At 55.2% G+C, this 53121-nt stretch overlaps 2 protein-coding genes across 3 annotated transcripts; one reads left to right on the top strand and one right to left on the bottom strand.

Moving 5' to 3' along the window:
• Positions 1-1933: 1933 nt before the first annotated feature.
• LOC122463508 (kinesin-like protein KIF21B) lies at positions 1934-8932 on the bottom strand. Its single transcript, XM_043533804.1, has 4 exons — positions 8914-8932; positions 3660-3795; positions 2661-2825; positions 1934-2099 (listed from the first exon to the last, which is right to left on the bottom strand). Exons 1-4 carry the CDS (start codon positions 8930-8932, stop codon positions 1934-1936), a joined length of 486 nt encoding a protein of 161 aa, XP_043389739.1.
• FGD2 (FYVE, RhoGEF and PH domain containing 2) lies at positions 8743-31880 on the top strand. Of its 2 annotated transcripts, XM_037885389.2 has the most exons (16): positions 8743-9020; positions 13034-13403; positions 15045-15125; positions 17155-17303; positions 18712-18868; positions 19075-19213; positions 20167-20225; positions 22034-22180; positions 22917-23009; positions 24449-24528; positions 24614-24644; positions 25207-25299; positions 25737-25868; positions 26207-26353; positions 29820-29963; positions 30089-31880. In XM_037885389.2, the coding sequence occupies exons 1-16, from the start codon at positions 8956-8958 to the stop codon at positions 30323-30325; spliced, it is 2124 nt and encodes a 707-aa protein (XP_037741317.1). In that variant the 5' UTR covers positions 8743-8955; the 3' UTR covers positions 30326-31880. The 2 variants fall into 2 exon arrangements, with proteins under 2 accessions (XP_037741317.1, XP_043389677.1); XM_043533742.1 differs by lacking the exon at positions 30089-31880 and having other exon boundaries at positions 8756-9020; positions 28689-29957.
• The last annotated feature ends 21241 nt before the right edge of the window (positions 31881-53121 follow it).

Here is a 53121-nt window from a genome sequence, read left to right as displayed (position 1 = left end):
TTATGCTCAAATAAATGGGTTCGTCTCTAAGGTGCCACAAGTCCTCCTTTTCATTGTGCAGTGTTATCTCTGAGAGGTTTCTATTGCACACAGCTCCTGGGGTGACCCTGGTGCTTGTGCGTTTCCTCAGTCAGCCATTGTTTGGCTTTTTGGCAGTTGTACCTGAAAAGGCTGTTTTGAACCTCACAACATGCATCTGAAGAAGTGGGGTTTTTACCCACGAAAGCTGATGCCCAAATAAATCTGTTAGTCTTTGAGATGCCACTGGACTCCTTGCAGTTTTTGTGGTTACAGACTAATACGGCTACCCCCAATGCACAATGTTTCAGTAACACATACAAAGCTGAACTTCATAACTTCACATACAACGACAGCACATACAATCCAATGAGACGTTAATGTCTAGCAGATAAAGACTTTTAGAATGATACCTTACAAGACATACTTTGTACAAAACATATCCTAATTACGTGCAGGGCCGGCTCTATCGTTTTTGCCGCCCCAAGCAGTGAAAAAACCCGTCTCCCGACGGCCCCCACAGCCGGTGGAACGGAGAAGCTGCCGCCGCATTGCCACCACCACGGAAACTCTGCCGCCCCTTTCTGACTGCCACCCCAAGCACCTGCATGGAACGCTGGTGCCTGGAGCCGACCCTGATTACATGACAGTGGCAAATATTGGGGTGTCAGGGTGTCACACCCAGATGTTCCTCCCACTCTGTCAAGCCCCCAGTAAGACTGCCTGTCTGATAACCCCCATGTTGCAGTTCCTCTTTGGACACCTACCCCGTGAGATCTGCTCCCTCTCTGGTCCGCTTTCACACACAGCTGCCCTGCCCTCCCCAGATAGTCACTCCTGTTGCCAGATGAATCGTCTTCTGGCATTCGGCATATCAAAGCCTGAGCAGCTTTCTGACATCTCTCCCACTGGCAGCTCCTTTCCACGCTAACCGTCCCATTTGTGTCTAATCTCTGCGGGACGTAGGACAAGGCCAAGAAACTGAAGTTTTTGGATTGTGTCAGCACCCTCAGAAGAGCCGTCAGCGCCAGGAGCCCAGAGAGAAACCTCGATGCTTTTATCAGCAAAGCCCTGTTTGTGGAGAAGACAAAGGTGAGTAAAATACACACTGGGGTTGTGTTACTAGGCGGGGTTAGTGATTGGCCTGGAGAGCTCTGCAGATTTGTCTAACTTGAACTGCCAACCATTGGATCGTGTTAGACATTTGTCTGTTAGGCTGAAGAGCCCATTATCAAGTATTTGCTCCCCGCAGATGAGACAGGGATGGATTGGCAGCGGTGGGGTTCTGCCTGCTTACACCACGCCGGGATCCTGCGGGGGAGGCCACGTGAGGACATGATGGCTCAGTGCTGAGATACAGGTCGCTGGTTCAAACCTCGCCCGTCTCAGCTGGGACTGGAAATCTCCGCCTCCTCCAATGGTTTGGTGGTGAGCTGCGCCCGGCGGGCAGGGGGCCACATTGCAAAGACAAAATAGCCTCCCGGATAGCAGGTCCAGCGGAGGCCACAGAGGGGAGGAAGAGGTGGGCTGCACCTTTGTAGGAGGCAGGTTGGTAGGGGGCGCAGCCTAGGCCGGGCACCTGGAATTCCGGTCTCCAGGGCTGGCGAGTGGCCCAGCACTACGGCTACAGGCCACGCGTCCTGGGGGACTCGTGGCATTTCTCAGACCCTGGTGGGATTTGCAGATGTGCTCAGCGCTGGCCTCTTTCTGCTCCCCCTGAGGTCAACAGAACGGCTCCCTCCCGCCCACCGTGGGAGCAGAGTTAGGCCGACGCCGGGTGCTCTGGACAACCCCACCCGGCGCGTCCCCTCCTCGCCAGGCCTTTGGTGGGCAGCGAGCCCCTGTATCTGGCACCTACAGGAGAGCGGCTATGCACGGGGCTGGGGAGGGCTGGTGCGACCAGTGGGCCCGGGGCTCAAAGGCCTTTTGTGCTGCCCGTGAGCGGGAGGGAGGGAGGGTCCCACTTGACATAGTGATCCTTGGAGCCGGTGACGACCAGGTCGTGGTTGCTCGCGGTCTGGTTCACAGTCAGACACATCTCGGGCCCGATGTGGCCGGTCAGCTTCCCGATAGGCTGCAACCTACAAGCAGGAGCCGGGGCCGTCAGGGTCTGGGGCACACTCAGCAGGAGACGCTCGTTCCTGCAGGCCCTTTGCTAGCCCTGTCTCCAAGGCTCCCAGCAGGGACCCTTCCAGCCCCGGGCCCCTCTCCACCACCCTCTCGAATTGGGACCTCCGTCTCTGGGGCACAGAGCACCCTGGGGATACCACGTCCCTGGGCACGATGGGCCGCGATCCCAACCTCGGGTTGGGGTGGACATCTGGGGTCAGGAGCAGTGTCAGAGGGGCTCAGCGCACCAGCCAGTCACCCCAAGGGCTGCAGCACTGGGTCCTGCTTTCACCCAGCCTTGGGCCTGATCATCGACCCCGGGGATGTGTCCCAGCAGCTGCTGTAGTGCGAAGAGCCTTGGCGCTGAGGCCAATGGTCCTAGGCCAAATCCACCAAAATAACAGCTTCCAGCTGGGAGGGAGCGGGCCCCAGCCCAGCACAGAACGGCTGCTCCCTCTGCCTACGCAGCACCCGGCTCCCGCCCCGCAAGAACTGCCCTCGCCTGGGGGCCCGAGCCCCGGTGCTGCCCTGACCTGTTGAGCTCCCAGATGCGGACGGAGTTCCCGGCAGCGGCGTAGAGCATGGTGCCGGCGGGGTTGAGCGCGATCTGGTTGATCTGGTGCTCGCCCTGCACGCTGGCGATGGTGCGGGTCGTGGTCCCGGCACAGGCGTCCCCGGAGATCACCTGACCCGAAGAGCTAAGCCAAAGAGACAGCAAGAGGTGAGCCTCAAGGCAGAGACCCTCGGGGGGCGGGGGGCAGGTGAAATGCGGGTGGGGGGGATTTACACAGTGTGCAGTGGAAGATCTGGTCCATTGTGGACTGATTAGAAAGCTGGAGAGCGTCTGTCCCCAGCCATCTAGAGGGCAAAGCAACGCCACTTCCTGGCCCCATGCAGTGCCAGGATGAGACCCCCCCGCTCAGCCCCACGTCCCCTCAAACCAGGAGCAACGGCACAGCAAGGGTGACCCAAGCAGCAGCTCTCGGGGGGCGGCCCCAAGGGAGGTGCCTTGCCGAGCAGCCAGCCAGACCCACGCCAGCAGGCATGCCAGCGCCACGCCCAGGGGCGGAGCAACACAAACCCCGCCCCTTGCCTGGAGTTGATGGTGACAGGCAGCCCAGGCCCGTTCCCACCAGTCTGATTTTAGGTCTGGGGAGGGACTGCAGGCAAGGAGACGTCTCAGTCGGTGGCTGGGCACCAGAGAGAGGGGCTGATTCGCTGGGGTCTGGAAACGGTGCTGGCAGCTGCAGATGGGTCATTACGCATCCCTGATCAAAGCAATCGTAGGCAGTAGGGTGCACGGGGCCCCCTGAAACAGACTAAAGGAGCAACTGCCTTGAGAGCAGAGCACCAAGCCACAGAGCCTCCGCAAGCCAGGCCGGGCTAGAGCGACCAGCACTGCACCATTCCTAGGCTCAGCCCTGCAGCCTGCCTGGCCTTTGCTATGCTGCCCTGGGTGCGGGACAGCTGGCAGGGCAGCGCGTCGAGCTCGGCCAGGCCCCCAGAGCAGCCTCAGCGCACCAGGTACCTACATGAGGGTGCGGACGCACGTGGCCGAGTCCCAGATGTCCCACACCTTGATGTAGGAGGTGGAGACGGTGAACACCAGCTCTGGTGGCTGCACTAGTTGACGGACACCCTGTTGTTGAAGAACCCCTGGCACCTCCGCTGGAACGAGGGTTTATTAGTGCCAGGTGCGAGGTGGGCACCTGGCCATTAGGGGCTGGGCAGAGGCCCCAGCAACTCGCTTCATGGATGTCACTAATGACTCGTGCAGCATTGCTGCCCTCTACTGGGGGGACCCAGAACTGCACTGGCCTGTTGTGGCTTAGGGGGCTCTCAGGCAGGCCGGTGCCGTCCAAGCAAGAGGCTCCTGTCCTGTCCTCGCAGTTCGGGGCGGCTCAGCCCCTTCCCTGGGTAACAGGCTCACTCCCCAGCGATCACACCCAGAGCTCAGCAGCCAGCCCACCCCTGAGGTGTGCACCTTTGGATCCAGAGAAGAGCAGCTCGTCGGTGGCATCCAAGAACAGGCTTGGAGTGTCCCTCTGCCACGGATATGCACTGCAGAGGGGCCGTCCGGGCGCTCCTGGCACTGCCCACGGGGTTAATGAGGCCCCTTCCGTGGGAGAGAGAGAGCAAGGGCGTCAACAAGGGGGTGCTGGCTGGGTGACCTAGGATGAAGGCAGATCCCGCCACACAAGGCTGCCAGGGCCTGCTAGTGGGGCTCCAGAGCAAAGCAAACCACAGACAGAGTCTGCAGGGCAGCGTGTGCCCCAGACAGGCCCCCCGGGGGGCAGATCACACCCCGGTTGGTGTTAAGGGCTCAGGGACTCGTTCAGACTCTGCCTTGGCTGGGGGTGGGGGGCTTGGAAAGGCTAAGGAAACTGGCTTCACCCACTGGCCATCTTGCTGCTGGAACACAGGAGCCCCTCCTCCCCCCGTGAGAGTTGTGGGTGGCCCCTGTGCCCCATCTAGGCAAGATCCTGAAGCAAACAGAGTCCAGGCTGCTGCATGGCGCACGCTGCCCCATTCCCTGTGGAGTCAGAGACTAGCAGGGGCAGGCTGGCTCTGGACCCAAGCCCCAGAACCTCCGGGCTTGAACAAACTGGGGCCTGGCTCCAGCTGTGCTGTGTGGGGCATAAGGGCACCATCCGGGGCCAGCATGGGGAAGCGCCCTCTCTCCATCTGACCCACTCCGGTTTCCCAATGAGCTTCACCCCGGTTTGGCAGATGGGGAAGGGATTCGCAGATGGAAGGTTTCCTGGCCAATGGGAGCTGTGGAGCTGGCCCTCTGGGTGGGGGCAACAAGTGGAGGCCTCCCTGGCTGTCCATGTGTCTAGGGGCTGCAAGGACCTGGTGGCCGCTTCCGGGAGCCGCGTGGAGCTAGGGTAGGCAGAGAGCCTGCCTTAGCCCCTAGCCCCCACTGCGCCGTCAACTGGACTTTTAACGGCCCAGTCGGCCGTACCAACCAGAGCCGCCAGGGTCCCTTTTCAACCAGGCATTCTGGTCGAAAACCAGATGCCTGGCAACCCTAGTGCCCTCCCATATCATGTCCCCACCTGTGTGTTATTGTAGGTTCTCCCAGAACCTTTACCCACTGCCTTGTTATTGGGAGGAGTTGTTGCCTTATATATCGAAGATGTAGATATCTGGACTGAGGTTGAGATGGCAATAGAAGAGAGACTTGTTGAAAGTCTCTGCGTAAGGATAAAAAGGGTAAAAAATAAGGGTGACGTCATGGTAGGGGTCTACTACAGACCACCTACCCAGGAAGAAGAGGTGGATGAGGCTTTTTGAAACAACTAACACAATCATCCAAAGCACAGGACTTGATGGTGATGGGGGACTTCAACTTCCCAGACATCTGTTGGGAAAATAACACAGCAGGGCACAGATTATCCAGCGAGTTCTTGGAATGTATTGGAGACAATTTTTTATTTCTGAAGGTGGAGAAGGGGAGAGGCTGTTCTAGATTTGATTTTGACAAAAGAGAAGAACTGGCTGAGAATCTGAAAGTGGAAGGCCGCTTGCGTGAGAGTGATCATGAAATGGGAGAGTTCTTGATTCTAACAAATGGTAGGAGGGAAAATAGCACAATAAAGATAATGGATTTCAAGAAGGCAGACTTTCGCAAACTCAGGGAGTTGGTAGGTGAGATGCCATGGGAAGCAAGTCTGAAGGGAAAAACATTTCAAGAGTGTTGGCAGTTTTTCAAAGAGATATTATTAAGGGCACAAGAGCAGAAAATGTGGAAATGGCAGAAGTGCTAAATGACTTCTTTGTTTCAGTTTTCACCAAAAAGTTTAGTAGTGATTGGACGTCTAACATAGTGAATGCCAGTGAAAATGAGGTAGGATCAGAGACTAAAATAGGGAAAGAACAAGTTAAAAACTACTTAGACAAGTGATGTGTCTTCAAGTTGCCAGGGCCTGATGAAATACATCCTAGAATACTCAAGGAGCTGACTGAGGAGATATCTGAGCCATTAGCGATTATCGTTGAGAAGTCATGGAAGACGGGAGAGATTCTAGAAGAATGGAAAAGGGCAAAGATAGTGCCCATCTAGAAAAAGGGGGATAAGGACAACCTGGGGAATAGACCAGTCCGCTTAACTTCAGTACCTGGAAAGATAACGGAGCAAATAATCAAGCAAGCAATTTGCAAACACCTAGAAGATAATGAGGTGACAAGTAACAGTCAGCATGGGTTTGTTAAGAACAAATCATGTCAAACCAACCTAATAGCTTTCTTTGACAGGGTAACACACCTTGTAGATGGGGGGAAGCAGTAGATGTGGTCTATCTTGACTTTAGTAAGGCTTTTGATACTGTCTTGCATGACCTTCTCATAAACAAACTAGGGAAATGTAACCTAGATGGAGCTACTATAAGGTGGGTGCAAAACTGGTTGGAAAACTGTTCCCAGAGAGTAGTTATCAGTGGTTCACAGTCATGCTGGAAGGGCATATCAAGTGGGGTCCCGTAGGGATCAGTTCTGGATCTGGTTCTGTTCAATATCTTCATCAGTGTTTTAGGTAATGGCATAGAGTGTACACGTGTAAAGTTTGCGGATGATACCAAGCTGGGAGGGGTTGCAATGCTTTGGAGGATAGGATTAAAATTCAAAATGATCTGGACAAACTGGAGAAATGGTCTGAAGAAAATAAGATGAAATTCAGTAAGGACAAATGCAAAGTACTCCACTTAGGAAGCAACAATCAGTTGTACACATACAAAATGGGAACTGACTGCCTAGGAAGGAGTACTGCGGAAAGGGATCTAAGGATCATAGTGGATCACAGTGTGACACTGTTGCAAAAAAAGCGAACATCATTCTGGGATGTATTAGCAGGATTGTTGTAAGCAAGACACGAGGAATAATTCTTCCGCTCTACTCAGCGCTGATTAGGCTTGAACTGGAGTATTGTGTCCAGTTCTGAGTGCCACATTTTAGGAAAGATGTGGACAAATTGGAGAAAGTCCAGAGGCAAGCAACAAAAATGATGAAAGGTCTAGAACAGTGGCTCTCAACTTTTCCAGATTACTGTACCCCTTTCAGGAGTCTGATTTGTCTTGCGTACCCCCAAGTTTCATCTCACTTAAAAACTACTGCTTACAAAATCACACACAAAAATACAAAAATGTCACAGCACACTATTACTGAAAAATTGCTTACTTTCCATTTTTACCATATAATTATACAATAAATCTATTGGAATATAAATCAGTTGGAATACATTTCAGTGTATAGTATATAGAGCAGTATAAACAAGTCATTGTCTGAATGAAATTGTAGTTTGTACTGACTTCGCTAGTGCTTTTTATGTAGCCTGTTGTAAAACTAGGCAAATATCTAGATGAATTGATGTACCCCCTGGAAGACCTCTGCGTATCCCCACGGGTACATGTACCCCTTGTTGTGAACCACTAGTCTAGAAAACATGATCTCTGAGGAAAGTTTGAAAAAACTGGATTTGTTTAGTCTGGAGCGGGGACATGATAGTTTTCAAGTACATAAAAGGTTGTTACAAGGAGGAGGGAGTCATTTGTTCTCGTTAACCTCTGACGATAGGACAAGAAGCAATGGGCTTAAATTGCACCTAGGGAGGCTTAGATTGGACATTGGGAAAAACTTCCTAACTGTCAGGGTCATTGAGCACTGGAATAAATTGCCTAGGGAGATTGTGGAATCTCTGTCATCTGCGGTTTTTAAAAGCAGGTTAGACAAACACCTGTCAGGAAGGTCTAGGTAATACTTAGTCGTGCCATGAGTGCAGGGGACTGGACTAGAAGACCTCTGGAGGTCCTTTCCAATCCTAGACTTCTATGATTATATATCCTCCCCCATAACATGTGACTGCGGGGTGCACCTGCATGTCATGGCAGCACACGCATTATATACTATACATACACAGGTGTGTTATAGGAGTCCCCTGTAGCATGCAGACCCTGGCATGTTATTGCTGGGTTTCTCATAACACATACTAATGCTTCTCTCGTAATGTGCACGCAGTGGGATATTATAGGGTCTCTCTATAGCCACGCACACACTACTAAGTAGCCATTGTAGGGCATTTGATAACATGTACATTCAAGTGTTTTATGACAGGCTCTCCCAGAGCATTCACACAGTAGCTTGTTACTGTAGGATCTTCCTGGCGAATTATCATTGGGTCTCTGATAACCTGCACATACTAGCATGGTTTTTAGGGCCTGACACACCAGGGGCAAACTGGTTTATTACTGGTTTCAGAGTAGCAGCCGTGTTAGTCTGTATTCGCAAAAAGAAAAGGAGTACTTGTGGCACCTTAGAGACTAACCAATTTATTTGAGCATAAGCATACATATTACTGTATGTTCCCTTACAGATTTGCACACACTGGCTTGGCATTGCAGGGTCTCCCATGCTGTGATTTGTTATTGCAATGTCTACTCTACTTCATTAAGGTCACCCATCCAGCTGGTTTAATTTAGATGTACATTGAAATCAGGCCTGCGCTGGACCTACTTTAGTGCATAGTAGTTTTCACACCATTTCTGCCTGCTGCTGCCTGCAGGACTTCCTCTTTACTTTTCCTTTTGAGGCCAACCCATATAATATTTGCAAGAGGCTCTCATTCCCCGGACAACAAGAAGAACTGCAGGTTGTCTTCACTTCTCACAAATCTCCCCAGCCAAGTACATTTGCATATCCCGGAAACATCTGAAGACAGAAAGAAAGAGGGGCTGAGAAGACATATCTGGGAGCTGTCTGGTACCTCTTGGTGTCTCGGCAGCTCTTTCTTACCTGGCTTACTGGGACCCATTCTGAGTCACAAGAGCCAGCCTGATGGAGGGGGAGCGAGGCAATCGAATGACCGTGTTTAATCTCGTGGCTGTGTTTGAGAATCCCAGGTAAGGAGAACGTTTCCTGACTGCTAAGTGCAAATTAGGACTCAGCAAGCAGGAGATGGATGGAGACAGGTTCCAGGAGAACGGGGATTGAAGTGAAGTCTGTGAATCTGCTGATCTTTAGAACTCAGTTCAGTCCCCACTGTCCCTCTCCCCACAGTGAGTTCTGGATATATTCTGCTCTGCACAGGACCTTCAGGTTTACCCTGATTTATTATTGCTCGTTTAATATCTGTTTTAGTGCTGGTGCCAGATTTGCAACCCCACAACCCTGCAGCTTCACAAAAGTTCTCCATTCAGTCATGGAACAGCCTGGGCAATGCAGTGCCTGTTTTCCCCAAGCAGTCCGGCTAACATGTCTCCACCATGCCCTGGAGGGACCAGGCCAGTGGCTCAGAGGGAGTTCAGCAATTGTGGCTTTTAGTCCGCAGCCTCTCCACTGAGACAGCCAGTATAGGAACTAATAGTCATGGCAGGAGCTAATTGTCATTCGAGGTGGACACCTGGCCACTAGGAACTTTACTAAGACCATAGTCCAGTTTGTTATTTGCAGTGATCTGATTCCCAGGTATGTTTGCACATGTGCCTAAGAAACCTACACCAAGAAAGGGAACAGAATATATTCAATCTTTATTGAGAGGAGAGATTATGTTCGTTTTTTGATACCCTATCAGTTTGCAACATTTGCCTGGTAAAATAGTGTGACAGCTCAGAATATTCGGAAGACAGTAAGGTAGTGCAGTCCAACAGATAGTGCACTGAATGAGAAGTCAGGAGACCTCTTGCTTTGCCCCCAATTCATTGTATGGCTTTGGGCAAGTCACCTCCTCTCCTTGTGCCCCAGTTTTGTCATCTTTTAAATGGAGATAATGATACTTGCCCTTTTCTATAAAATGCTTTGAGATCTGTGGATGAAAAAGTCTATATAAGAGCTAACGATGATGATGGTGATTAATATGTATTACTGTAATGCCTAGGCGCCCCAGTCATGAACCAGGACCCCGTTGTGTTCGATGCTGTGCAGACACTGAACAAAAAGGTTTTGCAGCTCATTCACACTTCACAGTTCAGTGTTCCTGAACTCGGTTTCACTACAGATCAATCAGAATATAATGGCAGAGGAGAATATTTTGCCCAGGTACAGCTGTTGAATGGTTTCAGTTATCTTTTTGAGATAGGTGTGCAGTTTTCCACGGGTCTTTTCTGAACTGATTCATTTTCCTGTGTTGACTTACTGTGATCTCTGTGGCTTTATGCCAGCAGTGGCATAAGTAGGTGTAGAGGAAAGTTTGGTACTTACCACAGCTCCTGCCTGGCTTTGTATTTTTCTATTTATTTTAGAGTTTTATCCTCTTGCCCATCACCATAGTATCTGCGTACCTTCCAGGTAAAAACAGTAACAACAGTTCCTATTTCAAGGTCAAAACTCTGCTTGTGGTTAGAGTTTTTTAGATTAAATGTCTCTCTTTGTCTGCTTGGCAGGAATGCAGAAGTAGGAGGAGGCATCACGGTTTGGGGTTAGAGGGAGAAGGGGTTGTCAAGCGTTGTGAGCACCATTCTTATGGTGTCAGAATAGCAGCCGTGTTAGTCTGTATTCGCAAAAAGAAAAGGAGGACTTGTGGCACCTTAGAGACTGACCAATTTATTTGAGCATAAGCTTTCATGAGCTACGGTGGAAAGACTCTTTCAAAGAGGAAAGTTTTTCCAGCTTCCTAAAGAAAGTTATACTCCAGATTTACCCAATGTGCTCAGGAAGTTTGTTCTACAGCAAGATCCCCTCAAATGAGAGTGTTTTGTCTCCAGCTCTCACATGCTTTGTCCTGAGCTTTGTGACCTGCATTATCTCGGCTGTGTGCAGCTGTTCCGAAATCCAAATTTGGCCTGTGATGTAGCTGGGGCTTGATCACTTTCATCCCTTGATCTTTTCATCAGATTTGCTGCCTTGGCAAATTTCTGTTGATTTCCAGCTATGCTTTGTAAGGGGAAATAAAAGTGATGTTTGTGGTTTGTTTGGGAGATGGGGAAGCTGGAAACGAAATGTAAACGCCAATTGTGGAACAGAAAAAACAAAACTGAGAATTGCACACAGAAATGGAGAAGTTCCCGCCAGAGCTCAGTGCTAGGTGTACACAGGTTCTCGAGGGTAAAAGTGTGAAGGAAGGACCCGAAGAAGACCCAGCAGCTCTAGAGAGAAAGGCAGGCATGCTTCTGATGTCCCCTTGTGAAGGCATTGTGTATGCATGTGTGAAGTGTGTGCATAAGGGGTTGCCATGAAAGCGTGTGCATGTATGGGGTTGTGTACATGATTATGTTTGCATGTGCAAAAGTGTGTGCCTATATTAGTTTGTGCATTAGGCTGTGTGTACAAGGATGCGCCTGCATGCGGGGGAGTGTGTGTCTTAGGGTGCTATATGCCCGCACACATGCATTAGGAATGTGTGCATGTGGGAGGGCGTGTGCGCATCCTTGCATGCACACCTAAAAGGGTGCACGCCCTGCTGGCATGAAGAGAGTGTGTGGATGAAGGTGTGTGCTTGTGAGAGATGTGTGCATGCACAGGGGGTGCATTGGCAATGAGCGAGCTAGAAGAACTTATATAACTGGGGGGAGGAGGGATGGTCTACAGGGAGGGATGTGAGTGGGTCCTGGCCTGCTGGAGGGTGTATCTGGGCCTAAAATCATAGAATTGTAGGACTGGAAGGGATCTCGAGAGGTCATCTAGTCCAGTCCCCTGCACTCATGGCAGGGCTAAGTATTATCTAGACCATCCCTGACAGGTGTTTGTCTAACCTGCTCTTACAAATCTCCAATGATAGAGATTCTACAACTTCCCTAGGCAATTTATTCCAGTGCTTAAGCACCCTGACAGTTAGGAAGTTTTTCCCAATGTCCAACCTAAACCACCCTTAATGCAATTTAAGCCCATTGCTTCTTGTCCTATCCTCAGAGGTTAACGAGAATAATTTTTCTCCCTCCTCGTAACAACCTTTTATGTACTTGAAAACTGTTACCATGTCCCCTCTCAGTCTTCTCTACTCCAGACTAAACAAACCCACTTTTTTTCAATCTTCCCTCATAGGTCATGTTTTCTAGACCTTTAATCATTTTTGTTGCTCTTCTCTGAACTTTCTCCAGTTTGTCCACATCTTTCCTGAAATGTGGCGCCCAGAACTGGACACAATATCCCAGTTGAAGCTTAATCAGCACGGAGCAGAGCGAAAGAATTACTTCTCATGTCTTGCTTACCATACTCCCATCCCAGAATGATGTTGCTTTTTTTGCAACAGTGTCACACTGTTGACTCATATAATATTTAGCTTGTGATCCACTATGACTCCCCGCTCCCTTTCCGCAGTACTCCTTCCTAGGCAGTCATTTCCCGTTTTGTGTGTGTGCAACTGATTGTTCCTTCCTAAGTGGAGTACTTTGCATTTGTCCTTATTGAATTTCATCGTATTTACTTCAGACCATTTCTCCACTTTATCCAGATCATTTTGAATTTTAATCCTATCCTCCCGGCTTGGTATCATCCGCAACCTTTATAAGTGAACCACACTCCGGGGAAACCTTTCCATTGCTGCTCTGCCCCCTGGGTCCTGCTGGGGAAGGGTCAGGGTGCCCTAGATGCTGGCCAAAGCTGCCCATGCCCTGGGCATGTGATGAACCAACAGCCAGGCCTCATGCCCTCCCTGGCCAGTACTGGCCACATCTGTGGATTGCACTAGTTGTCTCCGCGTCCCCTGGCAGAGCCGCCATGTCAGGTGCCCTGCACCAGTCAGCGACCCCTTTGCCCCCTGCCCCATGTAGGTGAGATCGCTGGTGGCTCCAGCGCTTTACCGACAAGGAGGAGTTGCTGAGCCAGGTGGAAGGGGGTCACAGGTAGGTAGGCAGAGGCTGGCGGGAGAGGAACGGGGTCTGGCCTGTATTACTGTGCGTTGGGCTGCATGGGGCGTAGAGGCTGGCGCTGGACCATGACCAGAGGGATAAGAATGCTGTGCTGCTTTCCATGATCCTAGGGCAGAAGAACCCTGCCAGAGTCCCCGCAAGGAATTGATCCAGCTCCCGACCAAGCCCAGGCCAGCAGCACCGAACTCCACGGCATCCGCGTTGCTCCCACCCGCAGCAGACAGGGAAGCTCTGAGCAAGGCCAGAGAAGACAGAGCAGAGCCCGAGAACCAGCATGAGGAGCACCAGCCTTCCCTGAGCGTAATCCAGCCGCCCCAGCATCAGGAGCCGGAGGAGAACCCGCCACAGGGTCGGAGAGGGCTCACCGTCAAGTGTCTCCGTTCCTTCAAGAGCAAGATCAACAGCAGCAACTGGCGGAGTCAGCAGCCAGTGGATTCCCAGCCGGGCAGCGAGTTAAGCCCTGGAGGCAGCAGGAACCAGGTCATTCAATGCCTCCTTCCCTGGGGGGGTATTTAAACACCGGAGGGTGACTGAGGGGATACACTGTTAGCCCCCAGTACTGACAGTTATTGTTCATAGAGGGCCATCGGTGCACATGGCCCCGATCCCAAACAGAACAGCCTTGAAGCTACAAGTCATAGCTTGGGAGTGAACTGCTGGGAAGCCCTGAAGCCAGGGGCTCAGCCCAGGATGTGTGGTTAGAGCAGAGACCTCGGAGAGGCAGAACTGCAGGTTTCAAATCCCAGCTCTGCCACTGACTCTCTGTATGACCTGGGGCAAGTCACCTCACCCCTCTGTGTCCCGGTTTCCTCCTCAGGAAGGCTGAGCTTTTCAAAAATCCATACAGAGGCTATTCTGAGAAATGGCCAGATTTTCAAACGTACTGAATGATCGCTGGCTCCCGGGGAGCTCTGCGGGAGAATGGTTTCCCCATGGCACCTCAGGGAGCTGTGAGTCTTAATTCTTGGTGAGGGCTTGTACAGTGCGGGAGACTCTTGGATGACTGGTGCTGCAAAAAAGCAAAGTCTTATTAACCCTAGGGATAAGACGGTAATATTCTGCGGGCCCAACGTAAATCAACCTAGTCCCGTTGACATCTATGGTGCTACGGTGCTTTTCACCAGCTGAGGATCTGGCCCTGCATTTCTATAGTTATTCCCATCTAGATATCTCAACGCACTTTACAGACCACAATGAGTTAACCCTTAGAGCACCTCCCACCACCGGCACAGCTTGGTATCATTATCCCTATTTTACCAAGGGGGAAACTGAGGCACAGATCTCTTGATTCCCAGCCCGAGCGTACTTTCTCCATCTGCCCTGGGACAGCTTCTGTATCGCTGTTATAACAGAAAGAAACGGACACGGGCACATGGATCTTGTGTGAGCTGAGGCGGTTTGGCTTCATGTGTTTGTTAAGATCCCTCCGCGTTCCGCTCAGCTGATAATAATGAGGTCAGCCTAGTGCCTGGAGAAATGGCCTGAAAACCACTGTGTAAAACCGCTGTCCCAGGGAGGGAGAGAAATCCGAATGGAAGCCTGCTGGCGTGGCCCTGAGCATGGCAGGATGGGGGGAGACCTGGTCCCTGAACTTCAAAGCTATTTGGATGCCTAATTCCCATTGAAATCAGCCAGCTGCTCTTACTAAAAAGACCACGGACTCTTTAATATCCACGGAGAGCAGGCAGGATGCCGCTTTTTAAAGTTTTAGCCAAAAGACCTTTTCCCCCCCCCCGAAAATGAAGTGGAAAGGGGTCCCAGCTTGTCTCCCTGAGAGCATTGAATCAGCCCAGCTGGCCTTTGGACTTGTCTGCCGGGAGCCCAGGGGTAGTGAATCATCACTAGACCCCCTTAGCCACACTACACCAGTCCCTCTCCTCTTCTCTCTCTTTCTCTCTGATGTGTTAATGAATAATAGGACTGCTCTGATTTCATGCCACCTATATGGCCTATGGAATGCCAAGGGGAATTGCCTTAGGCCCACTGGGACAAATTCATCCCTAAGCTGATCTGGAAAAACTCCACTGACTTGCACCCAGGCTGGATTTGGCCCCCTGTCTGGTCGCCCATTGTTCCTACCCTGCCTGACCAGACCCATTTCTCCCTCTGCCGTACATGCAGGACCCCGAAGAAAAGAAAATTGCGTTGGAGCTGTTGGAAACAGAGAAAGCCTACGTCAATCGACTTCACCTTCTGGACCAGGTCAGGAAGTAGCAGCCGGTCTCTAATGCCATCTGTCCCAAAAAGCTCGGCACAAGGCTGGAGAGTAAGAACCTAATGGCCTACAGCAGTGGTTTTCAAACTTTTTTTCTGGCCACCCAGTTGAAGAAAATTGTTTATGCCCATGACCCAACGGAGCTGGGGATGAGGGGTTTGGGATGTGGGAGGGGTCAGGGCTGGGGCAGAGGGTTGGGGTGCGGGGGTGAGGGCTGTGGGATGGGGCCAGAGATGAGGGGTTTGGGGTACAGGAGGGGGTCAGGGCTCTGGGCTGGGAGTGCAGGCTCTGGGGTGGGGCCAGGGATGAGGGGTTTGGGGTGCAGGAAGGGGCTCTGGGTTTGGGGGTGCTCAGGGCTGGGGCAGGGGATTAGGGTGCGGGGATGGGGAGCAGGCTTACTTCGGGTGACTCCTGGTTAGCGGCGCAGTGGGGGTGCTAAGGCAGGCTTCCTTCCTGTCCTGGCACCGCAGACTGCGCTGCACTCCAGAAGCAGCCAGTAGCAGTCCGGCTCCTCGGCAGAGGTTCGCAAGTGGCTCTGCGCAGCTCTCGCCCAGAGGCACCACTCTCCCATACCCCAGCTTCCATTGGCTGCGGTTCCCGGCCAATGGGAATGGGGAGCCAATGCTCGGGGTGGAGGCAGTGCACGGAGCCCTGTGGCCCCCCGCCTAGGAGCCGGACCTGCTGCTGGCTGCTTCCGGGGCGCAGCGCGGTGTTGGAACAGGTAGGGACTAGCCTGCCTTAGCCGGGCAGAGCTGCTGATGGGACTTTTAACGGCCCGGTCGGTAATGCTGACCAGAGCCGCCACGGCTCAGTGCCTTCCATTCCGCGACCCAGTACTGGGTTGCGACCTGCAGTTTGAAAACCACTGGCCTAGAGGCCACTTGCCTTAACAGTAAGGCACAAAGATCTGATGGGACTATCCGTTACGCACCTAAGGCCTGTGACCCTATTCCTCGAGGCCGCCTCTTCATCTCAGTCCGTCACCCCCAGAAAAAGTCTTTGCACCCCTATCTCATGTGCCTTGGTTACTGTTCAAGTTGTCTCTGCACCCCAGGCTGGGCAACCAAAAGGAATCTACTACACCCCAGGCCCGGAGCAGTTACTTTATGGATGCATGGGTGTGTATGGGGATAGGATCACAGAAATGCAGGGCTAGAAGGGATCTTGAGAAATCATCTAGGCCCACTCCCTGCGCTGAGGCAGGACCACGTAAACCTAGAGCATCCCTGACAGGGGTTTGTCCAACCTGTTCTTAAAAACCACCAACGACGGGGATTCCACAACCTCCCTTGGAAGCCTGGGCTGCCAAGAGCGTAGCTATCCGGAGCGTAACTATCCGGAGAGTTAGAAAGTTTTTCCTAATATCCAACCTAAATCTCCCTTGCTGCAGATTAAGCCCATTGCTTCTTGTCTTACTTTCAGTGGACATGGAGAACAACTGATCCCCATCCTCTTTCTAAAGCCCTTCACATATTTGAAAACTGTTATCAGGTCCCCCCCCCAAGTCTTCTGTTCTCAAAACTAAACGTAGCCCCCTTTGCTCCAAAGAGTATAACTGTACTCCAAACCATTCACTGCTGTCACCCCTGGAACCTGCTAACTTGCCCCAAGGACATCTCTGCTCCTAGGCCAGCTCATCTGGTTACCTCCTAAGGGAGCACAGCCTATGCCACTGACCTATATTCATCCCTGCAGCGTATCCCTGTTAGCCCCACGCCCCTTTGGTAGCACCGCCCTTCAGGAAGTGCTTTTGTCTCCATTAGTCCCTGAAGCATCCCTGCATTTCTCCCCGGAACACTCCATTACCTCAATCCGTTCCTCCCTTCCCAGCCCTTTTGTATCTAGGACCAGCTGTGAGTGTCCTTCCACCCTAGACACCATTCCTCCTGGAGCCATATGGTCCCCAGGCTGCTTGCTTGGCTCTAAAGAAGCCTCTGAGTTCCCTTTCTCTCAGAGCAGCAGAAATGCTCACTGCCCCTTCCTATTACTGTACCGGTTGGGAATGTGTCTTTCCAGGTGTTTTTTGCAGAGCTGATGAAGGAAGCCAGAAGCGGGAAGACGATCCCGGAGGATGTGGTGAAAATGATCTTCTCCAACATCTCCTCCATTTACCAGTTCCACGCCCTGTTTTTCCTGCCGGAGCTGCAGAAACGCATGGAGGACTGGTGAGTTAGGGGGAGCCAGGATGCCTGGGTTCTATTCCTAGAATGAAGGGGCTGGGGAGCACTTGTGAATTGGGGCTGAATGCTGAACCTGTTTTGCTCTGCAAGCCAGTGGGCTGGAAAGCACTTTCTCAAGACAATTTGAGCCAGATGCTGATACTCTTCCTCATGCTGAGTGTGACCTTATTTCATTGACTCGTGGAGTCAAGTGCTACTCAGTGTGAGTAAGGGAACTGGATTCCTGTCCATTATTATTTTCATTTGCAAGTGCTTGAAGCCCGCTTGACATTTTGGCATCCACACACAGTGAGTTAGCAAATCTGATGTCGGTTAATTTTTTTTTAATGCTGTAGGAAGTGCCAGATTATTTCCCCAGGCAGGGCTGCCAAAATCTCACAGAACATGGACAGTAGCAGTGTCAGCTTTATGTACACACACAGAGACACACTCTCTCTCTCTCAACCCTGTGCTGTATCTACAACCGTAGACATGAGAAGGGAGTTCAGTCTCCAAGACCCATTCACCCTTGGCCTCTCTGCTGAGCCTTTCAACCAAAGATGATGGAGGCACCGAGGCACAGGGGGAGTGACTTCCCTAAGACCATACAGTGATCAGTGGCAGAGCTAGGAGGTCTCAGGACTCCTAGTTCAGGGTCCTGTCCAGGGTCAGTTGAGATGGGATGTTAGTACCATGGACGCCTGTCTCCTAGAAACTCAACTGATGCCATCAATTCACCTCTCAGATGCCACTGATTAGTCTTCAGATGAGAACACTGGGGGATGACTCACTACCAGCCAAGGCCAGCAATCTGGATGTGGAGCACTGTTTCCCACTACCGATTCCCAGAGCCTCCTGGCTCCCCAGACATCGATAACTCAGCAGCTAGATAGAGTGATTAATAATAATAGTTATTATTAAACACGTAGCTCTTAATAGCCTATTTCATTTATAGATCTTAAAGAGCTTTACAAAGGATTGTCAGTATCATTACCCCCATTTTTACACATGGGAAACTGAGGCACAGAGCGGTGATGTGATTTACCCAAGGTCACTGGCAGGCAAGTGGCTGAGTCAATAATAGACCTCTGGTATCCTGTGTCCCAGTCCGGTGCTCTACCCACTAGGCCACAGTACCTCAGTCTTGGGTTGAGCCAGAACTTCATAGGGTGCTTGCAGGAGCCCTGTTGGGTCTGACACAGAGGGATGAGACCTGAAGATCCATTGAAACACTGTCTGAAATTTGTAATAACTCTTAATGCAACCCCTCCCCTGAGCCATTCAGCCCCCATCCATCCCCTTGCCTGTTGCTAAGTCAGTGGCCGTGAAAAGCCCTTTCAGTGTCTCTGAACAGCTTCCGTGGCCTGTTCCGCTGACCTGGCAGGGGGGCTGATCTCCTGGGTTCTGCCGGCAGGAGCTCCAATCCCAGGATCGGGGATGTCATCCAGAAGCTAGCCCCGTTCCTCAAGATGTACGGCGAGTACGTGAAGAACTTGGACAAGGCGGTTGAGCTGATCGCCACCTGGTGGGAGAAGTCCCCCCCCTTCCAGGAGCTCATTGTGGACATTCAGGTGACACTCCACTAGATCTGGAAAGATGCTCAGACCCACCCGGCCTCCTTGGCTTTGATGTTTCATGGGGGAGCCCCTTCACCCAAGCTGGCTTCTCCAGGCTGGGCTGAGGCGGGTTGGGGTGCGTGTGGGGAGCCCGCACTTCGACTGTGTGGGTGTCTCTCTCTCGCTCGCTCTCATTTCGGTTCTTTGCTGTCCCCTTCCAGAAAAGGGAAGTCTGTGCTAACTTAACTCTGCAGCACCACATGCTGGAGCCGGTACAGAGGATCCCGCGCTATGAACTCCTGCTGAAGGATTACGTCCGGAAGTTACCTCCAGAGTCCCCAGACAGGCATGACGCAGAGAGTAAGAGCTCACCCTGGTGGCATGGGCCAGGCGCGGGGCTGGGCGCCAGGAGACATGGGGTTCTAGTGGCAGCTCTGCAAGTGCCCCTCTGCACAATGCGGGTAGTGACATTTATACCCCTTCGCGAGGCACTTTGAGATCCTCAGATAAAGGGGCAGGACAACTACAGTCCCTCCAGCCGACGTCTCTGGGAGACGTGAAGTGACTCAGACCAGGGGTTCACTAGTTAGGGTGCCCTAGACCTGGCGCTGCTAACCACAGTTCCAAAAGTCTTGTGATGTTTTCCTTGGCCCACTCGGTAGCAAGAGCACGGAGAATCAGAAGGCAGATGTAACCTGCTTCCTGGACCCCCCTAGCTGAGATCTAGTGCCAGGGACCAACGTTTAAAGTCAGATCACCCAAGTGATTGATGTTGTCTTCAGCAGCGTCGCTTGAGGGTGTTGACTCCAGCCTGTCTTCTGCAGGGTGTGGAAGGGCTGTTGCTAGAGAGCTGAGGCCAGCATGTGCAAGATGCTGTGATTTTTGGTGCCCGGTTTGAGACACCTTGCATCCGATTGTCAGGTTGTTCTGCGCCTCTGCGGTTCCCACTGGCTTCAGCTGGAGCAGAGGGGCCGTCAGCAGCACAAGAAAAGCTGTGTTGGCCTTAGCGATCCCCGGTGGCCCTGGAGGCCAAAGCATTCATATTACCAATCTGTGGCCTCCCAGGTCTTCACTGTGCCGCACGCCATGGCCACTCAGCTGCCCAGCAAGAGCAGCAGGACAGCTGGGCTCTCCCTGCTCCACTTGAGCTGCGGGAGGGTCTCTGTTGGGCCTGAGACACACAGTTGAGCAGCTCTGATTCCATCCAGTAGAGGGCAGTGGTGAGACACTCACCTTCGCCTCGAAGGGCGCCTCCCCCAGCCTCGTCCTGTTGGGGATGCTTAGCCCTTGCTCCCCTTCTGGTCTCATTGCAGAAGCCCTGGAAATGATTTTCTCGGCAGCCAAACACTCGAACGCGGCCATTGCAGAAATGGTGAGTACCAGCCCGCACGCTGTTGTTATTTATGATTCGTATTGTGCTAGCTCCTGGTCTCCCCCCAGCCCGAGACAGAGCCCCGCTGGGCTAGACGCGGTACATGTATGTAACAGAGAGCGCCCCGACCATATTCCACTCCCAAGCGCCCGTGCTGGAACAGGGAGGGTCTCACTGGTACAGGGCTGCCCAAACCCTACCTACCGTAGGTTTTTAAATGCCCTCCATCACTGCAGTATCTGAGCACCTCCCGATCATTCTCCTCATGACCCCGCTGGGAGGCAGGGCAGGGCTGTTATCCCCATTGTACAGATGGGGAATCGCAGCACAGAGAGACTAAATGACTTGCCCAGGGTCACACAGTGAGTCTGTGGCAGAGCAGGGAATTGTCCTGGTCCTCTGCGTCCCAAGCTAGTGTCCTAACCGCTGGACCGTCTTGCCCCCCGGGAGGCCAGGCAGGCTATCAGGGAATACGAGGTATAAGGGTTAAAGCAGAACTGGGGTCAGGAGAGAGAGATTCTATTTGTGACCTGCTGTGTGACCTCACTCCCTCTCTGTGTGCCTCAGTTTCTTTATATGTGAAAGAGGGTGATGATCCCTTAAATACGTCTCCTGACGTTGTGAGGTTTGATTCATTAACGATGGTTAAAGTGCTTTGAGATCCTTGGATGGGGACGGCAACATGGAAATGCAAAGTGTTACTAAGGAAGTGCCAGGCTCAATGCCGGAGATCAGATTAGACCGGAATGGTTCTGTCTGGCCTTGAAGTCTATTATTTCTCAGCAGCCCTTGTGCTGTTCCCAGTTGGTATGTAAATGTCACACTGGTCTCTGAGAGGCAAGGCGGGTGAGATGGTATCTTTGATTGGACCAGCGTCTGTTGGTGAGAGGGACACGCTTTCAAGCTTACACAGAGCTCTTCTTCAGGTCACAAGACCATGGCTCTCTAATGTCCTGGGACCAGCACGGCTGCAGGAACACTGCAGACACTTGTTTCTGCCCACGGGTGAACAGCGGTTGCTTGTGCCTCAGAAAACCGTCAGTCGATGAGCCTTTACTCTGCAGTGATAGGGAATGGGTGGGCAGCCACATTTTAAAGCTCATTAGCCTACATTTGGGGCATTCTTGTATTCTCAGGCCATCAGATGGCGTAATTCAGTGGAGCTAGGTTGATATACACCAGCTGAGGATCTGGCCCCAGATTTCTGTGTAGACAGTATTGGAAAAGTCAGTCCCAGCCCAGGCTGTGCAGGCCATGTGCTAAGGCATGGAAGCCCTGCGTTCTGAGGTACGCATGAGCCACCTGGGCCCAGGGAAAGAGAAACCTTCATGAGCTGGGATCTGAAACAGATGTGCTGGTCCAGAAAGATCCCACCCATCCCATCCATCGGGAGTGAGTGGCCAGCTCCATGTGGCTAGAAGAGGAGGGAGACATCCTGCCTTGCCAGACCTGGGGTGGGTTGTAGTTCCCTGGCCGAAGTGAAGGAGAAACCCAACCTGCCCTGGTTCTGGGGTGTTCGCCCTCTTCCTTAGAGACCCTCCTGCAAGGGGAGGAGACGTTGAATGCCAAGGTAGTAGATTTGGGGTGTTTTTTCTCCCTCTCACCATCACTGGGTCCTTTCCCTCCTCTTCTCCATTGGCCCAATCCTGCCGAGTCCTCAGTGCCTCCTGCACAGTGCTGAGCACTGCCGATTCCTAGTACAAACAAAGGAAGTCATGGCACTCAGCACCTTGCAGCATCAGCCCCCCCCCACCCCCACCCCCGGTGTTTTTCCTCCCTCACACCCCTCTGTTTTCTTGGCTCCCCAGGAGCGTTTGCAGAACCTCTGGGAGGTATATCAAAGGCTGGGGCTGGAAGATGATATCGTCGACCCTTCCAACGAGCTCATTAAGGAGGGCCCAATTCAGAAAATCTCCTTCCGCAACAACACCACGTCGGAGAAGTATCTCTTCCTGGTAGGAGGGCGGCTGGGCCAGCCGAGGCGGGGTGGGAGGTCAGGGAAGGAAAGGAGAGGGTCAGCAGCGCTATGAAGCAGAAGGTCATTTCTGGGCAGAGCGTCGATAGAAGAGGACAGGATTGAGGGGAGAGAGAGAGAACAGAAAACCCCGACTGCTCGCAGGCTTGGCCGTGCTGGAAACTGTGACCCTGACGTCCCCACTGTTTCGGCCCCCTGTGTCCAGGGCAGCCCGGGTGCATGAACTGTACAGATCTGGGAGCGTTGGACACCCACAATGCCCAGGTGTAAATGGCACCATAAGGGGCAAAGCATAGAGGACCGGGCCCTTTGTTTCCAGAGCCTCTGATCCCCCAGACAAGTGAACCTTTCGGTTGCTCAGACAGTGCTTTGGAAATCCGTTGTCTTTATGGGGGGCACGTGGGGGGATGTTGGGGGAAGGAGGGCAGACGAGCCATATGGGCTGATTATTTTTGAAGGACCCTAAGTGAGTTCAGCGCTCAACTCCAATTCCACTGGGATTTCGGCACCTAACACCTTAGGGTCCTTTGAAATCCCCCCCAGCATTGGTACCTATAGATCCAGAGCATGTGCTGCCAGACGCTGTTTTGTTGGAAATTTGCCCTGGGCACCTGGAGATCCTGACTAGGATGGTGGCCCAGTCCTGCCCTGCCATTGCTCAGTGTACCATTGCTGTGTGGTCCCCTCCAGCGGCTCACATCTGCTTCCTCACTCAGTTCAACAACATGCTGCTGTACTGCGTGCCGAAGGTCATCCAGGTGGGGGCGGAGTTCCAGGTGCGCTGGCGGATCGACGTGGAGGGCATGAAGGTCAAACAACCCTTACACGTTATTATCGCTTACATTTATACAGGGAGCGGCTTTTCCCCCCAGAGCACCATTGAAAGGCAGCCACCTCTGGGGCGGAACATGGCTGCTGTTTAACAGGGCGCAGCAACACTGTATGACAGGAAGTGAAGAACAACTCTGTGTCCAGTGGGAACTATAGGAGGGGGTTGAGGGAAGCAGAATGTGATTTGGCCCGGGCAGCTGGTCTAACGCTTGTGAAAACACTCCCAAGCGACCAGGGCCTTGAATTTCCACCTCCCCTGAAAGAGCACCTCTCCAGCTGAAACAGAGGGAAGAGCCCCTCCTGCCGCATTGCCCACTCTACCTTCTGGAGCCCTTGTGGGGTGGGTGGGTTTCTTCTCCCTTTCACATCTCTCGTGCAAATACTGCCGGGTGCGACCCTGCTTAGCTCCCGGTATCTAAGATCAAAGCCTGCACTGTTATGACGTACAGCAGCTCCGTACAGACTCAGAGCCGGCGTTCCTGGAGCGCCGTCCAGAGAGCAAGCAAAGAGCATTCTTTGGAGCCGCAGTCAGCAGGGTCCATAGGGGCACGTCGAACCTGTGCTTGTGCCCTGAATCCATGTACTTAGAGCAGGGGTGGGCAAGCATTTTGGCCTGAGGGCCACATCTGGGTATGGAAATTGTAGGGCGGGCCATGAAAGCTCACAAAATTGGGAGTTAAGGTGTGGGAGGGCTCCGGCTAGGGGTGTGGGCTCTGGGGTGGGATTGGGGATGAGGGGGTTGGAGGTGAAGGAGGGTGCTCCGGGCTGGGACTGAGGGGTTTGGAGGGCGGAAGGGGGATCAGGGCTGGGGCAGGGGGGTTGGGGCACAGGGGGTGACTCAGGGATGCAGGCTCTGGGTGGCGCTTACCTCAAGCAGCTCCCAGAAACAGCGGCATGTCCCCACTCTGGCTCCTATGTGGAGGCGCAGCCAGGCAGCTCTGCGCAGCACCCTGTCCTCTGGTGCTGCCCCTGCAGCTCCCATTGGCTGCAGTTCCTGGCCAATAGGAGCTGCATGGGCGGTGCTTTGGGTGGGGGCAGCGTGCGGATCCCCCTGGCTGCCCCTACACGTAGGAGCTGGAGAGGGGATGTGCCGCTGCTTCCAGGAGCCGTGTGGAGTGGAGAAAGACCCCGAGCCCGCTCCCCGGCTGGAGTGCCGGAGCGGGACAAGCCCCAGACCCCACTTCTCAGCGGGAGCTCAAGGGCCAGATGAAAACGTCTGGAGGGCCGGATGTGGCCCCCAGGCCGTAGTTTCCCCACCTCTGACTTAGACCCTACGCACTTAGATCCCTCACAGCCACCAGGTGTCTGTACAGCTGAGAGGGAGACCCAGACTGGACCTTCCCCAGGGGGCTGTTGGAGGGTAGGCTTTGTTCCGCCTCTGGCTCTAGTTCTAATGCCCGCCCCTCCCGGATTCCAGGTGCGGGTACTGAAAGATGTGGAATTCCCTCACTCCTTCCTGGTCTCGGGGAAGCAGCTGTCGCTGGAACTGCAAGCCAGGTAAGGGAGCGAGGGGCCTTCCTTCCCCAGCCCCAGCTGAGGAGCCCAGGGCCGTGCTCTGACCGCTGTCTCCCCTTTGGCACAGGTCTCAGGAGGAGATGAACGCCTGGATGAAGGTACGACTGCCTGCCGCAACCCCTGGTCCCTGGCGGGGGCGGGGAGTCATGTGATTTTAAATATGGAGGCACAGACTCGCTTCCTGTGGGTCCCAATCCCTGCTCTGGCTCTGAGGGTGGGACGGGTTCCTTGCGTGCAGGCTCTGGCGTGCAACGGGCAGGGCAGGCGGTGGAGGGGCTGTGCGGGGATCTGCGTCCGTGGGGTGCCGTGCTCCAGGCTGGTCTCCTCCGTGGCAGTGCAAAGGGGTGGGTTTGGGGAGGGGCTTTCAGTGCTGATGTGTTGCTCTTTGGGGGAGTCCACCCCCTCCCCCAATCCTGCGTAGGTCCCCTGGCCAAGCCCCATTTAATCAGGTGCAGTGCAGGGGCCCAGAATTTAAGTGCCTGGGGGCCCTACAATCCACCGTCTCTGCTGTGGCAGCCTCCAAGGGGGCCAAAAGTGGAGGTGGTATTTGCACTCCCACGGGGAACTGGACTGAGACCAGCTGCTCACAGAATGGGGCTGCCGTTGGGTTGGGCTGTGACAGCCCTAACCCCCCGACACCACCACCCCTTTGTTTCTCAGGCCTTCCAGGACGCCATTGCCAAGAAAGAGAAGCAGAACGAGAGCTTCAAGACAGCAGTTCACGGGCCTGACGGGGAGGTCCAGGAATTTGCGGTAAGCTACTCCCACCCTGTTCCCCCACCCCCGTCCTGTGGCTACTAGCTGCTTCAGGCTAAGGCTCTCGGAGCATCCTTTCCCCCTCATGAAGCCCCAAAGATCTGGGGAGAGTCCTGAGGGGACGGGCAAGCTTCCCCCTTCGCCCAGCGGGTTAGGAGCAGAGAACGGCTGGCGGCACAGGAAGGGTGGGCTAGTGGGGAGAGAGGCTGCGTTACGGTCATCAGGTTCCTTTCATGCCCGCTGAATCTGGGCCAGGATTTCGGAGACCCCGTGCAAGACAGGCTGGGAGCTAGAGAGACCCCCAGGGTCTGCCTGTGTCCAGCCGCCTCAAGAGAGCCCCCTTCATCGCCCCGGCAGCGAGTCCCGGCCCTGCCCCGCCGCGGAGGGCGCTGCCGAGGTGACCGAGCCGGGCTCTCCCCTTTCCCCCTGCGCAGGTCAAGTCGGAGCAGCTGGGCCGACGGGCCCCGCAGTGGGTGCGGGACAAGCTGGTGACCATGTGCATGCGCTGCAAGGAGCCATTCAACGCCATCACGCGCAGGAGGCATCACTGCCGGGCCTGTGGCTACGTGAGTGACCCCCCCCCACCCGCCTCCTCGGAGGCCCAGCCCTGTGGAGGGGCCAGCGAGGGGTCCGCCACCCCCCTCCCCCCCCAGCGGTCACACACTGCCCTTTGGAGGGGCGTAGGAGGGAGAATAAAGCCCCTCTGTGTGGGGTGGGGGTGGCTAAGGGTCACCAGGAGAAGGAAAATCCCCTTCCCCACAGGGATCCCCCCACTAGGGGCCAGGGGATCGCCTGTTCACTGGTGGTGTGGGGAAAGAGGTGGGGGCTGTCCCACAGGGCCCCATGGTGCCCAGCTCAGCCCCCTCCCGGCCCCTGATCAGGGTCTCTCTCGTGCGGGGGGCAGGTGGTGTGCGCCCGGTGCTCCGATTACAGGGCTCCACTGCAGTACGACAGGAACCGGCCCAACCGCGTCTGCCTGGAGTGTTACGTCTTCCTGACGGGGCACCTGCTGCCCGAGGAGCGGGAGGGGAAGAACAAGGGGATCCTTGAGGTGAGACTGCAGCCGGGGAGGCCCTTTGCTCCTCAGTGTGTCTCTGGTTTCTTCCGCGGCTGCCCCTTTCCAGCCCCGCCCGCTTCCCACCCCAGGCGTCTCTGGCCTGCTCCCTGCCCCGTGCAGGGGAATCCACGGCTACGTCAGCCCAGCTGGGTTCATTTCAGGCGCAGCACTCCCACGCTGCTGTGGCGGTCACCGAGTCGGGTGCTTTGGTGAGTTGCCCCTTGCCTCTGGGAAGCCCTGACCAGGGAATTTCACGGGGCCCGTCTGCCCACAAATCTGCAAGGGGGGGGCGGCGTTTTGCCTCTGTGTTCCCTGCATTACAAATTCAGGGATAGTGCTTGTGACTCACTCCCCTTCACTCCTGCCTGGGAGGCAGCATGGGTTAATCATTAGAGCGGGGGCCTGGCAGGCGGGAGTCCTGGGCTTCCTTCCTGCCTCTGCCACTGGCCTTGGGCACGTCACTTGTGAGCTGCTGGTGTTCATCGCTAGCCACATTTAAGTCAGTGGGAATCTGGGCTGCTCAGCACCTCTAGAAATCAGGCCAAGCGCCTCTCCCTGCCTCGGTTTCCCCACCTCTATACATGAAGCCATTCATCTCTGGTTGCCCCAGATTCCCCAGTTATAAGGGGAGGGCATGAATATCGATCTACTGCACGTTGGGGTTTGTGAGGCTTGCATGCTCCTGATGGGGAGGAGGGGTGGCTGGTTTTGTCCCTCCTGCATCACTGGTGTTGCTCGCTCCCTCCTGAGGCTGCTTAGGCTGGAGTTAAGGTTGCGTGGCCGGTGGTGTGACCCAGTGTTTCACATTTTGGAGCTGTCTTAGCCCTGGATGTTAAAGGCTTCCGCTCCTGAGGTGGGTCGCGAACTCCACAAGCCTCTCCTGCCTGCCACACCTTGGCTGTGACTTCCCAGGGGGAAGGAGAGTGCTCTGTCCATGGTGCTGAACTGGGGCTGGAGCAGAAAAATCCATCTCTGCCCCCACAAATCTCCACGCGAACATAGAATCATAGAATCATAGAATATCAGGGTTGGAAGGGACCCCAGAAGGTCATCTAGTCCAACCCCCTGCTCGAAGCAGGACCAAGTCCCAGTTAAATCATCCCAGCCAGGGCTTTGTCAAGCCTGACCTTAAAAACCTCTAAGGAAGGAGATTCTACCACCTCCCTAGGTAACGCATTCCAGTGTTTCACCACTCTCTTAGTGAAAAAGTTTTTCCTAATATCCAATCTAAACCTCCCCCATGAACAGACCCATGCAGAGACACAGACACACACAGAGGCACCACTGCTCACACACAGACTCTCACCCACATGTGGGCCTGCATAGACATGGCCACACATGACTGTTCACACCCATTGACGGACCCATGTGTACGGAGACAAGGTGGACAAGGTGACCTCTTTTATTGGACCAGCTTCTGTTGGTGAGAGAAACAAGCTTTCAGGCCACACAGAGCTCTTCTTCTGGGCCTGGGAAACTGGCTCAGAGTGTCACAGCTCGATACAAGATGGAACGGATTCTTTTGCACAAATAGTGACCACGTATTTCAAGGTATGTACCCACAGACACGTGTACACATGTGTGCATTTGAACACAGACATATACACACGTGCCCATGCAGACACACGACTGCACCCATCTGTGGATATCCACGCCTAGGCAAACACACAGATATGTCGACGTGTGCGTGCACATGAACGCACAAACGTGGATGCAACTGTTGTCCCACGGCTAATGGGCTAGGCCAGGGGTGGCCAGCCTGAGCCTGAGAAGGAGCCAGGATTTACCAAGGTACATTGCCAAAGAGCCACAGGAATACGTCAGCAGCCCCCCATCAGTTTCCCTGCGCCCAGCGCCTCCCGCCCACTGGCAGCCCCGCCGATCAGCACCTCCTCCTCCCTCCCTGCACCTCCTGATCAGCTGTTTTGTGGCATGCAGGAGGCTCTGGGGGGGAGAGGGGAGGAGTGAGGGTACGGCAGGCTCAGGGGAGGAGCGGAAGGGGTGGAGTGGGGGGCAGTGAGCAGTGAGCCCCCCCGGCACATGGGAAAGTTGGCACCTGTAGCTCCAGCCCCGAAGTCGGTGCCTGTACAAGGAGCCGCATATTAACTTCTGAAGAGCATCATGGTTGGCCACCCCTGGGATAAGCTAATGGGAGAGGCTCAGACCCGTTCCAACCGAGTAAGGCGGCTTTCATCTTAGGATCCATTCCAGTAGCGCCAGATATAGGCCCTGGACTAGCTCCCGGCGAGGTGGTCAGATCTGGGCACTTGCCCTCTCCATGTCCCTCAAGGAGAAAACAGCCTGGATTTGCTTTTCTTGATTTATTCAGAGCCTTCTTTGACATGGTAACAGATACAAACCCACCCACAGAATTTGGATCTGAAGCTTGGGGGACACCGCACGGCTGAGAAGCAAACGCAGGGATTTCAGGCACTCGCCGGTGCAGCAACCTCCCTGGAACCCAGGTGTCATGATCGTCAACTGTCCCGTTGTGTACTGTGCGTCCCAGGTGCTAAATAAACGTCAAGCTGGCTGGGTGCTTGGATGGGAGACCTCTGAGGAATGGCCAGTGATGGGCTGCGGCTTCACTCGGTGGCACGCTAGTCTCCTAGTCAGTACTGAATGCAGTGCACCAGTGTGGCACTAGGGGGCGCTGAGATGTCCAGGTTCCAGAATTTGGATGACAAACCTCAATCCAAGGTGCTACTGGATCATGGTCATTAAAACTCTCAGGCAGTGTTTAACAGGTGGGATGTTAGACCCAGCATTCAGGCCATATTCCAGCAGGGACTGTTACGTTCCGCCAGCCTTCCGTTCCCCTCCCTGTTCCAACCGAAAATGGGATTTTCCACAACTTGCACAAAGCTCTCGCGGTGCCATGCCGTGTTAAACAGCTGCTGCTTTCCACCCCAGAGATGGGTGCATTTCAGCCATGGGTGAAACAATCCCTGTGGACTCTGTACATCGGTTTGCCAGGTGCTTTAGGACCCTAGAGGATAAAAGGTGCTTTATAAAGACAAACTGTGAAAACATAAGATTTGCCAAACTGGATCAGACCTAACAGCCGTTTAGCCTCTCTCCCATCTCTGACAATGGCCAGAATCAGATGTTTCAGAGAATGATGCAAGAAATCTTTATAGTGGACAATTTTGCTTATGCACTAAAGTGCCTATGAGGGATGCTTCTTCCTGATCTGAGGCAATGGCTGGCTTGTGCCCTGAAGCAGGAGGGTTTATAACCCTTCTAAAACATTACCCTCTGTACTGTGGGTAGACACAAATGCCTAGCTCTGTTTGGAAATCTATTAAGCTCTTTGCCTCTGTGATATCATGTGACAGTGAGTTCCACAGGTCAAACCTGCACTCTGCCTTTGCATTAGCTCACTAGGAAGCCTCAGGGGAAGCCCGAATCCAAGAGCATGTGGAAGGGTTATAAAGGGGGGTTGTTGGTTTCTTGGCAGAAAGAATCAGCGGAAATTTCAGGGCAGAGCCTGATGTGCAGTTTCCTGCAGCTGCTGGATAAGAACGGGAAAGGGGGAACGCGGGGCTGGTTCGTGATCCCACAGGATGACCCACTGGTACTGTACATGTATGCGGCACCCCAGGTAGGCGAGGGCTTAGTTCTCCTATTGCATTTGTATTGAGAACCCACTGTTTCCACTGGAGGGGAGGGAGAAAATGCTGATGCTAACAAGCCTGAGCCCTTGTCTGTCCTCCCCTCTCCCTCCAGGATGTCAAGGCTCACACCTCCATCCCCCTGCTGGGCTATCAGGTGAAGGAGCTGCCCCAGAGTGACCCCCGGCACCTCTTCCAGCTGGTCCAATCCAAGCAGATCTACACATTTGTGGCAGAGACAGAGGAGCTGAAGCAGCGCTGGATGAAGATCATGGAGCAGTCAGCCATGGGCAATGCTCATCTCCCTGGAGGGGAAGTGGAGGATGATGACTCATTCGATGACCTGGAGTGATTGAGGCTCTTGATGACCTCTTCTAGACTGTCTATGGATGACTCCAGTCCATCATGTCAGAGAGCTCAGACAGCGTGATCTAGTGGTTACAGCAAGGTGATAGGGACTCAGGAGACCTGGGATCCCATCCCCAGTTCTGCCGCTCACTTGCTGTCAACTTGGGCGAGTTGCTGGACTTTTTTTTGTGCCTCAGTTCCCCCATCTATGCAGTGAGGATGATGCTACTTACTAACCTTTGTAAATTGCTTTGAGGTCTATCAAGGCAGGGCAGCATAGCCCTTACTGTTCCCATTGCCCAGTCTGGGGGTATGTCTACACTGCAGAGGAAGCCGTGATTGGAGCAAGTAGTAAAAAGTAATGTAGTTTGGCACCATGGGCAAGCAATCCAAGTACATAGCCAGGCTCCCTGGCAGACTTATACCCAGGTTGCTCGCCCATGCCACAGTGTCTACATGGCTATTGTAAGCCGTGCTAGCTAGATGGGCAGGCTAGCTAGGTGTGCAGGCCCATAAGCCTCTGCCTCAGGCAAAGCCGGGATCCAGCTGCAGAGTTTGGATCTGGAGCGGGGTTGACCCTGTGGAGGAAGAGCCATTTGCAGAATTCAGATGCGACAGGAGGGTGGGTTTTGGATCCGTGATCTGACAAATGCCCCATGACCCGGTGGGCAGGCCTCTTGGCTAATTAGCCATCTGCTACTTCATGGGAGGAGATGGTGGGAGGAGGAGAATGGCCTGGAGGAAGCTGGGGAAACAGACAAGGAAGGAGGCTGAGATGAGGGAGGTGCTGCTGGAGTCGGGGGTGGGATTGGGGGTGGGTGGGTGGAATTGGATGACCAAATAGAAGTGGGAAGAGATGGGACAGGGATGGGGGGGGGGTGATGCAGGAGGTTCCTCCTGTGATTAGCTTATCCCAGCCACTCCAGCTGGGTGGGTAACCAGGTTTCCTGTACTGTAGCAATTTTTCAAGAGATCAAAACATTTTCCTGCCCTGAATTGGGATGAAAAGTTGAAATCTTGAAAAATGTAAACCAAAAATGTGGAAGGGGGAAAAAATACCCAACCGCCTCCCCCAACCGCCCCTCCCAAAGCACTCGGTGCAGGTCAATCAACACGTTTTGTTCCACTTTGGACCATTTTGCGTCTTCTTACATGTCTTTTCCTATCATTAGCTTGTGGCACCTTAGAGACTAACCAATTTATCTGAGCATAAGCTTTCGTGAGCTACAGCTCACTTCATCGGATGCTCACGAAAGCTCATGCTCAAATGAATTGGTTAGTCTCTAAGGTGCCACAAGTCCTCCTTTTCTTTTTGCGAATACAGACTAACACGACTGTTACTCTGAAACCTGTCATTAGCTTGCATTTCAAATGAAAAGCTGCTTCAAACCAGAACTTTGGGTTTCGAAAATGTCGAAATGAAACGCGGTGACAGCTTTCAAACGGGTTTCTCTTCTTCTTTCCTTGACTGGAAAAAGTCGTGGAAACTGCCCCTTTCCCCGGGCGACGGTTTGCTTTCGACACAATTGGCGTGTTCTAGTGAAAAACGTTTCACTGGAAAATTCCCAAACAGTTCGTCCTCCCATCTTCTCGTGAGAGCAATGGTAGACTTACCGTTCGGGCGGGTGATCTGTCATGCCACCAGTTGCCACCAGAGAGCAGTAAAACCTCACTGTTCAGCTGCCCTTGGAGTGACTACTAGCTGTGACTTCTAGTCACCTTACTCTGGGGGAGGAGATCTTAAACTTTTCTAACACAGCTGCAAAGGGCGTGAGAATGGGGACAAACCTCAAGGGTGAGTGAAGCGCAGTGTCAGTCAAGCCTTGACTTTGGCTTACTTTCTTGGTGAGTTTCCTGGGCTGGTGTGATGGGGATTCTGGTACCGTTCTCCGTGTCCGCAGCGTGGGGGAAGGGGCTGTGCATGTACCAATGTGCCCACACCACCGGCAACCGTCCCTGGCCTGGGACCCCGCAGCCCCCTGCCAATGCACCTCCTCCGGGCCCAAGCTGCAGCACCCTTTGCTGGTCCAGTTCTGGCACCCCACAGCTCGGCCAGCACACTCTATTCCTGACCAACTGCTCCTGCGATTTCTGGTTTAGGCTCCCCACCTTGCTGTGTCAATGCACCCTAATTCTGACTTGCAGCAGTCCTGGGACCCCCTGTCAATGCACCTCATTCGAGTCACGCCCGATCTGCAGCCCACTTGTTTTTCCACGCCTGGGACCCCACACAGCTTTACAAGCGCCCCCCCAATCCTGACCTGTGGCACCCCTTGCACTTCTCTCCTGCCCGTCCACGCCCTCTGGGATTATAGTCCTGTTCCTCCCTCAAGCCCAGCCAGCCACCTGCACCAGACCTCTCCTGGGACCTAGAGTTAGGGCAAGCAGCTGCTGCCATTTGGGTGACAAGCTTGGGATATGAACCAGCTCAGCCACGCCCAGCTGAGCAGGTAGGGATGGTGCTAACTCGCTTTGACAGCCAGCCTATGGGAGAGGGGCTGGGGAGAGCAAAGCGTTGATGTTCTTTCAAGACTAAGGTCATTAGTCAGGGCCCCACTATGAGAGGTGTTGAACACACGTAACAAAGAAACCGTCCGTGCCCCCAAAGACCTTACAACGGGACATACAAGATGAGCGCCAATAGGTGGATGCAACGAACAGGAAGCACGAGAAAAGAGATGATAATCAGCCGGACGAGCAGTGGCCCTAGCACACTGGCTGCCTGAACAGTGCCAAGTTTGTTGCAGGCAGAGGAGAGTTTTAAGAAAAGCTGTGAACATTCGCCCAAGGACCTACCCCGAGAAAGAAGAAGATGCCTGGCCAGGAATTCCTTCAAACAGAAGGAAGTACTTCTTCACATAATGTACAGTCAACCTGTGGAACTCCTTGCCAGGGGATGTTGTGAAGGCCAAAAGTATAACTGGGTTCAAAAAAAGAAATAAGTTCCCAGAGGCTAGGTCCATCAATGGCTATTAGCCAAGATGGTCAGGGATGCAACACCATGCTCTGGGTGTCCCTAGCCTCTGACTGCTGGAAGCTGGGACTGGACGATAGGGGATGGATCACTCCATGTTGTGTTCATTCCCTCTGAAGCCCCTGGCATTGGCCACTGTCAGAAGATAAGATAGTGGGCCAGATGGACCATTGGTCTGACCCAGTATGGCGGTTCTTATGTTCCACCAGCCTCCTTGCCTATCCCAGTGAGTCAGGGAGGGGCAAGTGATAGCTGCTTTGTTACCTCTCTGGGACATACAGGATCAGGAATGATTAGTCCCTGGGAGCCCAGGATCGTACAGAGGGATCAAAGATTGACTTGTCCTTGTTAGGGCTGGAATCTGGTAGCCAGGATAGTAAATTAGAGCTTCACTTAAGGTGGAGGTTGGAAATCAGGGCAATCTGGAGAGAAGACAGAACTCCCGGGTGCATGGGGAATGGGAGAACGTCTGTACTGCGCCTTCTGCATGCCGGGGGGCAGCACAAAGCACGAAGCAGAGCTGGGCAGAGCCCAGAAGTGGAGCCAGTGCCTTTGCAGGCAGTGATGTGTGAAAAGGGAAAGGGCTGAAGGATGGGGGTGAAGGTCCAGGCTGAACCGGGTTGCAGCTCCCGTGCTCTGCACCCCGGCCCTGTGGTGGTCAGGCGCTCTGTAATGTGCCCCGGCGTGAGAGGAGTGGGCTGTTACCGCAGGGAGGCGGTGGTCCCTCCCGGGCTGGTGGAGCATGGACCCCAGCCCGCCCACCCCGGCCATACAGAGCTACCGCTGCAGACAGCCAGTGCCCACACGCACTGCCCCCGGGCCGGAGAGGGGAACGCTCAGTCTCCACGGCCCAGGCAGGCTTTGGCCTCCACTGAGATGCCCCTCTCTTCTCAGCCTGGCCCCGCCCCACCTTGCTCCTCCACCTCTGGCCCTGCCCTTCCATCTGCATCCCGTGGCCCCCTTCCCCAATATACGGGCCCCATCCCCCTTCTCTCTCCACCCTGGACTTCTCAGGCACCAGGGAAGCCTTGGCCCCTGGCCAGACTTGGAAACTCCCCCTTGGCTGTGGTGGGTGGGCAGGGGGGAAGCCAGCAGAGCTGGAGCATCTCCCCTGGCATGCTTCCTGCTTGGCATCCCTCTGCGTGTGAGAGAGAAACAAAACAAGCTCCCAGGGCCAGGCTGTCATTAGCTGGCTCATGAATGGGCACCTCGTAACAGACTTCCTGTTTACCCGGGGCCCGTAAACTGCAGAAATTGTGTCCAGAGCAAAGATCACCCTGTTTCTATTTTTACATCCGCCCATCCGTTCCACTCCTTGTGCTTTACAGTCTGATCCCTGCCTGCCTCTGCCTAGGCCCCGTAGCTGCCAGGGGCAGGGCCGGCCCAGGACTCAGCCCCACTGATGGATCGGGAAGCTATTGCAGTAGCGGCCAATATGTGCCTGGCGCTGTACGGCCCTGCTGGGAGGCGCTGTTCCTGGATCTGGCCACCTGTAAGGCCTGTAGCATGGCCACAGGCTGCCCTCCCGTGGGGCAGTCACCCTGTTTGCCCCTCACTGAAGAGACGGACGTGGCCATCCTCCCAGTCATGGGGGTGGGGTCACCGGAGGGATTGGGGCCAGTCAAGAAGGAATGTATGCAGAGAAACCAGGGCGGGGGGCCAACACGTCAGGGAAGGGAGCTCGGGGGGCGGGGGGCAGCAAGCAGACAGTAACAGAGCCGAGGGAGTGAGCCAGCATGCCAGCGCCTTGCAATGGGAGTAAGGAACCATGAGATAGCCCTGCTGCAGCCTCCCGACTGGGTCTGTCTGATTCCTGCAGCTCGCAACACATGTTGAAATCCTCTGGGAGTCTTGCCCCACCCATCTCCTGCCTGCAGCCCATCACCCCTCCCAGATCTACCTGCCTCTAGCCCCACCCTCTCTCCTTCCCCCCTCCACCTCCACGTCTGTGCTCTCCCAGCTGTTACTGGAGCAATGCAGTTCCAAGCTGCAGATGTGCACAGCTGCCAGGAACCCACAGCTCCACCCCACCCGCCCCCCGCCTGGTGTCCTTAGGCGAGAACATATTAGCTAATCTCTTGGCAACACCATCTGTCCCAGAAGCGGCATCTTGCCACCAGCCCTTCCTGTTACTGAAAGACACCTCCAGAAGCAGAGGGGGCCCTGCTCCATTTAGAGGCTTGGGGTTTAAACATAGAATTCAGCAGAATCCGTCCCAGCTCTTGGGCTGGCAGGCCCAGAAGGGACCACGTCACGTGCTAAGGAACCCCCGGCAGGACAAGCCGTCAAGGTGAAACTTTGCTAATCAAGAGTTGTACTAGGTCCCAGGCCCTCCATGGATTCGAACAGGCAACCCAGCTGAGTGAAGCAAAGATCCTTGATGATTCACCTGTTCTTCCTGCTGCTGGGTCTGCACCTGAAAATATTATGCTCTCCTGTAATTATCTGCCATGGAGATGGTGCTGATGACACATGAAGGCTGATGAAGACTCCAGGTGGAGAACAGGCAGCTGGAGCCGTTGAACAGCGACCCTGAGCAGCCCAGCGCCTGTTGTCGCACAAACATCCCAAGTCATAAAAGACAAGGGAAGCGGCTGGTTGGTTACCTTTCATTAGCGTTCATTTTCCCTGCTACGCTGGCACTTGTGTTGCCGAGAGCTTCTTCCGCCAAAGCACTGAGACTCGAGAGCTAGGCATGGAATTAGGAGCCCTTCTGCGCTGCATGGGTAGCCAGACTAAAATCCCCAAGTCCTGTCCCAGCATGCACTGGGCTCAGTGTCAAAACAGGGATTTCCCTGGGGCTTGGCCGTTGCTCCAAAGTCCTGGGCTGGGACATGGAGGGAATGTCCTCAGGTTCTTGCACCAGTGTCTAGGCTGCGGAAGTGGCAGAAACCCAGGGCCCCGCCCTGCAATGCGGTCTGCTCAGATGGACCGTTATGCCCAGGTGGTGTCCCATTGACATGCTGCATGGGAGCTGCAATCAGAGAAGGGCTCTCTGGGTAGGAGGCCATTGTCAAGGCCTTTGCTGAGGCACGTGGTGTCTGTGTCTGCTCTCCACACATGGGTGTAAAGGGATCTGACAGGCAGGATCGGGGCCCAGAGAGCTGTGGGGCAGCGGGAACATGCCCAGCGTTGGTTCTGTTGCTCCGTTTCATGTAGGAATTGCTGTCGTGTGTCCCTGGCCCAGGGCAGTGGGGAGTTTGGGTGGAATGGCCATTTTCCACCCCAGAGGTCTCGGGTTTTCAAGACCAAGGGTCTCTGGGTGGAATGCAAAATGGCAACCCCCCTGCTGTGGCTAGGGGACTGCCTGGGCGGCAAATTCCCGTGCCCTTTGTGGGCTGGGGGAAGAAGGAGGTGGAAGGCTCCTTTTGCCCTACCCCCGTGCCCAGGGGCCAGGCACCCTCTGTCCCGAAGCATTTACTGTGTGTGTGCCACCTTCCCCCGGGATGGGGCCACAAGGCCCAAGCCATCTGTGCAAGGGAAGGGGGTTGTAGTCAGGGAACGTGTGCAAGGACTGGCATGTTCTGGGGAGGCTGCGTCAGGACAGAAGAGAGGGGTCTGGGAGATGCCCAAGCCAGGACATAAGGAGGAGACACCCTGATTCCCTCGGTGGCTCAAGTCACGAGCTCTCAGCCCACTCATGCCCCATGATCAGCGAGCGTGCAACCTGCCCTCAGCCAGCGACCGCCCTGCCTTCTGAGGCTGCAGGCTGGGCTGAATTGTCCAAGGTGGCCCCATGCAAAAATCCTCCTGATCCGTGCATCAGGGACCTGCATTCCCCTCTCCAGCTGGCCGCCTGGCTGTTGTTGACATGCCAAGGATGCTTCACGTTTGAACGGGGTCAAGGCCGGCAGCCCTGGGAGAGCTGTCATTGCCAGAGCGTCTGGGAAATGGGCCTGTTGTGGTTGTTTGCACCCCATGGGCTCGCTAGTGTTCCCAGCAGGGGAAAACCCCAGCAGGGGTCGGAGAGGGATGCTTCCTGGGGCAGCGGGGCCAGTCAAAGCATGGCTCGGGTCACGGTGTGGGGTGGGGGGGAGAGGTAATCGGGGCTGTGGGGAACATGTTGCTGCTGCATGAGGTCAGAGCAGTTTGGCCTCTTTCCTCATTAAGCAGAAACTGAAAACCCCAAGGAGAAGTCGAACAACTTCCTGTTCTCTAGAATGAGGAAGGGCTCAAGGCCACTTACTGGAATTCCCCCAGCGGCCCCCCCAGGCTCTTTCTTGTAAATGCCGACCAGAACATATTGTGAAACCCGCAGGGTGAGGCGAGTCACGCTGGGGGAAGTGCGAGCCGCCCGCCCATTGATAAAACCAGAGCGAGGGAGGGGAATCGGAGATTAGTTGAGTGGCAGGTCCTTCTGCAAATCCTCCCCAGTGCCCTCTTCTGCTCCTCGGCCAGCCCCCACAAGCTGCTTGTCCCCACTATGGAGCAGCCTTCTTAGCCAGACTGTATGGGCAGGGGACTGGGACAGTTCATAGGGCCCAGTGGCCAGAGAAAGCAGAAGGGACAAGACACATGGGAAACCCTACATCTAGGGAAAGAAGACAGCAAGAGCCAAATTCAGGCCTGATGTAACCTGCATGAAAGGATTTGTGTCCATTTACACCTAGGGTGACCAGATAGCAAGGGTGAAAAATCGGGATGGGGTGGGGGGTAATAGGCACCTATATAAGACAAAGCCCCAAATATCGGGACTGTCTCTATAAAATCAGGACATCTGGTCACCCTATTTACACCAGAGCTGAATTTAGCCTGGTGTGACGAGGCTTCGGGGTGTGTGATCATACAGCAATGCACATGTCTGTGTGTGCGTGTGTGTGTGAGTGAGCGCGTGTTTAAGGGTGGGCATTTGTGGCTGTCCCTATGTGCGTCTCTTAGATCTGGGCGTTGTGTGTCTGTGTGCGGCCATGTGTGTTTGTGTATTGCCCTGACTTATGGCTGGCTGCGTGTTGTGTGTCTGTGTGCGGCCATGTGCATTTGTTTTGGCATCCATGGGCGTATGCGTGTGTTTGTTTGTGTGAGGAGGGGACATTTGGGTTACACCCTCTCCCGTTGCCCGCTCTGGCCAGGAGGTGGCGCTGCGCCATCTCCTTCTGCAGCCGAAGAATTTGGGGCAGAGTCCTGGCCCCAGCAATGCTTCAAATTATTTAGTGCTCTGGTCCTCAGAGCATCCCCCAGGGCAGGTGCAAATCTGAAGCAGGCAGCATTTCATGTTGCAAAAACCCAACCAAAACTCACCGCCCCCTCTCTGCTCCACCACCCGCTGGAGTCAGCCGAGCTCCCTGCCCTCTCTGGGAAAAGCCAGAGTAAAGCGATGAACGGTGCATTGAAGATGAAGATGATTGGGGCATGGGGGAGCTCCGGGGTGAGGGCCCCCGTACTGAGCATACCCAGTGCACATGCAGGTACCACTTGGGAGAGCAGGCCCGCTCCTCTGGGCATGGGAAGGTTATCACAGGAGCACGGGGAGGATGGGCTGAGAGCAGCTGGGCTTGCCCGCTGGCTATGGGTGACAGGCATCCTGCCTCACCCCCTGCGGGACGGACGGGATGGCTCGAATCCAGAGCACCGGGCCTGGAGGACCTAGCCCTCTTCCCCTTTTATCTGGTCAGTCCCTGGTGGAGTTAATCAGATCCTGCATCAGACTGGAGAACCCACACCCCATGTGAGAGAGACTAACCATGGGCCGCAGCAGGGAACCCCGATACACGCTGGGCTCCAGCAGAGACCGACCCGCCTGCTCTCCGGATGAGCCTCTCCACTCAGCCTGTGCCACGAGTAGTTCTTGAGACCCCCCCAGCCCCTCCACTTGCCCAGTGCTGCCGTGACACCCAGGCTTTATGAGATTCCACGTGCAGCTCCGTGCACCCTGGGCCCTCGGCATCTCCCAGGCTCCCTCCATCCAGTCTGTACTGACAAACAGCGCAGCTCCTAGCCTCCCCAGGCACCCTGAATCTAACAGAAACCTCCTGGCCTAGCTGCATAGTGAGATGGATTTTCCCTGGTAACAGCAGCAGCCTCCTGAGCCACAGGACCCCCATTTCGTGCACTTGGTCCACCCTGACCTTGCCACCTGAGCTCAGTAGTCCCTCATGTAGAGAGCTGGTCTTGGGCCCACAACTGGCACCAGCCCTCAAGGCACGTGGGTGGCAGGGCATCCCCCTCCTGCCATCTCCAAAGCCAGCAGGGAGTCCAGGCCCCACCTCAGGGCTTCTGGTTGCAGCCGTTCTCCGATTAGACAGCACAGCACAGGGCACGCTGAAGGATCGTCTGCCGGGGGCCCAGGGTCCTCACAGCTGCCCATTTGGAGTCGTTTTACTGTGTTTCCAGTGGGGTCTCCACCCTCAGCCCTGGGCAGGAAGGTGCCGTCTCTCGCCAGTGGGGGTTTCCAAGGAGCACGCTGTCCAGGGGGCTGTGATGTGGTATTCTCAGTCTGTAACAACCATGAGTAGTGGATGGGATACTCCATAGGGTCCTATCTATCTATCTATCCCCACACACCACATCTATCTATCTATCTATCTATCTATCTATCCCCACACACCACATCATCTATCTATCTATCTATCTATCTATCTATCTATCTATCACGGATTGGGGTGAATTCTCCATCACTGACAATTGTTAACTCAAGACTGACTGGTTTTGTACAAGCTCTGCTCTAGGAATTACTTTGGGGACGCTCTCTGGCCCGTGTTACCCAGGAGGTCAGGCGCTTCTGGCCTCGGACTCTGTCTGTCCTTCCGTCCATCCCCAGGCACCCCTGTCTCTCCATCACTCCCCCTGCACTGTATGTAGGCCGGTTTGGATGGCGTTTTAGGGCTTAGCGAGAGGTTGCTTTGCCTCCCGCGCTTTGGCCGCAATTCCCGCTCCCCTGCCCGGCTGGGCAGAGGATGGGGCCGGGGGCTGGGAGATTTCCCGGGTGCTGAGCGCCGCGGGAGTCGTTCCGGGCCCCCCGCTGGAGGAGCCTGGCGGGACCGCAGCTGAGTTGCCTTGGCAGCCCCTTTGACAGCCTGCTTTACGCTGAGCAAGTAGCGCAGAGCCTGCTCTGGGTCTAAAGCAGAGACTAAAAATATCCCCGTGTGCAAGAAGCTTCCCAAGGAGGCGGTGGCAGCGGCATCTCTAATGAGCGAGCGGGGAGTTCATCCAAGGACAGGAGAAGGCTCCCTGCCGCCGCTCGCGCCCCCGCCCCTCCGCGGCTGCGTGAGCAGGTGCTGGATGCCGCATGGTCCCCGCCGTGGCCTGAGAGGGCGGAGAGCCGCTCTTAAAGGGGGCTGCGCTCTTTGGGGCGGGGGGGGGACGTGAGGGGGGAGGATACTCCTCCAGGGGGGCCCAGCACTCTGAACAGGGCTTTAAAGGGAGAGCACCGGGGCTGCGTTATGAAAGGGGCCTTTAGGAACCATGCTCAAGGGGGGGGCCTGTCCTGTGTGGGGGCGGGGCTCCATAGGGGCCTGTTCTGAGTGGGGGTGGGGCTCCATAGGGGGCCTGTTCTGAGTGGGGGTGGGGCTCCACAGGGGGCCTGTTCTGAGTGGGGGTGGGGCTCCACAGGGGCCTGTCCTGTGTGGGGGTGGGGCTCCATAGGGGCCTGTGCTGAATAGGAGCTGGGCTGTATAGGCGCTTTGCTCTACAGGGGCTGTGCTCCACAAGGGTCCCTGCTCTATAAGGGATTTGCTCTATAGAGGCCAGCTCTCAGGAGGGATTGTGCTCCATAGGGGCCTGTGCTGTATAGGCACTTTGCTCTGTAGGGGCCTGTTTACTACTGGGGCTGTGCTCTATAGGGGCCTGTGCTCCATAGGGGCCTGTGCGCTATAGGGGCTGTGCTCCACAGGGTCCTGCCTTCCACGGGGGCCTGTGCTCTATAGGGGCTGTGCTCCATAGGGGCCTGTGCTCTATAGGGGCTGTGCTCCACAGGGTCCTGCCTTCCACGGGGGCCTGTGCTCTATAGGGGCTGTGCTCCATAGAGGCCTGTGCTCTATAAGGGCTGTGCTCCATGGGGGCCTGTGCTCTATAGGGGCTGTGCTCCACAGGGTCCTGCCTTCCACGGGGGCCTGTGCTCTATCGGGGCTGTGCTCCATAGGGGCCTGTGCTCTATAGGGGCTGTGCTCTATGGGGGCCTGTGCTCTATAGGGGCTGTGCTCCACAGGGTCCTGCCTTCCACGGGGGCCTGTGCTCTATAGGGGCTGTGCTCCACAGGGTCCTGCCTTCCACGGGGGCCTGTGCTCTATAGGGGCTGTGCTCCATAGGGGCCTGTGCTCTATAGGGGCTGTGCTCCATGAGGGCCTGTGCTCTATAGGGGCTGTGCTCCATAGGGGCCTGCATTCTACCGGGGTTGAATGCAACAGGGGTCTCTGCTCAGTTGGGCTCTGCTCTGTCGGGGCCTGCGCTCGACAGGGGTCGCACGATGAGGGGCTGCTGAGCTCTTACAGAGATCATGAAAGAACAAGCAGACTCAAAACCAACGGAAGCCTAGAAATCAGGCCCGGCCAACGCGCGCGCTCGGAGGATGGGAGTTGGCCTGCAGCCCAGCCCAGTGGGCCACCCGCTGCAGGCTCCCGTCGCAAGCTGACATGGGTTGGGTTCGGAGCCCCCCGGATCACCCCTTGTGGGTGGGGGGAGGAGGAGTCAGGGGTCGGCTGCAATGAATGTAACGGGGATTCTTTACGGAGGCCGTAGGACACACACACACACCCCCTGGGGTCTCTCTGGCTCTCCAGCTCCCAGGGGGGCTCACACACGTCATGTCACCAGCCGGGTCTCCCTAGGTCCCCGCCTGGCCTCGGCAGTCCTGCACGGGAGCTGCTAAGTGTAATGCAGCCTCTCTCCCCACCATCCCAACCCCGCTCTGCCTCCAGCCCCTTTCCACTCCTGCCCCGCTGGGCGAAGGGGGGCACTTGCCCTGACCCACAGGGCTCTCCCCAGCTCTTCACGAGGGTAACAGGGGTCCCCAAGAGCCTGAGCTGGAAGCAGCGACAGGACGGGAAGGGGGCGTACGCTGGATTCCAGCTGCAGTGACTAGAAAGGGGATCCTATACTGAGGCGGCTGGACCCGGGCAGACCCTGTGGTTCTCTCTGGCTCTCCAGTTCCCAGCCTGGTTTGCCTGGGCACTGGCCTGGACTCCGCTCCTAAAGCCCTCGCTGAGCCCATCCGAGCACAGGCGTCCGAGGGGCAGGACAAGGGGCTTTGGAGCCCCCACCCCCACCCCACACACGCAGCCTATGCTGCCTCGTTCCCCGGGGGATCCGGTGACCGTGCCACCGCTGGGTGGGCTGGGGTGCAGGCAGCCCGGGGAGGGCTGGTGTCAGTCTCCAAAGCAGCTCCCCTCCCCAGCCCTCTGCCAGCAGCAGCCCCCCGAGGAGGCCAGAACCAGCCCTGGGATTTCCCCTGGGAGGCCACATCAACCCCCCCCCCCCCTTTTCGCACTGAGCGGGGCACCGGCCTGGCAGCTCCCCATTCAGGGGCAAGAATAAAAGGCGTTGGCTGTAGCCAGTGCAGAGCTTACGCCTCCCCCCGCCCCCCCCCGTTTCCCGGGGGCGCCAGGCCGGGGAGCACCCCGCAGCCAGCGCTCCCCGTGGTGTCAGTGGACGTAGGGCTGAGCTTTAGACATTGTCCCCGGCGAGCTCCCTGCAGCCAGGGCTCCTCTAAGACTGGCCTCAGGGACGTTTTAGCTCACGCACATCTGCATTGCAGGAAGGCCCTGTGCTCGGTGTGCGTGTGCAATGCACGCTCAGGGGCTGTGTGTGCGCCGTGTGGGCGTGGGTGTCTGTGCCAGGAGTGTGCTCGATGTGCATGTGCAACGCATGCTCAGGGCTGTGTGTGCACCATGTGTGAAGGTGTGTCTGTGCCAGGCGTGTGCGTGTGCAATGCACGCTCAGGGGCTGTGTGTGCGCCGTGTGGGCGTGGGTGTCTGTGCCAGGCGTGTGCTCGGTGTGCGTGTGCAACGCATGCTCAGGGGCTGTGTGTGCACCATGTGTGAAGGTGTGTCTGTGCCAGGCGTGTGCGTGTGCAATGCACGCTCAGGGGCTGCGTGCGCACCGGCTGGGCGCGTGCACAGGCGTTTCTGTGTGCCAGGCGTGTGCACACGCTCAGTGTGGGCATGTGTTCAGGGTGTGCATGTGCATCCGTGCTGTGTGCGTGGCGGGAGTGCACGCATCTAGTGTGTGTGCACATGTCTGCACGTACATGTGCCCGAGTTGCGGGGGGGGTCCAGGCTGGAGAATGTTTCCTCGGCAGCCGGGCTCTAAACTCTTATTCTGGAGGGGAGTCCGGGGTGGCGGGAGGCGGACGCTCGCTTAGGATCAAATGATCCCTGGCACAAAAGGGCTGTTGGCCCCCCGGCCTTGCCGGGTTCTGAAGAATTCCTCCCCGCCGGTTGGAGCAGCTGCCTTTGTCTCCGTCAATGGAGGTTCCCGCGGAGGGGCCGAGGGGAGGAGTCGTGGAACCCCCAGGAGAGCCCTGTATTGTGCCTCTGCCCTCACCCAGCATCTGGAGTCAGAGAGACCCGCTCAGCCTCTCCCCCCCGGGCAGCGCCGCGGCCCTCATGGTGGGGAGGGTTCGGGGGGGATGGCCAGGCTCCATTAAGGGAGCGGTACAGGTTTAAACTGCAAAGGCAGCAGAATCCACTCCCTGCGTCGCGGCCATGTGCGGCTCCCGGGGGCTTGTCGTTCACGGCCTGCTGCTCACCCCCAGCACTTTAAATAATAGATCGCCCAGGCCAAAGGCAACCCTGGTGTAAGGCCATCCACACCCTGGGGCAGCTGCCTCCGCCAGGGGCAGTTCCCCTTCAAACACCACGGCTGGCCAAAGATCTCAAAGTGCCTCGTGAAACGCTAGCCTCCCCAAGATCTGGGGGTGGGTATCAGCCCCGTTGTGCAGAAGGGAAACCGAGGCACAGAGCGACAAAGTGACTTGCCCGAGAATCCCGAGGCAGGAGACCGCTGGTGCTCATCACGGTGTGCTAGGGAGATGGTGGGCCGGGGGGTTCTCGTATGCTGCAGGGGGAGGTGTTAGAGCAGGAAGAAGGAAGGAGGGAGTCATGGTAGCCCTCAGCGTCTTGTGAAGAGCTGGACTGTCGGATCGAAACGCACCAGGAAAGTCTCAGCCATAGTCTGCTGCCTCGGGGCTGCTTTAACTTATGTGCTGGTTTCCACTGAGAAGCTAGGAAAAGCCACGGACCTATGGGCTCCATCCCCAACCACACCCCCACTTGTCTGCCCCCCACGCTGGGAGCCCTATCTGGCTGGGGTGGCCCCCTACACAGGAGGGAACCCCAGGGGGCTGTTCCCACCCCGAAGGCCCCTTTGCATGGCCCGGGAGACATAAAGGATCCTTAGCGTAGCTGAGGACCAAGGGAGATGCCCACCAGGTGCCTGGCCAGAGGAGACTGCAAAGCAAAAGGCCAGCAAGCAGGGGAGGCGGTTCCCGAGGCGATCACGCTGTCCCTGTGTGCGTGTGCCTTCCGTCCAGGCATCTCTCCATGGCAGGACACGCTCAGCCTGCCAACCGTGGGGAGAAATCCCAGCGACGCCGCCTTCGCGTGCCTCGTGCTTAGCTGGGGAAAAGCGAGGGGGAGGAGACGGGGCGGGCACAGGGGCAGGTGGAAACAGCCAGCGGCCGGGGGAAAACACTCCAGAAGGGAGGCAAGAAATAGACCCAGCTGATGGGGGTTGTAGGCGCTGATGGGAAAGGCTTGAGCCAGACGATTGCGCCCACTGAGCTCGCCCGAGCTGGACCAGCTTCAACAGAGATCAGGGGCTCATGGCAGAGCCAGAGTTCAGAGGCGTTTGGATCCCAGGACTAGGTAAACTCCATTGGCTTCCAGGGCCTGATCCTCGGGGAACGCACCCCTGCACTTGAGGGGGGGCAGCGAACGGGGGGAAGGGGAAGTGTTAGGGGAGAGCAGCTTTAAGCCATCTTGTGTGCCCCATATTTTAGCCCCTGAGGTTTCCTTAACGTACATCCTGCTTTCCAGGGCCCCTCAAAGGCCCTGGGAACCAGCAGTGCATTCTGGCCAGTGGCCAAGCAGCCGGAGAGCCAGTTTAACCAGCCGCATGGGCATTCCCCTCTCATTTGGGGAATCCCCAGGTGCTAGTCAGCGTAGTGGCACTATGCCCCTTGCCTCCTGGAGTGCCTCAGTTTCCCCATCTAGGGATAACGATGTGTCTGGGCCCCTCCGAAGCTTAATTCATGTTGTGCTTTGAGATCCATGGATGGGCGATGCCCCTTTTAGTATAATATTACTGGAATGCAGTGGGGATGAGCAGGAGCTGTGGCGAGGCTGGGGGGGAATGTTTGCCTGGTGCCTCCCACCTCCCCCAGGGGATAAAACACCCCGTAAAGGACAGTGCCTCATTCTTCCAGTGTTTGTCCTACAGCCTCGTGTGGAGTCAGGCTCCCATCATCCCGGCTGGCAGGGAGATTCCCAAAGCGTTCGTCCCTGTGCACGCTATGCACACAGCTCGTTTGGCGCCCGCCGTCCGGAGCTCAGCGTCCTCAGCACGGTGGCTAGCAGCACAGGGACAGCCCAGGACGGGAGGGACACCTCCCACCCCCTGGCAGGGGCAGTACACGCTCACAGCTGCCCTGCCCCACCGGCAGAACCCTTAAGGGACTTCTCTCACAGCCCGACTCTGCTGAGACGGCCAGCAACGGATGGGGTGTTGGGGTGGGCGGCAAGCGGTGCTAACAAGGGACTGAGACCCAGCAAACTCGCTTCACACAGGCCACCCACGAGCCCTTGGATGGGGCACTGCTGCCCAGCCAGACTCAGCCAGGCAAGCCAGCTGGGAAAGGCCCCCAGCCTTTGTGACAGTCTCTCTCTGGGAGCCTGAACGGCGGTAGCCTTTGTCCCCCTGGGGACTCTGTCCTTTCCTCCCCGGACACGAGGCTGCCGGGCATGAGACCAGCTGCCCCTGGCCATGGCAGATCCTGGCAGCCTGCCCCTCTCATGCGCGAGCAGCGAGGCTGTGTCGTGCCGGCACTTGGGCGGGGGTGGGGAGCCGTTTCTGCAGCAGCGTGTCCTGGCATGGATGGCGCTCGGTGACTCGAATGCTGATGAGTTGCGGGGGAAGGAGGGGGCGGCGGTGGGGGGGCGGGCGGGGGACGACGGGCAGAGCTGCGGCCTGCTTTGCGAGCAGCCAGACTGAGACGCTTCAATCACTTAGCCAGGCTGCAGCCAGAAAACAAGGCAAATCGAATTAGAGGCGGTTCCCAGAAGGCAAACCCGGCTAATCCCACCGTGCAGCGCCCGGTCCCGCAGCACACCAAAAATCCCTGGGAAGCGCAGAAGGGCTCCATGGGCCGCCGGCTCGAGCAAGCAGAAGGGAAACGGCCCATAAACTCTGTGCCACCTTCCCTCCCTTCCCCCCCCCCGCCCCCCCTTAACAGCTGGGGATGGGGTTATTCTGCTGGCAAAGAACAACGCTGCAGCTCTAGCCCAAGACCGCACAGCTGGCAGGAGCATACTTGAGTATTAATAGCTGGTACTGTGGCATTTCCATTCATTCCATTGCAGTGACTTGCAGAGGGGCAAATATCCCTTGATCTGCTCCCTTCCCTGTGGCTTGTCCCGGCTGCAACATAAAATCCACCAGTCTTTACCCTGTGCTTTGTCCCGGCCTCAGTGCAGCTCCCGCGTCCATCCAGGCCTTGCCCCAGCCCCTAGAGATCAGTGGGGCTCTCGCCAGGGACTGTCGTGCGTAAACAGGGGGCTCTCTCAAGTAAGAGGCGAGAGGTTATTTTACCTCTGTGTTTGGCACTGGTGCGACTGCTGCGGGAATGCTGTGTCCGGTTCTGGCGCCCGCCATTCAAGAAGGATGTTGATTAGTTGGAGAGGGTGCAGAGAAGAGCCACAAGAATCGTTAAAAGAGGAGAAAACGTGTCTCACAGGAAGAGACTCCAGGAGCTCAGTCTGTTTAGCTTAACAAAGAGAAGGTGAAGGGGTGACAAATTCAGACTGGAAATAAGGTGTAAATTGTTAACCACGAGGTTGGAAGATTTTGGGTGACAGGTGAAAGTTTGAGGGTGTTTAGGTGCAGGGTTTGGGGTGTCTGAGATGGAGTGTTTTGGGATTTCCAGGTAGAGGGTTTTTGAGTCTTTGGTGCAGGGCTTTTGGGGTGTTTGGATGGAGGATTTGGGGGTGTCTGCAGATTTGGGGGTATCTGGGTGCAGGGTTTGGGGGTCTCTAGATAGAGGGTTTGGGGGTCTCTGGGTACAGGATTTGAGGGCCTGCAGCTGGAAGGTTTGGAGGTGTCTTGGGTGAAAGTTTGGGGTCTGCGGTGCAGGGTTTGGGAGTCTCTAGATGGAGGGATTGGAGGTGTCTGGGTCCAGGGTTTGGCATCTGACCCCAAGTTTTGGTTACTGAGAGGCCAGGAGGTGCACCAGGTGGCAGGGCAAGCCAGTCAGGAGCTCCTCCCTGACCCAAAATGTCTGTTCCATAAACCCATCAGCACATGGCTCTCACCCTGGCCAGACCAGCCTTGGGCTAGCACTGCGTCTCCAACAGAAGCCACCCCCAGTCTGGCAGCAGCTGTCTTTGTCAACAGTGATTGAAAGCCAAACCCGGCTGGCGTGCCTTCTCTGTGATCTTGTTAATTAAGAAATACATTTAATTAGCAGCACCCCAGCTGTGACTCAGCTAATAATCATGATATAAACATGAGAAGGACTCAAACATTTCTATCAGGGCACATTAATATCAAACCCAGGCAGTATTCAGGCCATGTCCTCCCAGCTGCAGGGCTGAATCTAGCGCTAACCCTTCCCATTGGTGGGAGAAGGAAAGCGGGACTTCGCCGACCTCCTGCCCTGACTGGGCAAGAACACAGGGGTGTTTAGGGCTCTGAGACCCAGATCTTGGCTAATAGTCACTCGTTGGAGAGAGGGGGCCAAACCCAAGTCCCAGCTCCAGGCCAAGAGGAAAGGGTGGCTGCATGGTTAAGACACAGGACTAGGATTCAGAAGAGTTGGGATCAATTTCCGCTGTGTCACGCGCCCCCTGGGTGAGTTGGGGCACATCGAGCAGGTCTTCAGTCTTCAGGTGCTCGGGACCCAGAACTGGGTCTGGATTTTCACCCGGGATACTGAGCTCTTCTGAAGATGCAGCCACTCAATCAGCCGCCGCTGAGCCCTGCTGAAAACCTGTCTCGGGACCCCGCCTGTGACATGCAGCTGATAATACCAGTTGGCTGTCATGTCTGTCTGGCTTGGAAGCTCTTCGGGACAGGGAGTGTGTCTGCGCGGTGCCTTGCACACTGGGGTCCTGAGTGCCTCTAGGTGCGGCTGTGATATACCTGGAGAGAGCCAGTATTGGGCTGGGGTTTTGGTTCAGAGCTGGTGCCAGGCGGTCTCTGGGATGCTTCCGGGGGGTATGCAGCGTTGGGAGGAAGCTTTGTCTGTGTCTGCCGGGGGTCAGCTCCCCAACTTCACAGACCACGAGCAACACACACTCCTCTCTAATTCTCAGAGGCCTTGCTGTTACTCTAGAGGTTAGCAATAGGCACACTCCAAGCCTTCACTGGATGCTCACAGAATTCGCAGACTCCCTGCTTCCGGAGAACCAGTTCACCCCGCTTCCCAGTCCCACCTCCGATCGCTGCTCTGCTGATCACACGACACTTAGGCCTGAAATCACAACTGTGCAGAGATTCGAGTAGTAGCAGTGGCCGGATTGGACACAGAGGGTTACGTATAAAATAAAATCATAACACGCGTTCTAGAGACTAGACTTACGTAACTAGATGCTCCCATGTCTCGTAGGGGAATGCTCACCCCAAATCCTTGCAGTGCTTTACAGCCAGGTTGGCTGGGACCCTCCTTTCTGGAGGCAGATGCACTGTTAGCTTGCCTCCTAGGAAAGGATTCTTCTGTCCTTTGCGCCCCAAGATACACCGCTCCCATCCTTTGTCTTTATTCATAAACAGGACCTTACCCCTTCCTGTTTGTTTCATCTTTTTTTGGTAGATTTCGGAACCTCTTGTTTCGCCTCTGGCCAGGGGCGCGTTCAGAAATTTAACTTCTGTGCCCCTTCCTCCAGCCCTGGGAGGAGCTCACTCTTCCTTTCCCTCACCACCGCCACCCCGGGGCCAGAGGAGTTCTGTGCCTCTGACAATTATTGGAGGGCATGCATGTATCTGACCCAGTGGATCGCTGTAAAACCCTATGCACCCCCATCCCCCTCACATCAAGGGGGCCCTGAGTCACAGCTGCCATACTGTGTTTGGCCCTTACTCAGAGATCCTGGGTATCAATTCAGCCCAAAATCTAGGTGATGCCTGTGATTGATACAATGGATATTATGGGCTTGATTCTCCTCTTGAACTGCCTTTACACTGTGTTGCTCCATTGACTTTGGTGGAGCGACTCCAGCTTGACACCAGCGTCAGCGAGAGCCGATTCAGGCCCATCAATTATAGCCAGGCCCCACCTGGAACCTCTGCTCTGGATCATCCCACCCAATTGCACTGACTTTCAGGGAGGGAAAAATTCAGCTCCTCAGGTCCACACTTGGACCTGTGGGGTTTGGTTCTGGTTGTGGATCCAGTACTGTGTGGGCCCTGTTTTCCAGATCCAGTTTGGATGGAGCCCAATGTAATAATAACACTTAGCTCTTATGTAGCTGCTTTTCACTCATAGATTTCAAATATTTACAAAGGAGATCAGCATCACCCCCATTTTACAGGTGGGAAATTGAGGCACAAAGAGGGGAAGTGACATGCCTAAGGTCACCCAGCAGACCAGTAGCAGAGTTGAGAATAGTACCCATGCATCTCTTGAATCCCAGTCCGATGCACTATCCACTAGACCACATTACTCTGGAAAGAAACCACCATACAGCAGAACTCCCCTGCAAGGTAGGGAGATAGCGTTACTTCCTGGACACAGAGAGGGAAACTGAGGCACAGAGCCTGAGGCACAGTCCTTCAAAGGGCTGTGAAAGTTAGTCACAGGTATGTAATCAATGAGAGTTAGGAGCCTAATTACTTTTATGGATCTGGGTCCAAGGTCACCCAGCAGAAGCAAGAATAGAACCCAGGCGTCCTGGGGCCTGCTGCTCTAATCATTAGACCATATTGCCTCTACCACGCCATGATTTTCATGTGCTTCTTTCTCAGGGCTTCAGCTTCCAGAGGCACCATGTTCAGAAAGGAAAAGAAACACCTCTGTGGGGGCAGATACCGTCCCGTAGCTTTGTTTGTACAGCCCCTAGCACATGGGGCTCTGGTCCAGGACTGGGGCTCATAGGTGCTACAGTAATACACATGGTAAATAATAATATTAATAACACCCAAAGGCTTAGCACTTCCCATCTGTAGCTCTCCAGGTGCTCCCTATTTAACAAAATGGGAAACTGAGTCAAAGAGCAGGGAAAGGGACTCACCCACGGTTAGGGAGCTGGGGATAGAACCCAGGAGCCCTGGCTCTCAGTCCCTATCTATGGTGCAATCCTGCCTCTCATCTGAATCTATTCCCTGTCTAACAAGGGGATTTCATTCCCTTCTGCAAATTGCAGCAAAATTCAGATCAGGGCGGCCCAGGATCAAACAGGGGATCCGCTTCTAATGCCTGCAATGGATTTTCTCCCTCTCTGCAGCATTCCCCCGCCTCCCCCGCCCCACACACGTATATGTGCAGAATTCTCACCCGCTGCAAAAGAGCTGGCTGCCAGGCAGCTGTGGAATTCGCTTCCAAATAAACCGTCATGTAAATGAGCCCTTATGTATATTTATAGGGAGCGCTCCTGCCAGCTGGAATCTAATAGGGTGTAAAATAAACTGTGAAACTGCCTGGAACAGGAGGACTTCACTTCACACCTCTGCATTCCCGTCAGGTGCCCATGGCAGACGTGGATTAGCCGGGCTACCGCCTCCCGGGTGCCCACGCTGACTCGCCAACCAGGGCAGTGCAGGGGGATGGGATCAAAAAGGGATGGGATCCAGATCCCGGGATGCCCCCAGCCTGGGAAATAGGTGCCACACAGTCTGAGGTGTTGCAGGCCTGGGATAAGGGCCCTGCAGGCTGGAAGAGGGGTTCTGGACAATGTAGGGTGTAGTTTGCCTGGCACAATGGTCCACCCTGGGTGTCACTGTTCTGGGTTGAGGTCCCTGTAGGCTCTGGGGTGTCACTGCCTGGGATAAAGTGCCTGCCTTCCTGGGATCTGTGCTAGCATCTCCATTGATAGCAGGTCATATTGCTGGGGAGCTCACAGGGCTGTGGGAGTGAGGCTGTAGGATCCTGGCGGCTGTGTGGCCGCCGGTGGGGCGGGGAGCTGCAGTGCAGGGAAGTGGGATCGCCCTGCTCGGAGGCAGGGACTTCAGCCTACCTGGCCCCAGGCCTCCCCAGTGCAATCGGCAAGGCTGCGCAGGTGGAGAGGGCTGCTGGGCTGGAAACATTCCCAGGCTGCTCTCTCGAGAGGCTTTTTGCAAATAGCAGGGATGGCTCTCAGGGAAAGCGCAGCTTCCTGGGGAAGTGGGAACAAACAGAGGCGCTTCACCCATCTGGACAGTGCATCTGCCACACCGCCCTGGATCACGCCTGCTTCCCCGAGCTAATTAATTTGCAACCCGGCCTGAGCAGTGTGCCGCAGCCAGGAGCTGCTCAGAAGGAAAGCAGCATGCAGGAGACAGAACGCACTGAGCCAACAGGTTGGGGGGTGGTACTTGTGAGTGCGTCCGTAGGGCCAGGTGTAGCCGGAGGTGGAAGTGAGTGGGAAGAGGTGGGTATGTGCATGGGGGGAGCTGCAGGCAATGGTGAATCATCACCCTCGCTGCTAAAAACATGCACCCTCTTAGGAATGTGTCTAGTTTCCACTTCTAGCCCCCAGAGCTCATTCTGCCCTTTCCTGCTAGATGAAAGAGCCGTCGGCCATCAGAAATCACTTCCCCTGCAGCTACTTGTGGATGGTGATCAAGTCACCCCTTGACCCTCCGATTGAGCTTCTTCAGTCTCTCACTCGAAGGCAGGTTTCCCCGATCTCGAAGCACCCGGGAGCTCTGTTTGGAACCCTTTCCAATTTGCTAGCATCTTTTTTGAAGTATTGACCCCACCCGTTGGACACAGTATCCAGTAATGGTCTCACTTATGCCATATACGGGGGTAATACTATCCCCCTACTCCTACTTGAGATTCCTCTGCTTATAGAGCCAAGGAACAGCCCTCTTAGCTCCAGCACAGCATCGGAGAGCTCGTGTTCCATTGGTTATCTTCCATGGCCTCAAAGTCCTTTCCAGAGTCATGGCATTCCAGGGTACAGTCCGCAGTCTCGTCGGTGTGACTTACCTCCTTCGTTCCTAAACATCTGATCTTACACTTAGCTCTGTTAAAACCCACCTGACTTAACAATCCAAGTTGACCTGTGTAACTGTCTCCCATCATTACGTATCATTCCACCAGTTTTTGTGCCATTTGCAAATTTTACCAGCAGTCTTTTTATATTTTCTTTTAGATCATCGATAAAGATAGTGAATAGCATTAATCTGAGGACAAATCCCCCTGTGAACTCACTGGGGATACCCCTCTGGGAGATTTGTCCCCATTTAGAGATCTATCAGTTAGCCAGTTTTTTATCCATTGCACATGGGCGACATTGAATTTGTATAGTGCTGATATTTTAATCAAAATGTCATGGGCTATTAAATCCTATGCCTTCTAAGGATATTATGTCAACACAGCTACCATCATCAACCAAATTTGTAATCTCAGAAAAAAACAAGTAGCAAGTTTGTTTGACAAGACCTATTTTCCATAAAACCATGCTGATTGGCATTAATTATGCTCAGATTCTCTAATCCTCTACTGATCGCATTCCATATCAGCCTTTCCATGATTTTGC

The sequence above is a fragment of the Chelonia mydas genome, chromosome 21, assembly GCF_015237465.2.
Source record: "Chelonia mydas isolate rCheMyd1 chromosome 21, rCheMyd1.pri.v2, whole genome shotgun sequence".
Taxonomy (NCBI): domain Eukaryota; kingdom Metazoa; phylum Chordata; order Testudines; family Cheloniidae; genus Chelonia; species Chelonia mydas.
This window is presented reverse-complemented; position numbering and strand designations above follow the sequence as displayed.

Bases quoted from the DNA above. Each gene is read 5' to 3' on its own strand.
- LOC122463508 (XM_043533804.1), bottom strand. The intron at 2,826-3,659 runs GTAGGTACCTGG...TCTTTGGCTTAG, and splicing joins ACGTGCGTCCGCACCCTCAT to CTCTTCGGGTCAGGTGATCT. The intron at 2,100-2,660 runs GTCAGGGCAGCA...TCCTGCTTGTAG, and splicing joins CGCATCTGGGAGCTCAACAG to GTTGCAGCCTATCGGGAAGC.
- FGD2 (XM_037885389.2), top strand. From the start codon at position 8,956: ATGGAGGGGGAGCGAGGCAATCGAATGACCGTGTTTAATCTCGTGGCT. The intron at 15,126-17,154 runs GTCAGGAAGTAG...GTGTCTTTCCAG, and splicing joins GACTTCACCTTCTGGACCAG to GTGTTTTTTGCAGAGCTGAT. The intron at 18,869-19,074 runs GTGACACTCCAC...GTCCCCTTCCAG, and splicing joins AGCTCATTGTGGACATTCAG to AAAAGGGAAGTCTGTGCTAA.